The following is a 66,751-nucleotide window of genomic DNA, read 5'->3' on the forward strand; positions in this document are numbered from 1 at the left end:
AAATTTTATATTTCTATATATGTGTGTATATGTGTATATGTATATATGTATATATATATATATATACAGAGAGAGAGAGAGGAGAGAGAGAGAGAGAGAGAGAGAGAGAGAGAGAGAGAGAGAGAGAGAGAGAGAGAGAGAGAGAGAGAGAAGCTATTTTATGCAAAGTGAGGCAGGGGAAATGGAGAAATGATACAAACTAGCTCTCCCACCCTTCCTGATAGTGTTCTGCCCCACAAAATGATAATAGCTAGGCTAACATTTAAGGTTTATGAAGCACTTTGCCAATATTCTCATGACAACCCTCGGAGGCAGGTGCTGTTTTTATACCTGTCTTACAGTTAAAGAAACTGAGTCTCAGAGAGGGTAAGTGACTTGTTCAGGGTCACACAGCTAGGAAGCATCTGAGGTCAGATTTGAACTCAAGAAGATGACTCTTCCTGACTCCAGGCCCAGCATTCTTTCTGCTGCTCTGCCTAGCAATCTCACAATACAAAATTCCATTATATTTACCCTGTGTGTAAAACATTGAATAGAGAACCCCAGCCTGGAGTAAGTATCCCCAGACAGTTACTAGCTGTGTGACCCTGGGCAAGTCACTGCACTCTGTTTGCCTCAGTTTCCTCATTTGTAAAATGAACTGAAGAAGGAAATGGCAAACCACTCCAGTATCTCTGCCCAGAAAATCCCAAATGGGGTCACGAGAGTCAGACACAATTGAACAACAACATCAGATTTTGAGTTTATCCGAGTAACAGAATGTAAACTCTGGCCTATTTTTCTCATCTTATAATGAATCGCTCTCCTTCACACACTCTACCATTCAAGAGAATTGGCCTTCTTACGATTCCTTACACAGTACTTTATCTCCTACCTCTATACCTTTGCATTGGCTGTATCTCATGCCTGGATGCATCTCCTACTTGCCTCCTCTTAGAATTCCTAGCTTCTTCTTAGCTCAGATGTCACCTTCTTCATGAGTCCTTTCTTCTCCCCTCCCCCCACTCCTCAGTCTTTTCCCTGAAATTGTCTTGTACATATCTTGTATATTTATTTATGTGGGTGTTGTCTTCCTGGATAATATGTGAGCTCTTTGAGAGAGAGACTTTTTTTGGTCTTTGTTCCTTGGGCTCAGGACCTAATAAGTATTTAATACATGATTATGGATTGTCTAACTTCCCACAATTAGGGACTCTCAAAGCCAAGACATGAACCTAGATCTGCTGAGAATGATGCACTTGGAGTCAGAGGACCTAGGGCTGAAATTGACCTTGGCTATTAATGACCACTATGAGTCCCAACTCCCCAGAAAGCCATTTGGCATTGTGGTGCCTCAATGCCCTTTTCTGCAGAATAAGGAGTTTAGACTAGTTGGTTCTAAAGTTCTATGACTTCTAGCCTGGGGCTGCGGTGGCTACTCTGCCCTGGCTCCACCCTGCTTTGTCCCATCTCTGGCTCCCCTCGGCCCTTGGCAGACCTGCTGTCTGCTGCCCAGAATGACTAAGGACTGACGTGAGGCCTGATCAGAAGGAGCATTGCTGCACCGCAGATCCAGGGCGGAAGCCAGCTGGCTCCGAGTCCAGTGCACCGCCAGGAACCACCTGCCTGGGCTTTATGGGCACTGCCCAGGGGAGCCAAGTTCTGGAAATGCTATGGCCTGGTGCAGCAGCAGGAGCCCAGAAGGGTCCATGGAAGAATGTGGGAGGGGCAGGAGGAGGAAGGGTCAGGCAGAGCAGCAGAAGGTACAATAAGTCCTATCCTCACCAGGGCTGTATGAGCTCAGCCAGGCACTTGCTCCACTCTCTTGGCTTCCTCATCTATAGATCTCTTTCTATAGAGAGAGAAGTCATCGTCTCAGCCCTGCCCATCCTCCCCCTTACCTCCCAGGACATAGATTGGCTAGGAGGTAGCCCTCTTGGGAAATGTACAGGCTGTGGTTGGTTAAGAATCACCCAGAGCAGGGGGTGGGACTGGATCAACCAGGGGTGAGCCACAGACAGGTGTGTCTGGAAGGGCAAAGGCCAGGAAGTTGTAGAATTAGACCCACCCAGCCATGGGCTCCTGGAGGAGTCCTCACTGCCTGCAAACACATTCACAGTCACGTGGTACCTGGGTAGCTGCAAACACAGACACACATACACACAGATGACCCACGCCCAGTCACATGGCTTTACCTGAGGAGGTCCCTGAAACCACCCTATACGGACACCGTGAGGCACGGAAGCACTAGCGTCCCTCCCAATCTCAGCTGCACTCAGCTCAAGGCCAATCGTTAGATCTTTCTGGACATCCATTTCCTCATTTAAAAACAGAGGAAATGATATTTTTCAGAATGGATTATCACCAGGGACCCCCAACGTGACCTGTATTAACAGAGTTGTTTACCTGGTGTCTCCTCCATTAGACCATAAGCTCCTTGAGAGTAGGGATTGATTTCTGCTTTCCTTTGCATCCTTAGCGTTTAGTCTGGTACCCAGTAGGTACTCCATAAATCCTGAGTCTCAAATGTGGTTCAGTGGTTTGGAGTTAGAGGTCCTGGTTTCAAATCCTATCTCTATCATTTTCTAGCTAGTGACCTTGGGTGAGGAACTTGACCTCTCTGGGATTAAATTTCCTTATTTGTAAAATGAAAGACTGGCACTGAGGTGTAGCACACTGGGGTGGGGGGCAAGGTATTGACTTGAAGAGTCAGAGGTTGTTCACTCATTTCAATCATGTCCAACTCTTTGTGACTGACCCCACTTGGGGTTTTCTTGGCAAAGATACTGGAATGGTTTGCTATTTCCTTCTCCAGCTCATTTTACAGATGAGGAAACTGAGGCAAATAGGGTTAAATGACTCTTCCAGGGTCACCCAGCTAGGAAGTATCTGAGGCCAGATTTCAGCTTAGTTCTTACTAAATGCAGGACTGGCACTCTACCCACTGAGCCTCCTGGATGCTCTGTAAAGCCAGAGGACCTGAGTTCAGATGCTGGCTCTTATATTTAGTACCTGGGTGACCTCAGTCCATTAACTTAAGTTCCCCATGCCTCAGTTTCTTTACCTGTAAAATAAGGGAGTGGTGGTGGAAGATAAGTTAATTGCTCTGACAGTTTCCTTCTAGCTTTCCATGTTAATCTATGATGGGGATTCTTCATCTAGGAGCCACAGACCTTTACAGGGTCTATCTATAGATTTAAGTGGAGATCCATGAATTTTGGAAGGGGGGGAAATGCATCTTTATTTCAATTTAGTTAGTTTCCTTTGTAATACAATGTATTTTGTTTTATGCATGTAAATCATTATTCTAATGTCAGAGGTCCCTGGATTCTCCCAAGTTGCCCAAGATGTCCAGGACCCCTCAAAAAGTTGAGAACCTCTAATTTGGGATAAGAAATGAGACAGCACTTTGAAAGGACTAATGATTACTGTTTGGTCACATGCACATACCCTACCATATATGCACACACCCTAAAATACATGCACACACCCACACATCCTATCACATACCTACATACGCTACCACACAAGCATGCACCCTACCACACACGCACACATCCTATCACATACGTACATACGCTACCACACATGCACACGCACAGGCCTCACCAAGCTGGGCCCTCCCCCATCACCCCCCATCCAGTCATCCACATACACAGAGACAATGTCACAGTCTCACTTTATTTCTTCACTAGACGTTGGTGTTCAGCTTGGTCCTGCACATTTGGATGAAACTGAGTAGAATGAGGAACAGTACAGCCATGGCCATGAGAGCCTCAATCACAGAGTAGATGTGGACAAGCTCGGACCGGGGCTGAGCCCTCGGTGTGTCATGGCTCCAGGCAGGATCAAAGCGCCCCACCAGCTTGCGGTCCACGTAGCACCTGTACGTGCCATAAGCGGACACCTGCAGGCGGCTGCCTCCAGAGGGGAGATCCAGGATTGGGCCTGAGTTGTTAAGGGTTAACTGCTGCAGCCAGGTTAGGGAGATGTCGTCAGACTCCCAGCTGACTGACCTGCAAGGAAAACATGTGGAGCCAGGCTGTCTCCCTTCCCACTCCTGACATCTGAGTGTTCCCACAGTCTGGTAGACCCAAGGTCTAGCCATACTCCCTCCATCTCCTACCTGTGGAATTGATTTTTGAATCTAAGCCTAAGGCTTTGGATATATATCCCAGTCCTTGGACTTCATCATCATATCCAAAAACTTATCTAAAATCACCGCATCTCTGAAACTTACACCTCCTCAGTATGCCTCCCTCCATCCCTGGAGCCCCCTCTGATTGGACAGGTGAAGGAAGAACTGAGAGCTCCTCCCACACATCCCATTTGAGGAAGGGGCAAGGGCCCAGTGAAGTCATTTCAACATTTCGCACAGGCTGTACTTCTCAGGATTTCTTCTATCCCCTTCACTCCCTGCTTCTCACTTCTTTTGATGTGTTGGCTTCTCTCATTAGACTGTAGCTCCTTAAGGGCAGGGCCTGTCTTTGGCCTTTCTCTATAGCCCCGTCACTTAGCAAAGTACCTGTACACGGTAGGTGCTTTAATAAATGCTCATAACCTATCTATCTAGGTCTTTTTTTTTTTTTTTAGATCTGGAGTATTGTTGGTCACCATGCCAGTCACCCTTCACAATTCAATTCGTCTGCAGATGGGGTAACGAGTCATTGAGAAAAAGAAAATTAAATCACAGGGGGCTAAAGACAATCCCCTGAAGGAACGTCGGTGTTCCTCCCTGACACTCTTGGAGTCTCTGGAGGGTCTGAGTGGAAGCAAGGGGATGGAAGGCATTGGTACTTAGAGTATTTAAAAACAAACCAAAAAGTTACTGATACCTTCCCAAATACATTGTGTCTAACCTCTTCTGTTTAGAGAGGAGAAAATGGAAGCCCAGAGCATTGACATGATTTACTTTGCGTCCCACAGCTCCTACTTGTCTAAGGTGACATCTGAACCCATATCTTCTTTGATTCCAGGTCCAATGTCCCAGACACCTCAAAAGCCAAACAACCTCACAACTAATCCAACTTCATTAGCTCAATGGCCCCGTGGAGTATTCAAGTGCTGAGGCAATACAATTTCTAAGAGCCGGGGTGTGTCTGGCAGCTAGACAGGTTTCTGAACTCTGAGGAAAGTTAGTATGTGTTCTCAGAATGTTTGGAAGGAAGGAGTGTGGAGACGGGGAAGCTGAGGAAGGAGCAACCACAAGTCAGTTTAGGGAACCCCGGGGCAGTAAAACAAGATAGAGTTTGGTGAATAAGTCACACCAAGTGGAGGTAATTACTAGCTTAGGAAAACAGGCCCTAACTTCCGAAGGAAGGTGCCTAGAAGTTACCTTCTAAGAGGGAGGATTTACCGAAAGGAGGGGAATGCCAGTATCCGGGGATGGCACAGAGGTGATCTAGGGATTAAAGGACAATCTAGGGGCAAGATGGCTGGACTCTGTTACCTGTAGATGGTGGCAAAGGGACAGCTGAGCCACACGGTGCTATTTTCCTCCAGCTTGTAAGTTCCATAAAGCACCACAGAGGATTCAGGGCTCTTGTGCCCACAGGGGACAAAGCAGCCTTCGATCTGTAGCTCAGGCCCCCTTCGGAGCTCTTTTGGGTTAAGGTTGGCCAGCCCACAAGGCAGCCTCTGATGGTCTGATCTCATGGCATAGCAGAGACCCACACGCTTCCGTTCCCCCTGAATGCCACAGCGGTCACAGGGCTGCCAGGGCCCCCACTGGGTAAAAAGTGTCCATTGGCTGCTGTTTCCCACAGTCTGGTTCCTCAGGGTCTGATGTTCCAGCTCACTGTGGCTGAGATAGAGCTTGGTCCCATCCTGAAAGTCCACATTATACACTGCCCTAGTGTTACCTGCCTCATCTTGGCAGCTGTAGGTTCCTGACTGGTCTGTGGAGGTGTGACGTAGATGGAGGTCCCCACTGACGTCTGGGATGGTTAGCTTCTTCCTGGGGAAGGAATGGGATAGGGGCTGGAAGAACCAGGTGGAATCTTTTACAGGACATGATAGAGTGGTTGGGTTGGGGGTGATGAAGGCCAGGCAGGAGTGACCTCCTGGGGGACACCTAAGGGATTCCAAGGCCCAGAACCCAGGAAGAGAAAGATAGAGAAACAGCAAGATGGAAGGCATGGCAGAGTGGGCTAGCAGAGGAAGCAGGGTGCTCTGGTTATTGTGAAGTCACAGTCATGGAACCTAGAAAGCCTGCCTCCCCTTCCACCTGTGTCTTCCCATGCCCTCCTGGCCTCTAAGATCCGCTCCCCTGGCCCTTTCCGCCCATGCTCTTCAGAGATACCAGTGTCTTATATAACAGCACAGAGGTGTTAAAGAACACACCCAAATAATAATAACATTTCATTTCTGTTTCAAAGTACATTCCTCCCAGTTATGTGCATATAGATGCAGATATAGAAAATTCTTTTTCTTAAATTTATTTAGTATTTTATTTTCCCTCAATTACATGTAAAAACAATTTTTAACATTCATTTTTAAAACTCTGAGTCTAAATTCTCTCCCTTTCTCCCTCCCCAACCCCCAATTAAGATGGCAAGCAATTCAATATAGGTTATACATGTGTAGATTCATGCAAAACATATTTCCATATTAATCCTGTTGTGAAAGAAAACATAGACAAAAAAACCTCAAGAAAAGTAAAGTAAAAAGGCTGCTTCAGTCTGTATTCAGACACCATCAGTTCTTTCTCTGGGGACGGTAGCATTTTTTATCGTAAATCCTTCAGAGGTGTCTCGGATCATTGTATTGTGAGAATAGCTAAGTCATTCACAGCTTGTACACAGTACATTTCACTTTGCATCAGCCCATGCAAGTCTTTCCAGGTCTCCAGTCTTTGCAGTATCCTATTTGTCATTTCTTATAGCATAATAGCATTCCATCACAATCACAAAGCAAAATTTGTTTATTCCTCAATTGACGGGCATTCTCCCAATTTCCAGCTCCTTGTCACCAGAAAAGAGCTGCTAGAAATATTTCTGTACATATAGGTCCTTTTCCCTTTTGTATAATCTCTTTAGGATACAGACCTAGTATCAAAGGGTATACACAGTTTTATAGCCCTTTGGGCATAGTTCCAAATTGCTTTACAGAATGGTTGAATCAGTTCACAACTCCACCAACAGTGCATTAATGTCTCATTTTCCCCATACACCCCTCCAATGTGTCATTCTCCTTTTCTGCCCTATTAGACAATTTAATAGGTACCAGGTAGTACTCCAGAATAGTTTCAGTTTGCATTCCTCCAATCAATAGTGATTTAGAGTACCTTCTCATATGGCTATAGATAGCTTTGATTACTTCATCTGAAAACTGTTTATATCTCTTGGTCTTTTATCAACTGGGGAATGGCTTCTATTTCCATAAATTTGACTCAGCTCTCTATATATTTGAGAAATGAGGCAAATTCTAATCTCAAAGAAGTGCTTTGGGGCTACCACAGGGTTCAGAAAGGGAATCGCACCCACTCTCTATTCAGGACCAAAGCATATAGTTTGACAGGGTTCAGTCAAAGGGAAGCCCAACTCTGAGAGAGGACTCCCTTTTCTCACCCTCACTTTCTCCCTTTTTGCCATGTCATCTCCCATACTGGCAACTCTGGGATGATTTTACTCATAGCTACAGCCTCCCCAAAAAGGAGGAGTCTGAGAAGTACCAAATGTTTTATAAGAATCAGAGATGGGACAGGTAAATTTATTCCTGCATACCAAAGGAATGCTAAACACAGGGCACATACACAGGCAAATTTAAAATAAGATTCAGTAACAATTTATAACTAATATTTTTGTCTGCCAGGAGTCTGATCATCAGATTTCATCAGAATAGCAAGCAGTTAGCAGGACTTCTCATTAGGTGTTTTATACACTTAAAATGCGTACTCTCAGTCCATGTCTGCTGCTAAAATGGCCAGGCTTGGGTCAACTCTCTTGGCTATCCTCTGTCATGCAGATGTATTCCCTGCCATGAGCTACTGATGCCACCCTGATGAATGCCTCTGGCACCTGGGACCACTGCTGCTGCTACAAACCTCTGGACCTCTCAAACTCAAGAAGTCAGCTCCAAGCCTAGACAGGTTCGTGTCCAGTCAAGTCAATAACAATCCTCTATTTAAGCACCTACTGTGTGTTGCCACTTTGCTGGGGATGCAAAGACAAGTAAAAAACCAACAAGCATCTGCTCTCAAGGGGCTCATATTCTAACTGAGACAACATGCAAACAACTACGTACAAATAAAAAATATACAGAATAAATTAGTGATAATCAACAGGCACTATAACTAAGAGGGCTCAGGAAGGACTTCCTGCCGAAGGTGGGGTTTTAGCTAGGACCTAAAGGAATTCAACATAGGTCACAGAGATGAGCAGGAGAGAGAAGTATCTTGCAGGAGGAACAGCTAGGGGGCCAGTATCCCTGAATCACAGCATTTGGTGAGGAAAGGGGTATATAAAGACTGGACAGGAGGATGGCAGATGATGAAGAGCCTGGAATATTAAGCAGAGGATTTCATATTTGATCTTGGTGATAACAAGAAGCCACTGGAATTTACAGAAACACAGAAAAGAAAAAGACAGCCAGGATCCCATGCACAAAACTGAGTGGAAAAATCCCCAAACCAGTGCCTTTGTGGACACGGTCACCTTGACACCAAAGTGAAGAAAAGCCAGAACTTTCTCACCCTCATGGGAGGTCCCAAATTTATATGATGCCACCCAGAGAGTCAAAAGCACTAGCTTTTAAAAAATATTTAAATGACTTGTTGCAATTAAGTTACAACATTTTGATCATCCAGGCTGTATGGAAGGAAGTACACAGATAAAACAATTACTTCATTGGAAATAAAATTTTTGTGTGTGCCCAACTGCTGATTGACGTGATTAAAAAGAACAAATTAAATTTTTCATGGATTCAAGTGTTAAAAGTTATAAGCTTCATTCTAAGCTAATATACATATAATATGCATATTATTTCAGATTGAGACTGGGGGGTGGGGAACCCGGGACCTCAAGGCCATAGATCCCCTGTGAACTTCATAGAAGTTTGGATTTAGTCAAAGGGTCTCACTTGAGGACCTACAGGGCCATATGTGGCCTGGAGGCTACAGGTGTTCCCCATCCCTTATTAACACCATTAAGTAAGGTGTATAATTTGAACCACTCTTCAAAAAGTGAAAATGTTTAGTATTTGTAAGACAGCCAAGAGTTATTTTAGGTACCCTTAGCTATTTCTAAAGAAAAAAAGTCTGGCTAATGAAAAGATACTGTATCTTAGTTTTTCTTAGCAAGACCGTTGGTGATAGATTGTGTCTCAGTGGCTGTATTTGGAAACGCTGACCCTTCAGAAAAAGGTGTAGCATCCCTTCTCCCACTGTAATGCAATGAGGAAACGTTCTCTTTTTTTAACTGACATGGGCCATGAATCCCCTGCTACTATGGGCATTGTGGAGGAAGGGGTCGGAGGACCAGGAGATTCAGGGCTTGCCATTTTGCGCTAATATGTCAAGCCCTGCCGATGCTGGGCCAATACTAAATTCTCATGTGTTTAAACCAAGAAAGTCCATTCTGATTGTGACATCATAGATAAAGATTTACATAAAATGCCATCTGCGTGGGGCAGGCATAGTATTTTCCTCCTTTCAGGCCCTGAGGTTAAGCGATTTTTCCAGTATCACAGTTAAGTGTTAGGAGCAGGATTTCAAGTTTTCAGCTCCGCCAGGATATCCATCTCAGGGGGAAAGTGGTAGGTGTCACAGGAAAGGTCTCAACAAAGGAAAAGTGCTACAGCCCTTCAAAGCAGAGCTCAGAACCGGCTTTCCGGAAGAATTTCACTTGAGTTATGAAAGTGGGGGATGGCAGGAGGCATTCCTGGCACCGAGCACCGGCGTAGGCACAAGTCAGAGGACCTTAGAACGGCCCTTGGAGACCATCGGGTCCAGTGTTTTTAATTTACGGATGAGGAAACTGAGGCCCATGGCAGAAGCAGCTTGGGGACGACGGTCCAGTTTGTCCGGAGGGTCGGTGCCGGAGGTCAGAAGGTCTCTGCTCGGGGGACCTTGGCACCCCTGGCACCCAGCGCCTCCCCGTCCTGTCGCGTTCTCCTTGGGCATATCCGCCTCCCCTGGGCTCTGCCCCTTTGGGCAGGTGAAGCCAGGAAGCTCGGCAGGACAGAGGTACTCATTCTGCGGGCCGGACTTGGCAACCACTCTGGCACCAAAGCTGCCCCTTTAAGAGGCTCAGGTTCCCGGGCAAGGGGCGGAGGAGGGGGGAGGGGTGCTGACCTCAGGGAGGGACTCCTGGGAGCTGTACCATGGAACCAGGAATGGAGGGAGGGTGCCCAGGAGGATGGTGGCCCACTTACCCTCAGCCCGCGAGGGACACGTCCGGATTTTTACTCTGATGAGAATCAGTGAATCCGTTAAATTAATTTAATTAGGCGGAGCCTCGAGAGGGAGAAGCCTCCAAGAAAAGTTGTGCGGAGAAAGTTGAGAGCGTTGAACAACCAGCCGGAGGTTTACCCAATCCCTGCTTACCCCCGTGGGATTCCCGTTTGGAATCTCCCGCCCGATCCCCTTCGCTGCAAAGTACCTGGGTCGGTCCATTGCCGCCAGGGGGGAGGACGCACAGGTGAGCTGCCGAGTCCCGCCCACCCTCCACAGGTGGTTCATTCCTTGTTGTCCCCTTCTCAGAACCTGAGGTCTCTTCTTTCTGACCGAAGGTTGGTGGAAGTAGTAGGTGAGTGCCCCCCCACCTCTTCTCATCCGTCAGTCCGCTGTCGCCCTCCCTGGGCTCGCACCTGGACCGGTCCATTTCCGGGGCTCCGGAGAGGGTAGGAGGGGTCAACCTCTCAAACCCCACCCCTCCCATACTGGGTGTACCTGGGCCATTCCATTTCCAAAGTGGAAAACAAAGATTGTGGAGAGAGGGGGGTTGGGAAATTAGGGGCCCTCCTGGGTCAGCTCAGAGGCGAAAGGTCAGTCAAACGCGGAGACGCTGGATTTACTGCCCCTTCTTTTAGGTTCTCGCAAAGGGCCCCCCAGGAGGCAGGATGGGCAGGTGAGCCGCGGGGCCTCCCCCCTCTCCCGTCTCCACGAATGGTACAGGCCGCCCCCTGCCCCCGCAGCCCCCTCCCACCCCTCCCACCCCTCCCACCCCTCCCTCGCCCGCTGTACCTGGGAGCGGACGGCGCCGGAGGCGCACGCACCTCCCATGGCTCCGGCGGCCCTCGGACCTCCGAGGGGGACCAGCGCGTCCCGGGCTCCCCCGGGGCTGGACCCACGACGGCGGAGTGCGCTGCCCCTGCTCCGGCTGCTGCTCCTGCTGACCCCCTGGTGCTCAGGTACCCGACCGCGGGTCCGGGGACATGGGGGCTGGCTGCCTGGGCCCGGACCCCCTCCCCCTCCGGCTCCCCCCCCACCCCGATGACCGAAACCCGCTGTCCTCCGGGGACTTCCCGGGGGGGCGGGGCGGCGGGAGCCGGGAGCGGCTCGCCCCCACCGCGAGGCAGGAAGCGAAACTTCCCGCAGCTCCTGCCTTTGTGGGACAATGGGCAGGGCAGGGGGAGGGGAGCGGTGCCCGGCGGGGCCTTGGGGTCCGGGGAGGGGGAGGCCGAGCGGGCGGGCCGTCGATCGCTCCCTCGCGATCCCTTCCCGGGGTGGGCGGGTCGAGGGCTCCTGCGGCAACAGGTGCGTGCGGAGCCTAGTGCGACGTGCGGGGCCTCGGCCCAGCCCAGCTGGGTGCGGTTGGTGGAGGAACCCCCGGGGTGGGAAGAGCTTGCCCTTCTTCCGACGCTTTGCCAGCTCTAAGGGAGCGCTTTCCTCCCGACCATGCCGGGAGGTTGGAGGCAATGGGCCAGTGTTCCGAATCCTCGTAGTCCTAGAGAGGCCGTCGGAGCCAGACCTCTCCTGGAAATGAAGGCACGTTTGGCCCGGGAAGGTTAAGTAACTTGCCCGGAGTAGTAAGTGTCAGGGTTGCGGTTGGAGGACCAGATCCTCCGACACCATCTGACACCATCGTTTACCCCCACCACCTCATTATTATCATCCCTGTCTTTCACAGATGAGGAAACTGAGGCAGGAGCTCACAAGATTTTGGAGATAGAAAGGACCATAGAGGTTATCCAGTTGGCACTTAATAAATGCTTGTTGAATGAGAAAACTGAGAGTCAAAGGAGGTCAGTGTGATTGTCCCAAGGCCAAGGAGGTGGCAGGTTGTCTCCAGATAAATTCGATGTGCTTTGCTTTAGTGCAAAGTATTCTCTCTCTCCCCAACAACCTACTGCTTGCTTCTCCTGGAGGTTAAAGTGATTTGCCCAGGGTGACTCCAGTAGAACTGGGATGAGCCTTATCCATGTGCGTATTCTCTCCAACACTGCCGTCCCTAAATAGAATCACAGAATTTTAGCAGGGGAAGAACAGCTGTGGCTATCCTAGTCTGAACAGTCTGAGGACCCCAGCGTCTGTGTGAAGGCCTCCAGTGGGAGGGAAGCTCCCTTCCCCGCCCAGGCAGTCAGTGCCACTTGGGCACAGCTCTCACTCCACTCCCGAGGCCAGGCTCTCATGTGAGGGCCTTTCACACTTGGAAGGCATCTTTTATCTGCTCCCTAAGTGTTTTCTTCATCCCTGGTGCTTTCAACTGCTCTTCCGGTGAGCTGAGTTCAAGGCCATTTTCCCTGTTGTTGCCCTCTCTCCCTCTCCCTCTCCTCCTCCTCCTCCTGGCAGGCTCTGGCTTTCCGGAGTCCTTTAAACTGTTGTACCCAGAATTGAATGACAATGATGATAACAGCATTAATACGTAGCCTAAAGGTTTGCAAAGTGTTTCATTTTTATCTATGAGTTTGTTTGGTTCTGGGAGGGAGGTGCTGTTATTAACCTAATCCCATCCCCATCCATGCCTGGGCATCCTGTGAAGCTTGCCACAGGGGAGCCATCTGACCTTCTCCCGGCTCCTGCTTTGTTTTGGGGGTGGGCACTGGGGCACACATCTGGTAAATGTTAGTGACATCCAGGACCTGGCTCTTTGACTATGCCATAAGTGATTTGCTGATAAACCACTAGGTTCTAATCAATATTTGAAGTTTGTGATCTTAGGCAATTCATTCCTTAGTGCCTCAGTTTCCTCATCTCTAAAAAGCTAAAAATCCCTTGGCTTGCATGTCTGATGAGGGTGGTTTTGAGGATCAAACGAGATAATGAACATGAAAGTATGCTGAATAGATGTGAAGGATGATTATTAGCGCAGCTCGCTGAGCATCCTCTATTCCTTGCTGACCCCTGGCTTCTCTCCTTGACCTTCTAGCTCCTGTTGGCAGCATCCAGGTCACAGTGTCCAAGCCCTTCCAAGTGGTGATCCTCTTCCAGCCCGTGACCCTTCCCTGCTCCTACCAGGTGTCAGCAGTGCCCACCCCACCTATTGTCCTCTGGAAGTATAAGTCCTTCTGCAGGGATCGCATCGCTGATGCCTTCTCCTCAACCAGCTCTGACAGCCAGCTCAATGCCCAGCTTGCTGCTAGCAACCCAGGCTACAACCCCTATGTGGAGTGTCAGGACAGTACCCGAACCGTGAGGGTGGTGGCCACAAAGCAAGGGAATGCTGTGACTCTAGGTGAATTCTACCAAGGACGACGGATCACCATCACTGGGGGTGTGTATGGGAGGAAGAAAGGTAGGGTGAGGGAGAGGTGGGGGCCTTCCATATGCTGAACAGGAAGGGACTTTAGTGTAAACCCCCCACACCCACACTCACACCCACTTTTGTTGAGGAGGAAGGCCTGAGATTTGTTCTGACTCCCAGATAGACTCAGTGACAGAGCCAGATCTGTGGGTCAGGGAGCCTTTACGGCTGAGTTTGCTGCTAGGCCTCAGTCCTGCATTGTCCTCTGAGCTCAGCACTCTGTGCTTCATACAAAGCTGCTCAGTAAACGTTTGTTGAATGAATTAATGAATGAAGGCTTGTCTGTTGGCTCTGCCACCCACTGTTGGGTGGCCTTATTTGACCTTTTTAGATCCATTCAATCCCACAAATCCTTGAGTCCCTAGTGGGTCACCTGCTGCCCCTGCTCCGAATGTGTACTTGCTCAAAGGTGGGCGCATACACACACACACACACACACACACACACACACACACACACACACACACCGCCCCCCCCCTTGAGGCTTCTTGGAGGAGGTGGGATTTGGAAAGATAAAGCTACCTGGGAATGGAGTTTTGGCTACAGAGGGGGTGCTGTGTGAATGCCTTGGATCAGACTGGACAGATGAGGTCAGGGGTCCTGCCACGGCTTGTGTAATGGGCCCCTCAGGCAGGCAGGCTAGTGAGGCTGATGGTCCCCTTCTCATAATAAAATACTGAGGATGGATGAATGAGGAAACCAATTATATTGAAATCCAGTTATCAAAATGTTTGAAAAACCAAGTGTGTGAATCTCAGGTGAGGAGCTCCTGACTTAGGGGGTGGGCAGATATCTTGCTGTGTCTGTGGCCTGGACCCCCTTTACCTGTGGCTACAGCCCTGACCTTCCAGCCCCAGGGGATCCAGCTTTGCCACCTCTGTTGGGTAGCTAAATGGATGTAAGTAATTAGTGCTTGTGAGGCAAGGAGGAAACAGGAAATGCTGAGGGACAGACACATTCCCATTCTTCGGACCAGGGTAAATTGAGGCTTCCCCAAGCCAGGGAGGGAGTGGCAGGATGCCCCAGATGGACAGACAGAGTTGGACAACTGACCTGGCCATGGCTGATAGTGGGCCCTGAGAGGGATGTTATCCGGGCCCCTCTGTCCAGGCCATGCTTACCCCCTCCAGGCGCTCTGGGAGAGATGGGAGAGTGCCAGAGTGTACAAGCTCCTGCCCTCCCCCTCCAGTTATTCCCTCATATCTGTGTCTTCCTGCCACAGACGCTGACCTGACCTTTGATCAGACTGCCTGGGGAGACAGTGGCGTCTACTACTGCTCTGTGGTTTCTGCTCAGGACCTCCAAGGCAACAACGAGGCTTATGCCGAGCTCATCGTCCTTGGTAAGGGGGCAAGGATGGAGGTATTGGGGCCCCCACACCCCCTAGTCACTTTGGGGAGGTGAGGCCATGGATGATGGGAGGGGGGGTTGGGAGCCCCTTCCCTCATCTCCTGTCTGTCTGTCTGTCTGTCTGTCTGCTTCCTGGGTCTGACTCATGCTTGAGCTTCTCCTACCCTTGCCAGCCTAGTCACTCAGATTTGTACACAACTGAGCCCCATTTGCGGCACAGGAGATGACCACCCTCCTCCCTCATGTCACTCAGACTAAATGAGGGAGAAAACTGGGCATCCTTGGCCAGCACAAATGATTCGATTTATATCGCAGCAGCATTCATCCCAAAGCCAGACAGATTTTTTTAAAGGGAGGAGGAGGAGGAATAGGTGTGATTTCCTGATGTTTGTGGATTGCCTGCCTGCCTGCCCTCCATCAGTGTGGATAAACAAGGAGAGCTGGCTGGATCCCCTGGCTGCTCCAGGCCGCTTGATTTCCTTTGTGCCTAGTTCTGCCTTCAGCTGTTCATATTCATGCTGCAAAACTCCCCAACCCAACCCAGCACCAACCAGGCATTGGCTGTCCCAGGGCTGACTCAATCCTGGAGCCTCAGCTTGCCCTTCTGCAGCAATGGGAACAGGCCTTGTGCCCTCTGCAAGGTGGAGAGGGCCACAGAGGGAAAGAGTGAGCTGTCTGATCTTGAACTGCAAAAGCGGAGGCAGTGTCAGGCAGGGACAGCTGGCACAGTCTGGCCACTCAGTGTAGGTCTCTCCCCAGGACACTGGGCGTGGTGCTGTTACTGCATGTTACCCAGCTGCACCCAGCTGCATGCTATGGTGATGCCAAATATATATTGACATACCGGTCCATATATATTGATGGGCTAAAGCACATATTTTACAGTATATGTGAGCGAGAATGTCATAAAACGCCATTTTAGCACAGAAACAATGAGTACATGCAGCGCTTTGTGAGAACTGCAGGCCAAGGGCCAGGCTGCAGCATGCCCCACTCCAGGGCTCACAGGCAGCCTGCAGTCACTTGTCCTGGTGAAATGCTCAGTGTGTGGCGTAGAGGTGGCATGCTTAGGGCACTGTCTGACCAGACAGCCAGGAGCCAGGGCCATGGTGGGCTGGGGGCGGGGAGGAGAAGGGTCTGTCATCTCATCTGCCCAGCCTGGCCAGCTTCCTGCTGGAATAATTATGTCTCTCTTTTGTCCCTCCAGGCAGGACCTCAGGGGTGACTGAACTCTTACCAGACTTTCAGATAGGGTCCATGGAAGGTACGGGGTGGAGGCCAGGGGGTCCTTATTCCTGACTTTTCCTTAGAGTTCCCAGCCTTCAGATCAAACCCCTTCCCCATTGCCTGTCATCTTTTGCCTTATACCTCTGTGCTTCTTCTGTCTTGTCTCCCTACGACCTCAGTAACAAAAACTAACTGATCTCTTGGTCTCCAGGTAGCATATTAACTGATGACTGTCAGGTGGGTTTTGGGCCTCTAGAAGAGTGTGTGTCTCCCTCCCCCTTGGCTGTCTGAGAAGCTAGTCGGGCTCTCCTCCATGGATTGTCCAGAGTTACTGACTGAGTCCTAGACAGCTTTTTCAGCCCTGGTCCCTGAGAGCTCAAGAGGGGTATAGATTTGCTGAAAAGCAGCCTCAGCCTGAGCCATTTAGGATAGCAAAAGCATCCAACAAAGTCCGGAAGAAAGGGGCGGGGTGTGTGTGTGTGTGTGTGTCTGTGTCTGTGTCTGTGTATAACAACAAAGGGCTAGATATGGGGAGGACTACGGTTCTAATTCCACCCAGCTCAACCACTTACCAGCTATGTCTGACCTTGGCCTGTTGTTTCAGAGAGGTACTGTGACCTTGGGCAGTTCACTTCTTCTCTGCTGCCTTACTTACCTCAACTGGAAAGCAGAGACAGTAACAGCAGCTACCTCCCAGGGTTGTTGTGAGGATCAAATGAGATAACATTTATAAAAGGCGCCTCAGACCATTTGTCAGACCATTATCTGGAAAGTCACAGGCTGGTGTTAAGACTTAAGTTCAGTTGAATTCAGCAAACATTGGGCCAAAGACAAAAAACTGGTACTGGTCCTTGTAATTTCTAGTCTACCAGAGGTCTTCAAATGAAAGCTCAGTGAATTCCTTAAAAACATTTTATTAATATACTTTTAAAAAAAATTCAGCACATAATTCTCTCTTCCTAGTGACTCCTACACCTGCCCACCCCTCACCCCCTTGTAACAAGGAAATACATTTAAGGAAAACAAATCAACACAATGGCTGGATCTGACAAAAGCATGCCCCACTCTGCACCCGTGGTCTGCTGCTCTTTGGGAGGCTTGTTGGTTACAGCATTATGATGATGATCATTGTCTAAGTTGTCCTTGGAATTTTCAGTTCCATGATTTGTTAAAAATAAGTTCTTCACTGTGCCTTTGGTTTTTTCCATCGCTGTAGTTTCCCACATAATCTCTTCCTCTCCCCATGACCAGACCTCCCCCCTCACACCCCCCAAACAGCAGCCTAACTGATGAGTGCACTGGAAAGTGCATAACTACATGAGTGACTTGGAAAGCTCGGAGGAGGCTGGAAGGGGATGAGGAAGGCCCCTTGCCCCCAGGACCTCAGCTCTGGGCCCCATCCTCTCCTTCTCGCAGATTGGCTCTTTGTGGTCATGGTTGTCCTGGCTGCCTTCTTGGTTTTCCTCCTTTTGGGCATCTGCTGGTGCCAGTGCTGCCCCCATACGTGCTGCTGCTACGTTCGCTGTCCTTGCTGCCCGGACAAATGCTGTTGTCCAGAGGCCTGTAAGTATAGATTTGAGGGCTGGACAGCAGCAAGGGTGGAAATGATGGCGTATTAGAAACCGTGTGAGGACAGTGTGTGTGACAGATGGGGCTTGTCTGCCTTCTAGAAAGGAGGTGTGGCCTTGGGAGGAGGTAGTTGGTTTTGTGTGTGTGGGGGAGATAATCTGGCTTATTAGATTATAAAGTGGTTGGGGGTTTGGGGGCTCATTTCAAGGATAAACTTTGTTCAGTCATGTCCAACCCCATGACCCCATTTGGGGTTTTCTTGGCAAAGCCGAGTGTCTTTTCCTTCTCCAGCTCATTGTCCAGATGAGAAAGCTGAGGCCAACAGGGTGAAATGATTTGCTCAGGGTTACTTAGCTACTAGGTGTCTGAGGCTGGATTTGAACTCAAGAAGACGAGTCATTTCTGACTCCAGGCTTGGTGCTCTATCCAGTGTAGCTCCTCCTAGCAGCCATTTGTAGGTGTCCAGAAGAGGAATGGGTTTTTCTCAGTAGGTGGTGAGATTTTCCATCGTATCCTGATTAGCCGTGTTGGAGAGAACTGGATTCTTGATTCTGGGATTTTGGTTTTGTTTCCTTTTAAACATCAAGTAATTTTAAATCATTTGAAGAGAGGCTTAGATCATAGGTGTCCAACATGTGGCCCTAACCAGCTTGGTGACTCAGTGTATAGATCACCAGATGGACCTGAGTGCAAATCTGGCCTCAGATACATAACTGTATGACCCTGGGCAAGTCACTTAACCCTGTGTGCCTCAGTTTCCTCATCTGCAAAATGAGCTGGAGAAGGAAATGGCAAACCACTCCAGTATCTCGACCAAGATGCTGTGGTCACGAAGGGTAGGACATGACTGAAACAGCTTAACAACAGACTAGCTTAAAATTTAACGGGAAGTATTTAACAAAATAAGTAAAAATTCAGTAAAATGGAAATGATGTTACTTTTTAAAACAAAGTCAAGTCTGCTCTGTAGGGATCCTTAGGTAAGGGTTAGTGGCCCCATCATCTGCTGGGAGCTGGGGGAATGGATTACCCATTTCTTATTAGATACCAGTCTACCTGTAAGCATTTGGTGAGTGCCTACTGTCTGACCCAGACAGGGAACAGAACAGTCTGTTTCCTCAAGAAGCTTACTTTTTTTCCATCCATGAAAGCAACACATAGACATAATATACATAAAGCATTCACCCATCACCTGATCCAGTGGCCTGTTTCCAGGCTTCATTCAGGGGTCTCTTCTCTCCAGTGGCCAGTGCTTTCCCCTCCAATCGCCTTGTGTCTGTTTGCATTCACATGTGTACCCGTCATCTGCCCCCTATAGTCAGTTTGTCAGTTTGAGGACAGAGACTTTTTTTTCTGTCATATGCTATCTCAGCCCTTTGCACATAGTGGGTTTTCAATGCTCGTTGCTTAATAGGGGAGGGGTTGGACCTCTTAGGTTAGGTGATTGTTAGGTGATGTCTGAGCTCAGCTTTGCAGGAAGCCATAGTCTTCCTTTTATTGGTGCCATTTTTCGTACGTTCCTAGCATGAGTGATGGAAAGCACCTTCCTTTACAGGGCAGGGAAAGTATTTGTCCAGGGCCACCCACCGAATCAAGACCTATTGAGGCTGCTTGTAAAGGCCACCTTGGTTTTCTACCATTCCTACCCATGACATTCTTACAGGGCTTTTGTCAAAAAAGTGACCTTCAGCCAGTGGCATTGAGGAGCCGGGTTGAGGGTGTTAGCCTCATTTCACAGATGGGGAAAACGAAGGCATGGACTCCTGATTCCCAACCCCAACCAAGCCTTCTGAGTCAGTAAGAAGCAGCTGTTCCCACTGCTAATTAGTAAACTGCTAATTGTAGCCTTTCCCCCAACCTCTTGGTAGCATCTTCCTTCCCCCTTACAGATGACTGCCAGCATCCCAGGCCAGGCTTTCCATTTCCAGGGCACACTCTGGATCAGAAAGCATGGGTGGAAATTGATGGGTTTATCATGCATAATTGAGAACCAAATTAAATATGGACCCATCCCCGTGTCCATTTGGCTTGAAGATCTGCTTCCTTCCCAGCCCATGATCAGCCAGCCCTAGGCTCTTTTATTTCATTGCATAGGCTGGGCTGGTCTCCTGCCCCCCAAACATAAAATATTCCTCTCAGAGTTCATTGTGCAGGTGACAGGTAGTCTCTGTGTGAGTTTATCAGGGAATAGGAACATAACAGTATGTACAGCTGCAGGTGAGACTCTACCTGGGGGGTTGTCTGCTAGCCTTAACTTCATCTCCCTTTGGTCCCCCCCTTTCTGGGATACTGCCCTTGATGGTAGTATATTAAAGTATTAGGGTCTGGTGAGGAGTCTTGTTGTGGGGTGGGTTTGGAGGTGAACATGTGACAAGGGTATCGAGGTGTCTCTGTCTTGTTAATTCAACATTTCGTAAGTACTTACCATATTTGAGGTCCTGCACTGTAATACAAAACTGTCCCCTGTGGTCAAGAAGCTTATATTCTACTGTGCATGACTTTTCTCCCAGTGTATGCTGCTGGTAAAGCTGCCACCTCAGGGGTCCCAAGCATTTATGCACCCAGTGTCTACGCACCCAGCACCTATGCCCACCTCTCTTCAGCCAAGGCAACTGCTCCTCCACCTATGATATCAATGGGCCCCATCCACAATGGCTTCACAGGGGATTTTGATCGACAGAGTTCAGGTGAGGACTGGGGAAAGCAGATGCCCTTCATGTGTTAAGATAATGGGTTGGGTTCATGGGGACCAGACTTTGATGAGGGGGACAGAATAAGCTGCAGATCTAGGTCTTTGGGAAGGCTATGGGGATAAAATGCCCCGGTCTCAGGTGAAGGGGAGGAAGAAGGGTAGATAGGATGGTTGGGCATAGGGCAGCAGGATCCTGACCATGTCTCTCCCACAGTTGGTGGCCACAGCTCCCAGGTGCCCCTTCTTCGTGACACAGACAGTAGCAGAAATTCAGGTGAGAGTCAGACCTTGAGATCTGGATGCAAGAAATGACGGGGTGGGGATGACACTGGGTTGTGACATCGGAGGGTTGGTGCCTTGGCTGTCACATCTCCCCCCTTTAGAAGTGCGAAGTGGCTATCGGATCCAGGCCAACCAGCAGGACGACTCCATGAAGGTGCTGTACTACATGGAGAAGGAGCTTGCTAACTTCGACCCTTCCCGGCCCGGCCTGTCCAACGGCCGTGTGGAGAGGGGTGAGTTTGGGAGCGGTGGGGACAGCCCGCTGCTGGTGCCTCCAACCCCACCCCGGTAACACGGCTTTCCCTGCTCTCCCAGCCATGAGTGAAGTGACTTCCCTGCACGAAGATGACTGGCGCTCCCGACCCCAACGAGGCCCTGCGCTCACGCCCATCCAAGACGAAGACCTGGACTATCGCTCCCAAAGAAGCCCTCGAGGATGGGAGCGGGAGCAGCCCCGAGAGCGGGACCGGGAGCGGGACCGAGAGTGGGACCGGGAGCGGGACCGAGAGCGGGACCGGGAGCGGGACCGGGAGCGGGACCGAGAGCGGGACCGGGAGCGGGACCGAGAGCGGGCCCGGGATGGAGGCTGGGCAGCCGGGCGGCCCCGAGCCCACTCCGTGGATGCCCTGGATGACTTGGCCCGGCCCAGCTCGGCGGAATCGGGAAGGACATCCCCTTGGGAGAGGAGCCGGGGCCGGCCTTACGCACCAGCCCGAAGCCGCAGCAGGGATGACCTCTGCTCGCGCTCTGGAGACCCCTACTGTGATGACTTCAGGTCCCGGGGCAGAGATGCGGACCGGCATCGGGACCCCCATGGGAGCCGCTTCAGAGAGCCCGAGTACGATGGGCGGCTCCTGGAAGATGTGCTAAGGAGGAAGGAGGCGGGGGAGAGGAGGAGACCCCCCAGGGAAGAAGAAGAGCCCTATTACCCCCCAGCTCCCCCGCCCTACACTGAGACGGAGTCCCAGTCTTCCCGGGAAAGGAAGCTCAGGAAGGTGAGAGAGCTCCCTGCCCTGGTCTGGGGGCGGGGCTGAGGGGGCGGGGCTGAGGGCGGAGCCAGGGAGGGGGAGGGGCGGTCCCTCAACTGCTCTCCTTGTTTCCCACAGAACCTAGCCCTGAGCCGGGAAAGCCTGGTGGTCTGACCCGCCGCCTCCTCTTCGACTTTTGTAGTGTTTGTGTTTTTTTAACGTGTGTGTCCGGGGGCGGGGGGCGGGGGGCGTCTCTTCTGCTTGTACTCAATAAAGTTTTGAATCACTTGGCTCGGGTCTCGCTGGCTTGTTTTGGGGTTCGGAGGTGCAGGGAGGAGAGGGCGGTGAAGGTCACCAGGGGAATGGACCAGCCGCTTGGGGTGGCAGCTCCCGGCCCCTGGCTGCGATCCCGACCCGCCCCGGCCTCTGGGATCGGCCCGTTCCGGCTTCGCCCCGGCCCCGCCCGCTGCGTGCGCGCCGCGGCCCCGCCCAGACGTGCGCATGCGCCCCATGCCTTCCCCTCACAACGAACGCGCGCGCGTGCCCCCAGGCTCCTCCGACAGACCCCCTCGCAAACCCCCTCCCCTTGATCGCTTCCCCGAGCCCCTCCGTCCCCTCGGCTCCTCCTAGCCGACGGAGGGTGTGCCTCGGACCGCGGCCTCAGACACTTCCCACCGCGGCCCTCCGCAACGTTCTATCCAGGCCCGCGTTCCATCCGTGGAACGCAGTCCACTCTCCTCCCCCCTCGGCCCCCCGCCGCGCCCAGGCCCGGGCCCCCCGCGGCGCGGGAGCGCGCAGCGCCCAGGAGCGGGGCCCTGCGCCCAGGCCCAGGCCGGCGCGCGCCCAGCCCGTCGGAGCTAGGCCGAGCGCGCGCGCGCGCCCCAGGGCGGCCTCCCCCCCTCCAGCCCCCGCCCGCGTCGGCTCCGGGCTCGCGCCGCCGCCGCCGCCGCTGCGCGCGCGCAGCTCTTGCAAAGAAGGGGAAAAAGGGGGAAAAATAGAAAGCGGCGGTAGCAGCGAGCGATCGGCGGCCGTGCGGGGCCCGGGCCGCGGAGCAGCCGCCAGGGAGGAGCGGGCTGTGGAAAGCGAGCCAGGCGGGCGGGCGGGCGGGCGCGGGAGACAGGCCCAGGCCCAGGCCGCCGCCTCCCCGGGCCCGAGCCGGGGCCGGGCCGGGGCAGCCGTCGCCCAGGCCGGGCCGAGGCCGGGCGGGGAGCGGGGCGCCGAGCGCCGAGGGCCCGCAGCCCCGGCAGCCCCCGCAGCCCCCGCAGCCGCAGCGGCAGCGGCAGCCTCGGCGGCGGCGGCGGCGGCGGCATCTCCTCCTCACATGACCCCACTGTTTGTCCCCGTGATCAGCGCGAGCGGCTCCCGTGTCTCCTCCGTCCCCTCCTGCCGCGCGGCGTGAGCTGCGGGCTCGGGCCCCCCCGGCCCCCGCCCCTCCCCCCTCCCCCTCCCCCTCCCCTCCCCTCCCCCGGGCCCCGCGCCCCCCCCGCCCCCACCCCCCCATGGACATGCTGGACCCGGGTCTGGACCCCGCTGCCTCGGCCACCGCTGCTGCCGCCGCCGCCGCCAGGTAAGGGCCCCCGGGCCGGACCCCGGCCGGCCACGCTCCGGGCCGAGCGCACGCCGGGCGGACCGGGCACAAGATGGAGGCCGCAGGCGGGCGGGGAGTGCCGGGGAGACCCCCTCTCCGATGACGGCGGGGATGGGGTGCAGGGGAGGCCCCCCTCGGAGCCCGGCGGGGATGGGGTGCAGGGGAGACCCCTCCGATCCCGCGGGGGGGTGGGGTGCTGGGAGACCCCCCTCGGAGCCCGGAGGGAGTGGGGTGGGGTGCTGGGAGACCCCTCCGATCCCGCGGGGGGTGGGGTGCAGGGGAGACCCCCCTCAGAGCCCGGCGGGAGGGGGGCTGGGGTGCTGGGACACCCCTCCGATCCCGCGGGGGGTGGGGTGCAGGGGAGGCCCCTCAGATCCCTGCGGGCATGGGGTGCAGGGGAGGTCCCCCCATCCCGCCGTGGGGGCGGGGTCCCTGCGGGGCTCCCGGGGCCCCCACCCCGACCGCTGCCTTCGCCCCCGCAGCCACGAGAAGGGACCCGAAGCGGAGGAGGGCGTCGAGCTCCAGGACAGTGAGTGGGGGCTGGCGGGGGGCGCCGGGGGGCGCTGGGCGCAGGGAGGGGGCGCCCGGGGCGCTGAGCCGGCCTGCCTTTGCCCCCAGCCGGGGAAGGGCCCGGGGCCGAGGAGCAGACGGCGGTGGCCATCGCCAGCGTCCAGCAGGCGGCGTTCGGGGAGCACAACATCCAGTACCAGTTCCGTACAGAGAATAATGGAGGACAGGTGAGGGGGGGCGGGCCGCGCCGCGGGGGGCCGGGGGCCTGGCGGGGCGGGGGCCGGGCCTCCCCGACCTCCCCCCTGCTGGGTGCCCTCTGCTGCCCCCTGCAGGTGACATACAGAGTGGTCCAGGTGACGGACGGCCAACTGGATGGCCAGGGAGACACCACGGGCGCGGTCAGCGTGGTGTCCACAGCAGCCTTCACCGGGGGCCAGCAGGCTGTGGCTCAGGTCAGCGGGAGCAGAGGGGCCGGGGGGGGGGGGGGGGGCGGGGAAGGGCCCCCTGACGGGGCTTGTGCCGGCCCCCTCCCTGGGAGCCCCCTGCTGCGCCCTCAGCAGGGGGCTCCCAGGGAGGGGGCGCAGCCTGGCGGGGCCCCCTGCCTCACCCCCTCCCCCCCCACCCGCTCTTCTCTGCCCCCCTAGGCCGTGATCCAGAACCCTTTCAGCAATGGGGGCAGCCCCGCGGCGGAGGCGGTCAGCGGGGAGGCCCGCTTCGCCTACTTCCCAGCATCCAGCGTGGGGGATGCCACGGCTGTGTCCGTGCAGACCACGGACCAGAGCCTTCAGGCAGGAGGTGTGGAGGGCAGGGGATTCCCGGCTTTGGGGGAGCGGTCACGGGTGATGGAAGGAAACGTCTATAAGGACTTCTAGCGGATGGGGGAGAGAGGAGGAAAGGGAGAAAGCATTTGTAGGGAGAGAGGGGCTGTTATTCTTCCCGCTTTACAGTTGGGGAAACTGAGGCAGGCAGTGGCGAAGTGACTTGCCCTGGGTCACATAGCTAGGAAGTGTCAAGCTGGATTTGAACCCAGGACCTCCTGAGCCCAGATTCAGAGCTCTCTCCACTGCACCCCCTAGCTGCCCCAGAACTCTAGGACAAGAAGATACTGTAGTTCACCCTCCTCATGTTCCACATGAGGAACCTGAGACCCAGGCAGGTGTGTCAGCACAGCTGACCCGACCCCAACCCTGCCTCTCCTAGGCCAGTTCTATGTGATGATGACACCCCAGGATGTGCTGCAGACGGGAACGCAGAGGACGATTGCTCCTCGGACCCACCCGTATTCTCCGTAGGTGCACGCTGCTTGGGGGCAGAGGGGAGCCCAGGCTGGCAAGGCCAGATTCCATGAATCCAGGCATGAGGGCGAGAAGATGGGCTGGTACCTGTGTGGGGAGGGACAGGGGTGTATTTCCTCTCTTTTTCCAGGAAAATGGATGGGACAAGAACCCCCCGAGATGAAAGGAGGAGAGCCCAGCACAATGAAGGTGAGGGCAAGGGCCCCTGTGTGTCCATTAGGTTGTGGACTGAGGTCTCCCCTCCTCACTGCCCCTCGGCAGAGACCATCCCAGGTGTGGAGTTAGGGGGAGTAGATATCAGGTCACCTGGCATGGTGGGGGAGGACAAAGCAGGCAGGGGCTGAGGTGGGAAACAAGGAAGTAATAGGGGAGCACCCAGAGAGCCTTGGGGCCAGCATGACCAGGCCTCTGTCCCAGACACAAACCTTTCTGAAGTGTTGCTTCTCCTGTCCCAGCTTAGCAAGTGTCAGTGACTCCCTGTGGGCCCAGCAGCTGGGATCTGCAGAGCTGAGCTGGCAAGCTTTCTCCCCAGGACCCCCATTAGGGGATCAGGCAGGCCTCCCCCAAAGGGAGGGATCTGAGAAATCCTTAGTTCAACTGAGGAGGACCCCGGTGCTGACCTCTGACCCTGAGCCCTCCTCTCCACCCTTCAAGGCCCTCTGAGGGCCCCCCGCATCTTCCTGATGATCTTCTTACCCCACCCTGGCCTTTTCCTTTATGCTTGGAGCCCTGTAGAGGTGTAATCCTCAGCCCTCAGCCTCCTTAGGTGTTCATTGACTGGAGGTCATTGCTGCCTGTGGGGAGGGGGCTGTATCTCACTCCCTTTCCCACCAAATACTCATGGAGCTGTCCCTGGTGGGAATTCCTTCCTCTCTACAGTGGAGAGGAGGAGGAGGGACAAGATTAACAACTGGATTGTTCAGCTCTCCAAAATCATTCCAGACTGTAACACGGACAATAGCAAGACAGGCGCGGTGAGTGCTCCCATCCCTGTCCTCGTACCCCACGCTTCCTCCTGCTCAGCCTCCATTCTCTCAGGCCTTGGTGTGGACTGTTACCTGGATGTGCTCAGCCCCTGCCTCCAGAGGGCAGAATGAGCCCCCCCCCACCTCCGCTCCCCGCCCTAGGGGGTGGCAGCTGGGGGAGCGGAATCTGCCAGGGAAACTGCCAGGCTTGCTTGGTCCTGGGGGCCTCCCAGCTGCTTCTGGTCCCTTTGCCATCTTTCCACCTTACTTGTCAGAGTAAAGGAGGGATCCTGTCCAAAGCCTGTGACTATATCCGGGAGCTCCGCCAGACCAACCAGCGGATGCAGGAGACTTTCAAGGAAGCTGAGAGGTTGCAGATGGACAATGAGCTGCTGAGGCAGCAGGTGAGATGAGGAGGGGCCTGAAGATCTGGACTGGGCAGAAACCTTGGGCAGGATGGCAGAGACACTTCCTTGGGAAGCTGGGGTCTTGGGCGTTGGCAGCTCACTGTCTGCCTCAGCCTCTGCCATGTCTGCCCCTCCCCAGATAGAGGAACTCAAGAATGAGAATGCATTGCTCCGAGCCCAGCTGCAGCAACACGGCCTGGAGATTGTCGGGGAGACTTCCCGGCAGTGATGCCCCTCCCTGCCCCCGGGGGCTGACCCCCAACCCTTAGCACAGAGAGGGAGAGAGTCTGCCCCCTCCCCAGCTGCATTTTTTATAGTAGATTTTTAACAAAAATGGGAAGAAAAAAGCATTTCCATGAATACAGCACCCCCCACCCCCACAACAAAAACAGCCCCCACAGACATTTCCACCTCCCATCTCTGTCTGTTTTCTCCAACTCTCTCCCTTGTCCTCTCCTCGCCCCTGATTCCTCCACTTTGATTCAGTCATGCCACCCAATGGCTCCCTGCTGGGCTTCCCTTTCCTGCCTTTGCCTTGGTGGAAGGGGCAGGACACAGGGGCAGAGATGCCTTGTTTGTCCCCTGGACCCCATTCTGCTCCTCTCTTTCCGTGGAGGTACAGAGACAGAACTGATAAGAAGGGGGGAAGCCTTTGGTGGGGCCACCCCACGGCTGGGGGCTCTTTGGACTCATGCTCCGGCCTCCCCACCTCCCCAGCTCACTTCCTGACACCGTTACCCCTTCTTTGGGTGTGTGTGTGTGTTTTAATTTCTTTATGAAAAAAAAAAAAGACCAAAAAAAAAAGAAGAGAAAGGTATTTAAACTGCAATAAACTGGCCTGTGTGGCCCCCGCCTCAGTTGTTGGTCTCCCTCTCTTGGTCCATCCTTCATGTTGATGGGAAAGGGGGGAACGAGGGCTGGGCTTGGGAGTCGAGGGTACGATAGGGTGAAGGACGGGGCTTAGTGTTAGTAAGAGAAGGGTCAGGCTGATTCCAGGGCTATGGTTTGGCCCCCACTCTCACCCACTGGCAACAACTCTGGCCTTGAGCCCCTTTCTTACGGAAAGGGGAGGGAAGGGATGATTCCCAGCTTGGCCCGTCTTTCTGTCGCCTAGGGCCCCAGCTCTGGCGCCTCCACGGTGACCCCTGCCCTCAGCCCTGCTGATGACGAAATCTGCCCTGAGGTGGTGGGACAGGCCAGAAGGGGAGGGGAAGGGGTGGTCTCTGGTAGCACCCATTACTTGGTGTCCCATTCTCATCCGTGAACCTGCCTCCCATCCTTGTACCCCCAAATCCATTCACTTTATCTCCTATACCATCAGCTGCCCTGGAGAGTCCTGTAACCCCTGGGCTATGTTGTCTCCCTCGCTGACCTGTGTCCTTAGGGTCATTGCCCTGGCCCTGGATGGGTGGGGATGAATCTGGCGCCTTCAGGTCTACCTGGGTGTGTAGGGGATTTAGGGGCAACTTGAGCAAACAGGCTGGGAGGGGGGCCTGGGACTGAACAAAGTGACCTACGTTTTCTTAGTGGGGTGGGGGGGTGTCTGGGCAAAGACTTCTTGCTCTCCACTGATTCCCATATGGGATCCTAGATTTGGGTTTGGGAGAGACCCTACAACTAACTCCATTTGCACTTGAGAAAACCAGCCGGGAAGTGAATTGATCGAGGTTACATGGGAACGAAAGACTGAGGTGGAAAAGAGTGGATTGGGGAGGGATAAGGAGACAGAAAATGTCCTTTACCGACACCTTTCCTCAGTAACACTTCCCATTCTTCCAATAATTTAAGGTTCACAAAAACCTGGGAAATTGGTAATGCAAATCTCCCATTTACAGAAGAGACCAAATGTCTGAGAGGTTTAGTGTATCGTCTCTGAAGTTGAGCTAAGAAGCATTAATTAAACACTTATCATGTGCCTAGAACCTAATTATGTCATGTCCAGCCAGAATTTTTCTTTTGAGCCTCTGCCTGCTAGACTCAGACCCAATACCCAAAAGAACTTGTCATTTCCCCCCAAACCCTCCCTTTTGCTTCCTTATTTGCATTCCACTTTCCCAGTCACTCAAATTAAGACCTTGGAGACCCCCTTGACTCCACACTCCATGCCTCCTAGAGAGAAATCCATTGAGAGTAAGGACTTATCTTCTGCTACTTTTTGTATCCCCAGCACTTAGCCTGATGCTTGGCACATAACAGGAGTTTAATAAATGTTTCTTCACTGCCTGAGCATGATGGATTTGTATTCAGATGCCCAGGGTTTGAATCCCAGCTTTGTCACTCAGCTTTTCTCTCAGTTTCTTTGCCTGGAAGATAAGACGGATGGACCAGTTCTAAATCTATGGTCCTATGGTCTCCATCCACACAGCCACCATTAGCATACAAGACCCTCTTGCCTCGTGCAGGGTCTATGGCAATCACCTCCTACATGTTAGCCTTGCCTCCAGTTTCTCTTCTCTCCAAACTGGCCACCGAAAGGATATTCTTAAATATCTGTCTACATGCTCTACTGTCCTATTTAATTGGACTATTCACTGTTCCCAATACAGACCATTTCCCAAGCAAGGTAGTTTCCAACCTCACTGCCTTTGCACACACTGTCTCCAATGCTTAGCATGGTCTTTTTCTTCACATCTACTTCTCAGACTCCCTGGTTCCCTTCAAGGTCCTCTTTTCTATAGGAGACCTTTCAAATTGTTGGTGCTCCAATCTCCCTGAAATCATTTTGGGTTTCTTTTCAATTTTTTTTGAGTATTTATCTGCAAAACATGTTTTCTCCCAGTAGAATAGAAACTCTTTGAAGGTAGTGCCTGTTTTGTGTTGATTTGTTGTTTTTTGGCCTTTCTAAAAACTAAGTGCTTGACAAATAGTAAATGCTTAATAGAAGTCTGTTTGGGCAGCTAGGTGGTGCAGCGGATAGAGCACCAGTGCAGGAGTCAGGAGGACTTGAATTCAAATCTCACCTCAGACCCTTGACACTCACTAACTGTGTGACCTTGGGCAAGTCACTTAACTCCAATTGCCTCATCCTGGGTCATCTCCAGTCATCCTGATGACTATCTGGTCACTGGATGCTCTGGAGGAGAAGTGAGGCTGGTGACCTGCACAGCCCTCCCTCACTCAAAACAAAGACAAGTGCAAGTCATGTCATTATTTCTCTGATGGCATGGTCTTCTTAGGCAGCAAAGATGAACGCACACACACACCCAAATACACACACACACACACACAATAGAAGTCTGTTGGATTAAGTGATTTATCTAGCTGTTCTATGTCAGAGCCACCAAGATTCAAACCCAGGTCTTTGGAGTCCAAGATCATCAATCTTTCTAGTTACCCTATGCTTTCTCTCATCAGAGAACTAAAACTGAGTCTGGGGAACTCCAGAAGGAGGACTGTTGGAAAGAGGAGGTCACCTTCTTATAAGGAAAAGAATGGAAGGCACCTTGGTACTTAGGAAAGGCTCTGTGGAGGAAAGGGATGAATGGAAGGGAAAGGGATTTCTTTGGCTGTGCTCCTGGGGGTGGCGGGGAAGCAGGTTTCCCAAGAACTAGTCATAAGCTCAGTTAAAGACCCTTAGATTAGTTAGAGGAACTTCCTCTAGTCCAAAGCCCTTTTACAGATGAGAACATGAGGGACTCAGATGGAAAGTAACTTAAGATCACGTAGCATCAGGAGTAGGGTTTGAACCTGGACCTCTGACTCCAAGTATAGAGTGCTTCCCCCGTGTGCCCTGATGAGAGCCCATGAGCCTGTCTTTCTCTGGTTCTTGGGTCATGTGTGTGACCCTGGCTGCCCCACCCCCGATGCACTCTGGGTGACTCAATCATTTGTTCCTGGGTACTGTTTTCCCGCTTATCTCTCCCCCACCCTTTGATGACACCACCTTCTTGGAAAGTAAGTTGGGCCAAAGGGGAGGGGGCTTGGGCCTCCCACCTCATAAAAGTGCCAGGCTCAGGACGTCAGACAGAACCCTGAGCTAAGCAGGCACACGGACAGAAATGGCACTGACCACTCACCTCCAGGCTGCCTGCATCTTCTTTCTTCTCCTCTCTAACTTTGTCTGTCCTTCTGTTCTCCCAAGCAAGGTAAGAGCCCAAGGGTGCCTGGCTCTGGGAGGGGAGTGGGGTCTGCAGGGTCAGATACCTGGGCTGAATGGGTGGCTGGGGGTCTCCCGAGGCTAGATATTTGGGTATTGGGAGGTAAATAGGGGTGTGTTATGCACAGAGGACAGAGAGGAAAGGAGAAGAGAGAGAGAGATTGTGTGTGTGTGTGTGTGTGTGTGTGTGTGTGTGTGTGTGTGTGTGTGTGTGTGTGTGTGTGTGCGTGTGTCTAGGGAAGCATACTTTGATGGGGGATCTGGGCTGGGACCTCTTTCCTCAAGATCTCGGGGTTCTTCACAGACACAGGACCTCATGCAGACCTCACTCCAAGAGGCAGCTCCAGCTCCGGCTAACTTGATGGTGAGAGACTTCCCTGCCAATGCAGCCCATTTTCCCTATGCCAGTCCCACGATTCTGCTCCTCGGCCCCATCAATCCACTGACCTCTGCTTTTCCCCCGGCAGGCCCTGCTTCAGAGGACAAAGAGATTTGACAGTCACTTTCCCGTCTGCTCATACTGCTGTAAATGCTGTCGCAACCAAAAATGTGGCTTTTGTTGCCGCTCATGACCCAGTCGTCGCCTTGTCTCATCTCCCTTTTCCCAAGTTCCCTTTCCCATTCCATTTTCTAATTTATTCCCTCCCCCCTTCCCTTCCTGTTGTGAATGTCTCAAAATAAAATGGCATGTTTTCCCCAAAAAGTTCCAGAATTTTTTCTTTCTCTTGAAAACACCACCTCCTTAATTTTGTCTCCCTCTCCAAGCCCCCAAGGGTTTGGATCTTTCTTCCATGACCATTTGTCATCTTGGTAGCTCTCTGAAGAGAAAATAGTGTGAGGGGTGGGGGCAGACATGGGGGACTTGGGGAGGAGGGTGTACTCCATCTCGGCCTCTCACCCCAGCCCAAATATAGTTTCAATTCTCACAGGAAGGCTGGGGGGTGGGGGGAAATTTTTCCTGGTCATTTTTGGTGATGAGGTCTTCTGTCTCACTTGTGTGTTGGGAAATGGTCTTTAATGGAGATCAGCACATAAAGCAGAGAAATAACTGTCCCATTGGAAAAGGTCCATCTCTGGGCCTTGGATGCTCCCCCCCACCCCATGCTACTGGTTCCTCCTCTGGGCTCTCCCTTCAGCTTCCCAGGCTCTTCTATCTTTCCCTTTCCCCACTCCCTAAACTTTCTGGGTCACTGAACCAGGTCTCTGGTCGCTAAGCCTGCTCAGCATTCTGAGTATGGTGAATTCGTGTTACCTGTGGGCCCATTGCCCATCTCCCCCTCAGTTCCCATCCCCAGATGTCCAACCATTGCAGCCATGACTCCTGCATGCCCTGGTCTTAATACCCACCTCCATTTTTCTCTTCTAACTTCTGTCTCCACAACAACAGATCATAAGGATTAATTGTCTATAATGATAGAGAAAAGGAGCATCTATCTGCCCAGGCCCAAGCTTGGTGGTCCCAAGCTTCTTGAGCTAGCTTTCCCTCCCTGACCCAAGGAAGATAGAGGACAACATCATTTCTTCAAAGCTCTCAGTGGTCACCAGTCCTGAACCTCCTGGATCCAGCTCATGGCTCATTCTTCTCATCCTGGGCTCACTGTCAGACAATCAGGAAGCTCTCCTGCAATTTTCTGATGGAGTGGATGTGACTTTGGCTTCCTAAAGGTCTGACCACGGGCAGTGGACGCTGATTTGACCTCCCAAACTGGAACAGTTCTAGATAATTGGCCTAGGGACAGGGTGTATCTCTATCATCCAAGCTCACAGTAGGCTCATCACTAGAAGGTAAGTGCCCAGATGAAGAAAGTTTCTTGGCTGTGGCAATGCACAAAATACATGGTACACCCCAATTTTCTACAGTTCTCTCTGCTTCTAGAGCAGAAGCAGCAGGAAACATGGCAGATCTTGCTTATAATCACAAGGTTTAATGTCATTTACTAATGAGGTTGTGGAATAGTGAAAAGAACGGGACATCTAGAGTCCAAAGTCTTGGGTTCAAATCCTGACTCTTTGATTTTCTACCTATATGACCCTGGATAAATCAGTTCTTTGGGCCTCAGAATCCTACTATAGAATGATGGATTGGACCAAATGACTCCCAAGGTCCTTTTCAGCTATCAAGTGATGATTCTTTAATCTCATCTTCCTATTTCCTCAATCTGGTCTCAGACACTTACTAGCAGTGTGACCCTGGACAAGTAAGCCACTTAGCCCTCTTTGCCTCAGTTTCCTCATCTGTAAAATGAGCCAGTATCTCTGCCAAGAAAATCTCAAAATGGGGTCATGAAGGGTAGGATATGATTGAAATGACTGAATAACAAAATAGCTTCCCATTCCATCATTCTAATTATATTTATCTGGGCAGGCATCTTATAACCCCTATTGGACTATAAACTCCTTGAGGGGAGAGACCCATTATCTTTGTATTTTATTCCAACCTGGCACCATATATTGACCATACAGTTGACCATACTAGGCACAGACAAAGGTCTTTTGAAATCAAGCCTCCTTTGTGAGCTGAGGCATAGCTAGAGAAACCTGTGCAGGGGAAGGCGGGCCATTTGTATTGTCAATGAAATATCTTGGTCCATAGTCACTACTTTAGAAAGTCTGCCTGATGGGAAATTAGGGTGAAGGCTGCTACCTCTGCCTGAACTGATAAGCCTGGTGGGGACCGGCCCAAGGACTCCTTTCTCCCCCTTCACTCCCTTGGGAAATTTTTCCAAAAGGTCAGCCCATGATGATGTAGGGGATGGCCAAACATCCTAGCCAGAACAATTTTGGTATTAGAACTGGAAGGTTGACTTAATTTACAGATGAGGTCAAAGGAGTAGAAGCTACTTATCAAGATCACACAGGTTGTTATATCCAGGATTCAAACCCTGGTCTTCTGACCCCAAATCCAGCACCCTCCGCTGTCTTAACACTTCTCAAGTGCCTTTTCCTCTGTCTCATCTCCACATTTCCCAGGACCCTGGCATCTAACTCCCCAGCTTCTCTTCTCCTCAGGGATGAAGATGGATGATCCCACCCCCTCTCTCATTCTAGGACCTGGGAGTTCATCCCCACCCCCTCCCCAGTTGCTTCCTCAATGGGTCTTTGTCTCAGTCTCGGGAAAGGCACGGGCAGCGTCTGACATCATGGAGCCGGAGGTGGGGGTGGCAGGACCAGTTCCTCCCCTCAGCCATCTCCTTTACCCCTGGGTATTTCCCCACCCCTCACTCAGGGATTCCCTCTTGGGGAGATAGCACCCCTCCTCCCTCCCTGACTTTGGGGTGGGTGGGCAGGACAGGAAAGCTGTAGTGTTCGTTAGGGTTTATAAATCCAGTGATATATCCATGGAGCCCAAAGAAGTGGATGGCTGGCAGGTTGGTTGGTGTCCTGCTCACTGGGATTGGAATCCCAGAGCCTGACACAGCGATGATTACCTCTACAGTTGCCCCCATTTCAAATACTTGTATTGGAGAGTCAACTTTTTTGGGGGAGCAACATTACCAGTCAACGTTCCCATAAGTGTGTTAAGATTTGCAAAGCACTTCACACACATAATGTCACTTGCTTCTCATAACAACAGCTTTGGGAGGGATCTCCATTTTATAGCTGGAGAAACTGAGGTTCAAGAGCCAGGTCTTACTTGAATCCAGGTACTTTCCCTACTTTCTTTTCTTACTCCGGGTCCTGTGTTCTCTCTACCCCAATACAGCCTCTCACATGAAGGTAGCTATCATGGTAGGTGATGGGTACTCCTTTTCCCCAAGCCCTTGGGAATGTCACTGCTAGGTTCTCACCCATACCTGCTTAGAATGGCTGGGACAGAGGCTTCTGACCACAGTTCCCTTGGCCCTGGGAGCAGCTATGAGGGCTGCAACTTGCTACAGATCTCACTGAGGAATGAGGTTCCAGAGGGGGAGGAAAGAGGGGAGGAGGAGTGAGAAAGAAACAGGAGAAGCCTATAAACCATCCTCTCTTCCACACATCCCTACACTCATGTAGGACCCAGGCATCCGGCAGCCCGGTCTGAGCCCCAGCTGTGACAAGGGCCCTTTTGTGCCCCCCCCCTCCCTGGGCAGGGAGGAGCTGGGTGCTGGAGGCAGGCGGCCCCTGGCACCCTGGGTGTATGTGTGTGTGTGTGTGAGTGTGAGTGTGAGTGTGAATGTGGTGGGGGGGAAGGGAAGGGCTGGTCCTCGAAGGCCTAGACCCTGGGATGGGGGAGGGGGAGCTGGATGGGTGGACAGGCTGAAGCTGAGGGGACAGGAGAGAGGTCAGCGCAGTGAATCCTGAAGGCAAGGGAGCAGGGGCTGGGCTGGGCTGGGCTGGGTCAATTAGGCTGGGAGTGAGGGTGAGGGGTTGGGAGTGGGGAGCTAGTAAATAGCAAGGAAATCCAGTACACTGAGGGGGACCAGGGCTGGGGGCTAGCAAACCAATGGGCCAGGACCTGGTCTGAATCTTGGGGGTTAGGGGATGGAAGCTTAAGGATGCCTGGGCTGGGATGTGTCTACCTGCACTGGTGACTATGGCCGAGTGACTCTGCCTCCGATTATCTGTGTCTGTGAGTGGGTCTGTGACTCTGTCTCTGTCCTGTGTCTCCAGAGGGGTGAGTATTTCCTCTGTTCCAGGCACGGGCTAAGGGCTGGAGCGTGGACATTTCATGTGTCTCTGTATAGCCTTCTGTGCATGCCTGAGCTCTGCACGTGTCTGTCTCTTGTCTGTGTGTGTGGGTACACAGAAAGGGTGAGAAGAGAGGGGGCAGCTATAATGGGAAGACCATGGCATCTGGGTCTGAATCTTGGCTTCTTTACTTACTAGCCCTGGGCCTCAGTTTCATCTTCGGCAAAAGGAGGAGGCCCCTTCCAGCTCCAAATACTGTAGCTGTAGGACATGACAGAGTCTAGAAAAGGGGACTTTAGAACTTCCAGCCCCCCAAGGGAGACAGCCATGTCTCCCATTCATCAGTGCTGGGTGCGGGCAAGAAGGGCTTTCTTTCTCACACACCTCCTATCCCAGAAGCCCCCAGGGGGAGAGGGGGTAGCTGAGCCCCCAGATGGAACAGCACTCCTTTGTGCTGGGGCCAGGGGCCAGGCCTTCACTGGGGGGTGGGGACACCGGGGTCCGTGGGGGGGCAGAAGGCGGCAGGAATGCTCCTGGCATTTGGGGAATGTCAAGTTAGTGAAATGGAGTCATTGACGGGATGGTCTCCATGGACCCAGGCCCCCACTCCCTCCCATCTCTCAGGAGGGCCCCCACCTCACCTCCTACCATGTAGTTGTAGGGTTTCTCCCCCGGTGCTCCCACACTTACCAGTCAGAACTGTGGCAGCTCCCCTTCCTTCTCGCCTCCTCTATGCCCCCTCTCCGATCCAATCAGAGCTGCAGGGTCTCCTCTGCTCTGGCTTCCTCAGGCTCCCTCCCACCTGGGGGCCCCCTCAGGACTCTCCTTGGTGTTTGGGTGGGGGGAGAGAAGCAAGCGCTGTCATGATGCAGGAAACTCTTTCCACCCCCTCACCACAGTCCCAGCTGCTGCCAACACCGAAGAGGGAATGTGTGTGGGGGCCCCAGGCGTCCAGGCACATGGGGCAGCCAGATACTATGGGCCAGGGGAGAGGTAACTGACTACCAGGTCCCATCCCTGGGGGTGGGAGAGGGGGTGGGGAGCGCCGATGGTAGGAAAGTTGGACTGGCTGGTGTTTGGCGACAGAGGATGGGGAGCAGATGGCTTTGGGCCGCTCTTCTCCATTTTCTCAACTTTCATTCCAGGTTGGCTGGCTCTCAGCTTCAGGTTGGAATAAAGGATCTTCTCAATTCAAAGGACCCAGCGAAGATCTGATCTCTAAGGCAAGGTGTGTGTCTTCTCTTCCCCTCTCCCCGGGCTCCACGCCCCATGAATCCTCCACTCCTTTCTGTTTCTGTATCTGCAGCACTGAGCCCAGTGCCTCACTTATACAGTAGGTGCTTAATCAATGCTTGGGGGATGGGGTGGGTGGAATGGTGCTCCTTTTCAAGGATCCCTTTTGAGAGTCCTGGCATAGCTGCCTTTAACCCTTTCGTCTCCAATCCCTAGCTGCTACCCTCCCAGCACTTCCTGGGGAGCATCATGAGGTATCTCACCGCTCTGCCTCTGTTTTGGATTATGATAGCAGGTAAATGCATGGAAAGGGGAATGTGGACCACTAGATGCCTTAAGACCTTGAACCCTGGGGTTGGGGGTAAGGATGGAGGGGGTGGGGCAGAAACTAGGTCCTTGAAGAAGAGTAGTGCTGGGATGTGTGTGTGTGTGTGTGTGTTTGAGTCTGAGAGTGGGTGTGTGTGAATGTGTGTGTTCATGCACAGGCACACACACACAACCCCAGAATAAGACTGGAGAAGGGAGGATTTGGGACTAGATCTGTCTCCAGCTTGGGTCTCCTTCTTCCCCAAAGCCTCAAGGGGTGGTCAGTGGGGGGCCTGGATGCCCTCATCCATCTCAGCCTTTGAGAGGACTTGTGTCTCCATCCCCTGTCGATTTGATTTTCCGGATGAGCTGCGGCCTGCTGTGGTCCATGGCGTCTGGTACTTCAACAGCCCCTACCCCAAGAACTACCCTCCAGTAGTCTTCAAATCCCGGACCCACGTTGTCCACGAGAGCTTCCAGGGTCGAAGCCGGCTCCTTGGGGACCTGGGTCTCCGAAACTGCACCCTGCAGCTCACAAACCTCAGTCCGGAGCTCGGGGGCAAGTATTACTTCCGAGCAGACCTGGGAGGTTACAATCAGTACACCTTCTCTGAGCACAGCACACTGGACATCATCAGTGAGTAACTCACGTGGGCTCATGGTCAGCTGAGTCTTGGGGGCTTGGTGGATAGAGGAAATTCTTCGTGTTTGTAGAAACACACAAGGGATCTGTTTGGATCAGTTGAGGCCCAAGAGAAGAGATGTGATGATCCCATTCCCATGATTCTCAAGCTTCCTCTCAGTTCCAAAATCCTCTCCATTATGTCTTTCTGTCACTCCTAACCACAAAAGGCTTGGCCAGACCAAGAAACTAATAGTAATAGTTTCTATAGCAAATTATGGTTGCCCAAACCCTCACCACAAGCTTTGGAGAGACGGTATTCTTATCCTTCACTTTATAGAGGAGGAAACAGATGGAATGGATTTGCTCCTTATGTGCCTGTGTCAAGGTGTCTGTCTTAGATTGTGGGCTGATGTCCCCCCTCACCCTGCCTCAAGAGAAGGACCAGCCCTGTGGAATTTCCTCTACCCTGGGCTGGGATCATGGGTTATTAGACCCAAAGAAAGATCCAGCGACAGAAGGGATTGTGTTGGTGAAGAGAAAGGGTCAGTCAGTCAATGAGTATCAATTAAGTGCTTACTGTGTGCCAAGCATAGTGTTAAGTGCTGAGGATACAAAGAAAGGCCAGGACCAGTCCCTTTCCTGAAGGATCTCCCTTCTAAAGGGATTCAGGAATAATGAAAACCAGATTGGGGGTCTCAGCTGGTCCTCAGCTAGAAAGAATGAAGATGGGATTCAAAGGTAGGACTTGCTGCCTCCAGGTGCAGGGCTCTATTCATGCTCCTTCTCTGTTCCCACCTAGAGGAATCCATTCCCACTCCCCACCAAATCCCCAGCCTCAGACCACTTACTTGCCTCAAACCCAGAATCTCAAAAAGAGTAGGGGGTGGTCAAGGGGAAGAGACATTGACCAAGCTAAGACTTTCCCTTAGACCCACAGCCTGGTTTCCATTGTTCTGATTTGTTGCTTTCCTAGAGGTCCTATAAGATTCTTTTAAGACCTATGTTCTTCATTAGATATCCAGGTCTCTAGATTAATTACACAAGAGAGGGAATTATACAGATACATGACTGCTCTGGGGGTGGTGTGAAGGGGGTCATTAGCTTATAGTCTGAGACAATCCAAATGTAGATCCCCATCCAGGACAAAGTGGTGAAGGCACAGAACCAAGAAACAGATGGACAGCAAATGGGAATGTTATGTTATTTAAGTCAAGGGTCAGTGCAGAAAGAGGTGGTGGTTCCTAGGGGGAGCTAGGTATATGAATGAGGAAAGAAAAGGAAGAAGATTATCTTGGGACACTTTCGAGGACAGTGGGAGAAAAGTGATGGGTGCCTCCATTACTTGACAGATTCTCCTAGTATTGTGGTGCCCCCTGAAGTTGTGGCAGGCACAGAAGTGGAGATCAGCTGTATGGTGCCCGACAACTGCCCTGAGCTGCACCCGACACTAAGCTGGCTGGGCCATGATGGCCTGGGGGCTCCAGCTGTGCTGGGCAGAATGAGGGAGGATGGGGGGACTTGGGTACAGGCATCCCTGCTGCACTTTGTGCCCACTCGAGAGGCCAACGGGCACCGGCTTGGCTGCCAGGTCACCTTCCCCAACACTACCTTCCAATTTGAGGGCTACGCCAGCCTGGACATCAAATGTGAGCTTGGGAACAGACCCTGGAGGTGGGGAGGGCAGATCCCTGAGCCTTGAGGCTCCTGAGGTATCAGAGTCTGATGGGGGAGGTGGAAACTTTTCCATGAATTCTTAGGCCCTGTAGGAGAGGTGTGAAGATGCCTGAGGTCTGGGAGAATAATTGTGGGATTTGCAGATTGGATGTGTGGGTCCAGGGAGACACGTGAGGCCTTTGGCAAAAGTTGGGTCTTCAGGTTTAGAAACAAAATGCTTGAGTCTCCTGAAACTTCTTGATATCTGTCCCTGCTCTCAGACCCCCCTTTAATCGTGGAGATGAATACTTCTGTGGAGGCCATTGAGGGCTCACAGGTGAGCTTGCTCTGTGGGGCAGACAGTAACCCCATGTCTCTGCTGACCTGGATGAGGAACGGGGCTGTGCTCAGAGAGGCAGTGGCCAGGAGCCTGGCCTTGGAGCTGGAGGACCTGACCCCTGAAGAAGATGGCCTCTATGCCTGCTTGGCAGAGAATGCCTATGGGCAGGACAACCACACCGTGGGACTCAGCGTCATGTGTGAGCCCCCTTCCCTGGGGATGGGGGTCTGGGAGATAAGGGGAGAAGAGAGCTGTGCAAACTGACTACTTCAGATCTGGAGGAGAGCTAGGGACCAACTCATCCCTTAGCTCAGAGGTTTTCTAAGGAATTAAAGGATGAGGCTAGGGTTAAATTGAGCTAAGTGACAATAGTCAGAAATATCAGGGACCAGGGACAGAACTGGCATTATAGTTTAGGGACAGACATTTAGACATCAGATTAGGTTTGTGGTTATCCTAAAATTAAGGATCTGGACACTAGTAGGGCTGGGCTTCTGATTCCCAGGAGAGGGTGGCAGTGTGTGCATGCGTGTGTGTATGTGTGTGTGTGTGTGTGTATGTATAGAGAATGGGGTTGAGGGAGAATCCCAGCTCTTGGACTCTCCCCTGGCTCCCAAGTACCACGCTCCTTCTCCACCTTTCTCAGATGCTCCGTGGAAACCTTCAGTGAATGGGACTGTAGTGGCTGTGGAGGGTGAAGCTGTGTCCATCCTGTGTTCCACGCAGAGCAACCCAGACCCCATCCTCACCATCTTCAAGGAGAAGCAGATTCTGGCCACCGTCATTTATGAGAGCCAGCTGCTGCTGGAGCTGCCAGCTGTCACTCCTGAGGATGATGGCGAATACTGGTGTGTGGCTGAGAACCAATATGGCCAGAGGGCTAGTGCCTTCAACATCTCTGTGGAGTGTGAGTCATCTCTCCCATTCAGCTTTCCCTGGCACTGTCCTCTCCCCATCACTTGGGGATGTGGGGATGGTCCCTGGTTAGCGTTTGATCCTGTAATCCAGGGCTTCTAAAATCTCATTGGTCTCTCATGGTGTCTTATCTGAATTTGATTCCCTCCAGACAGCATTTATTAAGCACCATTGTAGAGATGCAAAACCAAAATTAAAAACAGTCCCTGTCTTGGAGCACCTTACTTTCTACTGTAGTGGGGGTGGGGATGGGAGTGGTATCATACAGTGTTTGTACTGAAAAGTAAATATCATTTGAAGGGAGAGAGTGCTAACACCTAGAGGAAGGCTTCCTGTAAGAAGTGGCACCTGTTATGGGTCTTGAATGATTCTAAGGCATGGCGTTTAGGAGTGAGGGCAGCATTCCAAGCATGAAGTAAGGCCTGTATAAGGTATAGATGTGGGATTTGTGGAATAAGTCTCAAAAGACAACCTGGAGTCAAACTGGACTTTAGATGCTGAGGGTTGGGCATTTTTACCCTGGAGGCAAGGAAGAACCATGGAAGCTTCTAGAGTAGGAAGGTGACTACATGCCAAAGATAAAACAAGGTAATTGTGTCCGTCACTGTTTCCTTGCAAATCAGCAGAGAGCTAACATTTGTCTTGACCTTCAATCAGTCCATTCAGATTAAGGCTGTATCAGAGACTGTAAGCACAGTTTGGACTTCTCAGAGCCCCAGTTTTTTCATATGTAAAATGAAGGGATTGGGTCTGATGAGATCTAAGCTCCAGGACTTTCTAGCTCTAAGATTCTGTGACTTTTTCCTATAGACAATGGAGGCTCTTTAGCAGGAGAGGAAATCGAGTCAGAGTCATGTGTTAGGAAGGTGAATCTTCTTGGTGGCCCGGACAGGCGAGGCTGGGGTGGGGAGAGTGGAGAGGAGGAGACCACCCAGGAAGTTAGGTCCTCCAGAGGGCTCAGGAACACTTTTTGGAAGAGGCAGGAGTTTAGGATCCAGTGGAATGAGGGATGGTTTAGTGAGCTGGTGTTACGGGTCTGGCTTGTCAGAGAAGGAGGAACAGGTTAAGCATTGCTACCATACCCACTTTTGCAGTTGCCCCTGTGATCCTCCTGGAGTCCCACTGTGCAGCAGTGAGGGACATGGTACAGTGCGTCTGTGCAGTCAAGTCTAACCCAGAGCCTGCCGTGGCCTTCGAACTACCCTCTCGAAATGTGACTGTAAATGAGACAGAACGGGAATTTGTGTACTCTGAGCGGACAGGGCTGGTGCTCACCAGCATCCTCACCCTTCGGGGGCAGGTGCAATCCCCACCCAGAGTCGTTTGCTCAGTTCGGAATCTGTATGGCACCAAGACCCTTGAGCTGCCCTTTCAGGGAGCCAGTGAGTAAGCCAGATTGGACGGCAGTGGGAGGCAGAGGGAGGTTTCCCTAGCTGATCCCTTATCTAAGAGGGGATACACACCTCATCCAGGACCTCCGCCTCCTCCCCTTTCACTTTGTCCCGCTCATTGGAGGTACCTGTGGCCCTTCCTACCTCCACCTTCCCTGAGACATTCCTTCCCCCTTTACTCCCTGATGGGCCTTGTGGCTGTTTGCTTCTCTCCTGGCTACAGACCGACTGATGTGGGCAAAAATTGGGCCGGTGGGAGCAGTGGTCGCCTTTGCCATCCTCATTGCCATTGTCTGCTACATCACCCAGACTCGCAGGAAGTGAGAGTGCTGGGGCCAAGGGGCTCCTGTTCTGGGAGGGGTGGTAGTGACTTTGGGGGCTTGGGAACATGGGGGACATGGAAAGCATTTGGCCTTAATGTGATGATGGTGACGTTCTTACTAAGGCTCTATATGGACAATCCTATGCTGTTCATTGTTGGGAGGGATGTAGAGGAAAGAGGAATATAGTCATTGCCCTTAGGAATCCCCCATGGAAAAGTCAGGACACGAACAAATAGGGTCCACAAAAATAAATCTAGTCAACTCTCAATTGTTTGTAACACAGAGGAAAGATTCACACAATTAATCCTGAAATCCCAAACTGTCTTGAATGCATTCATTCAACAGTGTGTGAATTGCTTTTGTCATGATAAAAGTAGGTGTTGGACAATAGGGACCCAAAGACAAAATGAAAACCTGTTCTCAGGGGCAGTTAGATGGCTTAGTGGATAGAGCACAGGATCTGAGTTCCAATTCAACTTCAGATATTTATCAGCCATGGGATACGGGGCAAATCATTTAACCTCGTTGACTAAAACAAAAGAAACATCAAAAAAACCCCAAAACTGTTTCTACATTTGCCATTGACTCTGATAAGGAAGTTAGGGAAAGAGGCCAAGAAAAAGCTCCCTAGTTTCCCATTAGAGCCTTTACATCGGCAATCCTTACCCTGAAAACCTGTCTTAGCAAAGTGATTGTCCAAGCTCAAACCCTGTCTATTTCCTCAGGGCTTTTTATTGGATTCTCAGTTCCAGATCACTGTGGCTTGTGAATCAGGCCAGGCCTGGAAAATGGGTTGGGAAGGAGCTCGTTGGGAGGAGTGTTTTGTAGCCACCCTCATGACGTCTGGAGCTCGGGGGATGGAGCGATTTGTTTCCTGTCACCACTTACCACCAGGGGGAGAGGGAGGATGGCCTAAGGCAGCCAGGCAGCCCGGGGTCCTAGGAAATGACCAGAGGGAATCCTCATGGATACTCCCACTCTAAGCAGAGAACCGAGAGTTGGCTGTGTCCCCAAATCCTCCAAGTGTCCTGATCGAGGAGAGGGGAGAAATGCAGGCTAGGAGGGGGTACAGAAGTACCGGGGGACAGAGAAGTCCTTGGGGATGGGGGGTGGCTATTTCCTGCAAATTCAGAAGCCTCATTTCAGGAGGGGTCAATTGAGCTGGCAGGACCGTTATTGGAAGGAGATTTTTGTCCCAGGACACTGCCAGGACAGGGAGGAGGGGGTGTGCTTCCTCCCCAGATGACCCGGACACAATGGTCCCCCCACTTCGGCTGAATTGCTACAGAGCACCTCAACACCCCACAGCCTCACCAAGGGTGCTACTGCTGTAAGGCCCTTTCTCACAGGGCCCATCTCACCCTACCCCAACCCTCGATCCTTAGTGACTACAGCCATGCACCTCCACCAACTGCTTTTGCCTCCGATAAAAATCTTCCTAGTTATAGCTCTGGGAACAGGCATGGGGACTAGAATGTGGCCAGAGGGGTAGGGTCTGGAGGTCTGATGGGTGCTGCCCTCCTAGGAAGAATACGACTTCGAGCCCCAGCTTTGCAAGTGGGGAGAATCCCCCTGTTCTGTTCAGCAGCGACTTCCGCATTCCTGGGGTGCCTGAGAAATCTGAGGTGAGCACCAGGGAATGAGAGGCATGGGGGAGGGGCGCAGGGGTGACAGGGAAAGTCAGGGACCAACCTGTGTAGGGCTGAGGTCAAGGGGGCGTGGGCTGCTGCTGGGGGAGGAGGGGGTGCTTGTTAGTGTCTGATGGACCAAACCACTGCATGTCAAGGGAATTGGGGGATGGAGCCTGGGTGATTCTCATGGGGCAGGGGGAGGGGGATGTCTGTTGTCCCCTAGTCTCCCTGGACTGTGACTCCATTTCCTTCTCTAATAGTCCAAAGCGGTCTCTACCCTGGAAAGTCACTGAGCGCCCCAGGTAGGTTGCCTGCCGCGGCCTCAGTGTCTCCGTTTCTGGGACCCTTTGTGGGTCTCAGGGCCTATGTGTGTGCGTGGGTGCATGTATTTGTGGATCCCTAATGAGGATTTGTAGGGAAGAGGAGGGAGGGAGGGAGGGAGCTGGACACAAGCCGCCCTGTTCTCCTCTGTCTAGCTGCTGCTTCTCACTACTGTCTTTGTCTCTGAGCTCTCAGTCCTGATTGTCAGGCATCACAATGTCCTAAGCCTTCCCTTATGTATAAGGCCGTGAAAGGATGGAGGGGGGCTGTGAAGGAAGGGGGGAGTCATTGTCCCCACATAAGGGAGTCACCCCCGTCCCCTCCCAGGCAGGACTCGGGTAGGGAAGGGCCAGGAATATATACAAAAGGAAAAGCTGCCCAGCATAATTGAAGACAATGCAGCTGTTGAAGGCAGATCCAGAGGCAGTGGGTTTAATCAGGGAGCACTTGCTGGAAGAGGAGTGGGGAAGCGTTGTGGGCTAGCAGAGAGGTGAGGGAGTTGAGGGGCGACCAGAAATGGAGACAGGAGGCTAGGGGCTGGGCCCTGAACCAGCCCAACCCAGGTGACACTTTGAGGAGTAAGAGGAACTGAGGCTTAGGGGACAGTGGATGGGGGTGTGTGTGGTGGAGAGTCTGGCTTTGACTCTGAGCAACAGGAAATGGTTGAGATGAGAAGAAATACCGCAAACTCTTGGTAACCTGGGTGAAAGCCCTGAGCTGGAGGTGAATGGAAGAAACTCCCCCTGTAACTGATGGTTGCCCCATCCTAGAGCGAGAGGCGCCTGGGCGCAGAGAGGAGGCTGTTGGGCCTTCGAGCGGAGCCCCCTGAGCTGGACCTGAGCTACTCCCATGTGGACCTGGGAAAACGCCCTACCAAGGACAGCTACACCCTAACGGAGGAGCTGGCTGAGTATGCAGAGATCAGGGTCAAGTGAGGGCCGTAGGGGCTGCCTGCCTCTTACCCTGTCCCCAGGACTCCCTCCCCCAGAATCTCCCCCACCACAGCCACTGGTGGTTTCTAGGGCTGGCTTCTAGTTTCCCTTCCTCCTAGGGCAAAGGGAGGGGAGCAGAGGAAGAAAGGGCATCCAGTGGTCTCAGCCTCCCCCTCCCCCTCCCCCCTTCTAGTGCCTGGTTCTACCCGATCCCTCCCCACATCATGACTCCCCTCTAACCTCCATCTACCTTGTTCATCAGTCCAGAGGGGAGTTTCTGTCTCTTGTTATTTATTGCAATCCCTCCCCCCTTCTTCCTTTTTCCTATGTGGCCCCAGGGTCTGTACAGATGGAATACTTAATAAATGTCCTTGAGGCTACCTTCTTGCTCTGGTTTCCATGATATTCACCCTTTCCTTAGGGGTTTGGGGAAAGGGATAAGGCCAGTGGGTGCCATCAGCACTGATCACGGCAGAATCTGGTACCAGGGGGAGGGGGAAAATCCAAATAAAGAAGAGATTAGTGGTACCCACAATCTGGAGGCTTCTTGACCCTGACCTTAAAGAGTTCCTGGGCTTGAGGAGGCAGAGGTGGGGGGAGATAATATAGGACATCCAGTCCTGGGCTGGGCATAGAATTAGCATCTCCTAAACACATTGGACCTGGCCCAATCAATCAACAAATACTGATCAAGAACCCACCATGTGCCAAGCACAGGAGCACCACAAAATCCACTGATAAACACTTAGGAAGCCATGTTCTCAAGGAGTGGGGATGAAGTTATGGAGAAAGACTTGCCAAGATCTGAGAAGATCCAGAAGATCCTTTCCCTGGTCACTCTCCTTTTCCTCTTCCACTCTGTTTCCCTTCACAACTGGAAGAGACTTTAGGAACAAGCTAGTCCAACACCCTCCTTTTAGAGAGAGAGACTGGGCTCTGGCCCAGAGAAGGGAAAGACTTGTCTAAAGTTGCCCAGGATGAACTGCTTGGCTTCATGTAGATGGTGTTGCTTGAGTAGCGAGCATCTCAGAAGAGACTGTATGGAAGTAGAGGTGAGGAGGAAGGACATTCCAGGCAGGTGGTATGACCAGAGCAAAAGGCATAGTAACAGGAAATGGAGAGGAAAGGCCAATTGGATTGGGCTCCCAGAGTTGGAGAACGGGAGTGATGTCCAACGAGGCTAGCAAGGTAGGTCAGGGCTATGTAGTATAAGGCTTTACATTTTATTTTAGAGGCAACAGGAAGCTGTTGGAGTTGATGGAGGAGGGGAGTCAGATGGCCAGATCTTCATTTTTAGGAAAATTACTTGGGTGGCCATGCAGAGGAGAGGATGGCCTGGGGAAGGAGCTGGATGCTGGGAGACCAGTGAGGAAGCTGTTGTAATAATCTAGGCCAGACCTGATGACAGCCTGAACTAACATGGCAGCCATGTGAAGCAAGGTGTGGGGAAGATAGAAACAGTATGATTTAGGCAGTGATTGCAAACGTAGAGGTGAGGGATGGTATGAAGCTAAGAATGCCTTGGTTGCAAGCCTGGGAAACTGGAAGAATGTTAACAACTTCCACAAAAATAGGGGAGCTTGTAAAAGGAGGGAGTTTGAGTGGTCACCTTGGTGACTGTTCCCTGCCTCACCTGGACCAGTGAGGTTTCCCATCTTCTCTACCTGCTTAAATAAATGAACTCACAAAACCTGCCCTTTCTGGCCTTAGGTTCTTCATAGGATCACAGATTTAGAGAGGAAAGGGATCTCAGAGGTGCCCTAACCTAACCCTTCACTTTACATGACAAAACTGAGGCACAGGAAGGTGAAGCGATTTGCCATTTGTCCATTATTTGAATGTCAGATGAGTAATAACTGGAAAAACTGACATTCAAACCCAGAGCCTTTGCCTCCTTATCTCTGCTGTCTCCCACTGTTCTTGCACATGGAAAAGTGAGGCTTGATTAGGTAAATCAGTCAAGTGCTCCCCACCCCATGTAAAGTAAGTGATAAGATGCTAAGCTTCCCCACTTGCACCCCTTCCCAGGGTACAAATATGTCTCAAGCAATTTATCAAAGACTTTGCACGTTAAGTCTACACTACAGCCTTGATTGATTGACACTGTGCTCTTCCCTCTTTAAGATATGAAGTAGAGAGGTGATGGTTTAAGCTAGCAACATTTCAAAACACACTGCAGAGTGAAAGCACACTGCTTTCCCAGCCTGTATCTCCATCCTCTGCCCACTGTCCTGGAGAAACTCCAGCTGGAGATACACCAGCATGTCCTCTCTCCTAGCAAGGTATCTTCTCATCTCTCTGCTGTTCTTTGGGGAAAGGCATGGAATTAAGCATTTTGGTCTTAAAAAGTCTTCACTCCTAGGCTGCAGTAACCAGAGACAGTATTAGGAGAACTGCCCTAAGCAAACTATGTGAGGTAACCATGTCTGGCAAAATTTGATACTAGGGGAATGAGGAAAGGAATGACTGGATCCAGGCACCCTCCTTCCTGAAATTCCTTTGTGTCCACAGTCCCTTGTCCTGGTCAGGGACCTGGGTATTCCAACTCATTTATTCATTCATTCAACAAGAATTCATCAAGTCAGAAATGGAGCTGGGCATTGAGAATATAAAGACAAAAACCAAGGGATCCAGATCTCAAAAGCTTGAATTGTTTTGGGGTTGGTACACAGACTATGATATTGGTCCTTGAAAGCCCAGGACTGCATCACAGAAAAGGAGTTGATAAGTCAATGTTAACTAAATGCCAAGGTATGGGAAAATGGGCAACCATTGTTCATCCAGTGGCATCCTACCTTCCAACTCAGAGAGAATGGGGTGGTGGTGGTGTTTATACTTGAAAAAGGGATAAAAGAGGGTTAGGGCTTGACCCTCTTGACCAGCTGCTGGAAGGCTTCTGCGTGGCCCTTCTTAGGAAGGGTAGCTGATAGGACTGGCTAAGGGTCAGGAAGATAGACTCTTGCTGCTGCTCTGCCCACCCAAATGGACCACCAAGTTGGAGACCAAGTCCCGTAAGAGCTAAGCCACTCCACTTCAGAGCTCCCAATCAGTGGGTATGTGAAAGTAACCCCACATAGCCCACTGTATCTAGCTGACCGAACACTCCAACCATCTTTCCACCATGTTCCTCATCACTTCTGGTCTATGCTATTGCAGTAGTCTTCTCATTGGGCTCCTTGCTTCAAATCTCCCTGTATTCTGATCCAGAGGCAGCTGGTAGTACAGAAGATGGAGTGATGGACTTGGAGTAAGGAAGATGTGAGTTCAGATCTGACCCCAGACTACTTTGTGATCCTGTGTGATCATTTAACCTCTTTCTGCTTCAATTTCTTCAACTCTAAAATGGGAAAAACAGCACTTAACTCATGGGCTTGTTGAGAAGATAAAATTAGATGACATTTGTAAAAGTGCTTAGCTCAGTACCTGGAACATAATAGTCTCTTTATAAATACTGGTTCCCTTCTTTCCCCTTCCATCCTTCACATACCTGCTCAGGTGATTTGCCATCCTGATGCTCAAAAAGTCCAATGTTTCTTTCTATTATCTCTAAGATCAAACATAAAATCCTTTGTTTAGTAGTTTTTTTCACAGTTTGTGAGTTTTTACTGACATTTTGTTTCCCACATCACCATAGTAACCCAAGCCCTTCTTCTTTCCCCTCTCTGAAGGCCATCCCATATGGCAGAGTGCACGTTCATCGAAGGGCACGCTGGGCATATCTTCTCATCTCTCTTCATGTGAAGTCCCATTTGATCTTTAAAATCTTATATTGATATTTTGGTGTGTTGGTCTTTTCACTTGCATCGTTGGGGTTACTGGGCATGTTGTCTTCCTGGTTTGGTTTTTTTCACTCTGCATCAGTTCAAGATTTTTTCATGCTTCTCTGGACTCATCCCACAAATCATTTCTTACAGTACAGTCATATTCTATTACATTGATATTTCACAATTTGTTTAGTCATTCCCCAAATGATGGACATCTACTTTGTTTCCAATTCTTAGCTAATCACAAAAAGTGCTGCTATAAATATTTTGGAATCTATGGGAACTTTTCCCCCCCCTTATCAATGGCTTCCTTGGGGTAAATGTTCAGTAATGCAATCTCTGGTTCAAAGAGTATGGACATTTTAGTCATGGGGAATGGTTATTAGTTTTATACCTATTTATTAATTGTTTATATATATGGGATACTTACCAGAGAAATTTGATACAAAGATTTTTTCCCCTCATTTGATCACTTCCCTTCTTGTCCTACATGCAATAATGTGCTCTCTTACGGAAGCTTTTCAGTTCCAAGTTCCCTCTTCTGCTGTAGACATAGTATTAGGTTTCTTCAGTCGATTTAATCCTTTTTTTAAGGTGATCCTGATCCTCCTGGCTCTCTTCTCCTCACTCCTAATCCCTTCCTCTCATTTGATATTCCCCCTTCCTCTCCTTTCTTTCAGCTAGTCCTGTTCCTTAGGTTTTTTTAAAAAAAAATTTCACTTTTTTTGCTCGCCTTTCCAAAAATGATTTCTCTCACTCTATTCATTATCCATCTTCTCTTTCTGTCTACTGTAGACCCTCATTCTCTGATTCATGACTCTTATAATTATCTGATCTCTCTCTTCTCTGTATTCTTCATGCAACCAAAGCTTCCAAGGGATCCATTCTAGGTTCTGTCCTCCAGTCCCTTTCTGTCACTGCTTTATAGGACTTGACCTCCAAAGATTGTCTTTTCCCATTGTACTTCACTTCCAGAATGATGCTAGCAATTACAGGTGTCAGGGAGAGCACTGGCCCATGGTAGGACCCCTCCTCCACCGTATCCCTAGTTATGCAGCCCTCCCACTAATCTAAAGCCTCTTGTTGACCTTTTTCCTACATTTGCTCTGAAATTTCCTTCCTGTGTCCATGCTCTTTCCACTCTTCTAGATGCCAGCTGCCCCCAGGGGTTCCAAACTCTCTCCCTCCCAAGAAAAGTAGATTTCTCAAGTACCAAATCTCCCAGGTCTCATCTCTTTCACTGATCATCTCTCTTTACCCATAGGGGTATTCATCAGTGGGACTCCTCTCATCTCCAAAGTAAGGCCTCCTCTTCCATCCCCCTTTCAATCTTTCCCTTCTCCTTACCCATTCCCTTCTAGGCTCTTCTCTTTCTGGGACCATAGAAGTCACCTTCCACTCACTTCTAGCTCTGCATTTGATCCCAGTCATTTTTTTCTATCTCCCTGCTCTTCTCCTTCTGTTTTGTATCTTCTCATGTTGTAAGGTAGTCCCAAAGAGAAACATTCACCTGTAGGCAGGGTGACTCCAGGTTCTGTTCAAAATGCTCCCCTGTAGTCTTCTTCACTGTTATCTCTACCAGATTTCCATCTTCATCCCTGGCTCCTTGTATACATTTAGAAAGAAGTCTCTGTTGTCATTCATTGCAGTTGCTATCTGCATTTATTCACCCCTCCTGTATTTATGTTGTTTGAGGTGTCCAAGAGACAAATAATCTCTTTGGTTCTAGTTTTTTCTAAAAACATTTCCAACTTTTCTTATTATTGAGCATCCATCTTTTGTTTTGTGTTGTTAGGCTCAGATTTACAGGACAGAATACATTATTTCCTCCTTTTTCTAGTGGCTGAGAAATAGTCTTGCATTATTCAAATGTCCTTTCCTTTATATTTGAAGGTCTTTCTCCTGATGACTTGAAGAACTTGTTTCAGAATTGAATGGCTAAATTTAATCACTACATGTGATGTGCAGCCTTGAGTTCGGTGGCTTGTTTTTCTCTCCTGGAAGTAATCTGTGAATTCTTTCAATTGGAATTTCACTTTCTGTGTTTAGAAGTTCTGGGCAGTTTTCTTCTATTATTTCCTTCATGAGGGTGTTAAGGTTTTGTCTCCTGTTGTTTTTCTGGCTTGTGTCTTTGCCTCCTGTCTTTGGGTTTAATATATTTTACTTGCATTGTGAGCATATTTTCTCTTAACACTCTTGTTTTTTGTTTCTCTTTTTCTAGACTGTCTTTCACATCTGTATATTTGCATTCCCAATCTCTTGTTCTCTCTTTTGTTTCTTTTATGAGGCTTTCCACTGTAGATTTAAGTCTGTTCGTTATTTTTGCTGTGCAGGACACAAATTCTGCTCTCATAATTGTCACTTCTCTTTTAAACCATTCAGGAACAGTGAGTTGTGATTCCATGTTCTTCTCAACTTTCATGGGCTCTTCTGTCTCATCAAGTATTGGATCATCTTCCTTTATTTTGCAGAATTTATTCATACATACTTGAACTCATTTACTAGCTTTGGAGGCCATATTTCCTTCTGTTGTTAATGTTTGTCCCATTGATTTATCTGTTTATGTTCAAGGTCTTTAAGTTTTCTTCTTACTGAAATCTGTAGTACTTTCAGTCTTTTTTCCCCTTTATTTTCCTTATCATTCACTTCTTGGCTCTCTCCCCTCTGACCATAGGCCAGATGTCAAAGTGTCTTAACTTCTACCTATAATGGGCAATTCACATTTCAACAACATAAGCCCCTGGCCTAAATGACTTTTGAGTGGTCAGAACTAACCCTAGTTGGATGCTGTGCTCTCTCCTCAAGCTTGGTGGAGCACTGCACAGCTCCCCACATGCAAGGTGTCCTGTCCTGGTGACCTTTCTGCTCTCTCCATACCTCAGGTCTCTGGTCTGGAACTAGCAATTTAGAGTTTGTTTTCCCTGGCATTGTAAATTCAGAGTTTTGTAGCACCGGTACTCCAAGTTTGTAGACCCTAGTAGGCTTTTGCTCCTGAATGGGTGTGGCCAAGCTAACTGTTGAGGACAGAGCAAACTTCTGCAGCCAGAACCTGGGGTCTCCATAGTTCAGGAAAGAGGAAGGCGGGACCAGGGTGCGACAGTGGGTTTCGATGTAAGCCTGTACAGTGTCCTTGAGTCTGCTAGTGAAGTCTCATGACTAGTAGTGTGGGAGGCAAGGGTGGAGTACTACTGAGTGAATTCAGGGTCAGTGAGTCATCAGTTCCTCTCTCTCTCTCTCCCTCCCTCTGTCTCTCTCTCTGTATTCAACTTTCTTTTGAATTCTGTGTCTTAGAGATAGCTGAAGTTGCTTTATATTTGGCACATAATTTCTGTTTTGGAGAGGTCTGAGAAGGTATGTGGATCAGAGATAACGTCTTGTGTGCCATCTTGTTGCTTATGTGACCCCTGTTTAGTACTTAAAGTTCTTCATAACCTGGTCCCTTCCTCCCTTCACAGTTTTCTTACACCTTACTCTCCTCCACACAGTCTACATTCCAGCAACACTGGGCTACAGGTGAATCCCCAGTTCCTTGAATATAACACTCCATTGGGCTCTCTCTGCTTTTCCGATAGCTCCCACTCCTTGAATGGCATTCTCACCCTAGGCTTCTTAGGTGCCCTGATTTCCTTCAAAACTTAGTTCAAATCCCACTTGCTCTAGGAGACACTTCCCCGTTCCTCCTGCTACTGTTTTTCTGTTTCAGATGTCTTCCAGTACTCTGCATAAATCTTTTATGTGTTTTATAACTTCTGTCATTTGTAATATAGTTTATAATATATACATATTTATAATTATATAATTCATGTACTTGTTTACTTGTTGCTGTTCCCAGTAGAACGTAAGCTCTTTGTAGACAGGGGTTGTCTTTTTGCCTTTTTTGTATCCCCAAGGTTTAGCAAATCAAGTCATGATCTTAAATTCTCTCCACTTGATTTGTTTTTCAGGTCAGTTGTTTTTGATAGGAGATATCTTATACTTTCTAGTACTTTTTCAATCTCTTGACTTTGTTGCAATGTTTTTTGTCTCATGGAATCATTAACTACTTTTTGGCTCATTTCAATTTTCAGAGTCTGTTGTGTAGTTCAGGTTGTGTACCTCTTGTGCCAAGATGTTAATTCTCTTTCCAATTCTCATTTCTTTCCCAATCATTTCCCCTAGCACTCTCATTTCATTTAAAATCATGTTTAGCTTAAAAAAAAAACCCCCAAATCTCTTACTTCTCTTCTAGGAATTCTAGTTAAACTTTTGCTCTGCTCCTCCCATCAGAGTTCTAGGGATAACCCTAAGGGGCTGAGTTTTCTAGTACTGTTGCATAGAAGCCTCCAACAATGTGCTTCCCATTGATTGCTGATCAGAGCTAATTATCTTTTATAAAGGGTATTTACTAAACAGGTATAGCAAGCATAGTTGTCATAGAAACATCCTCCTTCCCTAACTGGGGCAAGCTCTGTCCATGCATTGCATACACAAGGTCGTTGGAAAGAGTGGATTCACACTTAAGAGCTCACTTGTAGTCAAAGGGAAAACTCCCAGCTCCAGGTTCCTGTCACTGTAGAGTTCTTATGAAGTTTTCCTTCTCTCTACTTGGCTCTGAGGGTCCTGGGACTGCCTTTCCTTAGTGCTTTGAGTTTGCCCTTGTCCAACGAAGGTTCTGCCTTCAGATTTTACTGCTGCCTGATGCCAGTGGGAATTCTTCTGACCTTTTGAGGTTCCCAAGGTCACTACCAGGCGGTCAGTGGTGTTGGGAAGGAGAAAACTCCCTCTTCCCTATTGCAAAGGGCAGTTCCCTCTCAAGTGTCCTTCATTTCTGGAATTGACCACCATCCAACTCCCTGCTTCTGGAATGCACAGTTCTGAACCAAACAGGGATATGTCTGATTCTTTCAGCCAATCACAAGATAATTTTTAAAAAATGTAGTATCATCTATCATCTTTATCCAATGATTAAAGCACTTCCCTCCTCCCAAATCAATTAAGGCTTTATTCACACCTAGTTACACTTTAAATAGATTCATTCAATCTATCTGTCTAGGATTTCCTGATTGACAGGGGTGGGAAAAAACATCTTACCTTACACTATGGTGATGCCCCAGGTGTCTGTAAAGTTTGAAGCTAGAAAAGTGAGAGAATCAAGCAAAAAGAGAGTCATGAAAATTCAAGAAGAAGATGGTGTCCAGGAAGAGGGAGAAGGATGGTCAGCAGTGGTCAAGGAGGATGAAACCAATCTCCCCAACCACTGGCTTCCCACTGCTTATCCCATCACAATTCCCATTCTCTTTCATTATTTCTTGGTAGCATTTGTGGGGAGGGGAAAATGAAAAGGAGCAGAAAAAAAGTAGGATCTGCATAACTTGACCTTAATTTGTCTCCACTTAGAAACACTGATCTGGGTGTTGATGAATGATGGGGTTTCTATTGTAAAAACTTTTTCTTCAAATTGCCCTCAGTACAAGATGTCCTCTCCATTTAGAAACTTTTGTTTCATGGTCAATGTGAAAATGAAAACCACCAACCACCAACCTCTCAGTTATCTTTTCAAATGGAGGAGACTGTCAGCATCTCAAAGCTAGGAGGGACACAAAGGCCATCCCATCCCTGACTGAGAATCCCTTCCATGTTCCCTCTGAAAAATGGCCATCCAGCCTTGGCTTGAAGGCCCAGAAGCCACTGCCAGCTGAAACAGTTCATTCTACTTCATTCTTTTTCTTTTTCTACTTTTTTTTTTTCTTTGTTCTGGGGATAATGGATACTTTTTAAATGGCAGATAATTAACAGTGGGGCCGCGAGGTGGCGCCATAGTGCATGAAGCCCTGGGCCTGGGGTCAGGAAGACTCACCTTCCAGAGTTCAAATCTGACACCCAACACTTACTAGCTATGTGATGATGAGCAAGTCACTTCATCCTGTTTGCTGCAGCTTCCTCATCTGTAAAATGAGCTGGAGAAGGAAATGGCAGACCACTCCAGTGTCTCTGCCAAGAAAACTCCAAACACAAAGAGTCGGACATGACCGAAATGGCTGAAGAACAACAAATCCACAATGTAATTTCTATTTGACTTCAGGGTTTTTAAAAACCACATTGGCCTTTGAAATTTGCTTGGTTTATAGATTGTATTGAAATGGATTTTAATTTCCTGAGTTGCACTGGTAGAGAGGGGAAGGCAGTGGCCAGAGGTAACTGAGCTGACATTAAACACATTTTGTCCTGTACAATCCATCAGCTGAATAACCAAGACCTGTATCTCAGTAAATTAGCTGTTCCTCTTCACCCCCACTTTCTTCTCTTCTCATTCCATTAAAACTTTCAGATTGGTTCTCAATTACCCCTAGCCCCTCAAGACAAGGGAGGAGACTGACTGAGTCACAGGTCAGGGCTAGATGTAAAAAGCAAAGAACTTCCTCTTTCTCACTGAGGCTGTTCTCACCCCCAAGGAGGGAGAAACGGAGGATGTACAAGAAGCAGGTAAAAAGGCACCCTATTCTTTCCTTATCTTACACCTTCCCTTCCTCTCTGGCCTCCTCCCAGACTTCCTCGTAGTCCTGTTCAAGTGCCAAGTGCCATTTTTGGTCAGCACTCACTCCCCTCTCCCTGATGCTACCCTGAAACTTTAACATGGACTACAACAAACCTTCCATGTGTGGGCTCTGATTTATCCCCAACTTCTGTCTCTTCTCCCCTGATCACTGTACTAAGGTGGGAGCACCCCTTAATGGTAGTTAGCCTGAGACTTTCTGGTCACCTCAAGCAAGGATACGTAGTCCACTGTCCTTCCTTCTCACCCTGGTGTCCTGAGCCAGGTTCCTGACCAGGGTAAGGCAGGGATCGACCTGACCCGGGGCTGAGGACTTTGGGGAGCTGGATGGCATTTGCTGGTTGAGGTTGGGTCTAATGATGGAGAACTATACTCATTACTGTGGTTCCGTGGTATGAACCACAGTAATGGCTTCTCAGCTTCAATCCACTGTGGGAGCCCTGGAGGCGGGAAGATTTGGTCACATCTAGCTTCTCTAGCCAATCTCCACTTCTAACTTTTTGAGTTCTGTTTATTCCAAAGCATAGCCTTGGCCCCCACAGCCTACTGGCCAGCTTTTAGCTTCTTATTTGTACCCATGCCGGCCTACTTTGCCTCAGTACCAGTCCCATACCAGCTCCTTTTTTTTTTTTTACAAGGTTTAGAAGGGGAACCACAGGGGGAAGGCAAAAAGGGTGGAGATGAGAGTGAATCTGATGTGACAGGAGACACACTCTATCAGCACATCCTGGTCATTCCCCAAGGGACCATGCTAAAGGCACCTGCCATGTAAATAGAGACAAATTTAACTTTATGCAAATGTTAATCATAATCAGGGACAAGAAAAGCAGTATGTGTGCATTCAGAAAGTGAAATAGATATTGGGGTGGGCCCTCCTCATCATGCTTTTACTCTCTCATCTCTTGAACTTTGTGAGTCAACACCTTAGAATGAGTGTTCCCTGTGCAGAATTCTAGACCGAAGGTCATGGGGGAGAGAGAAAACAAGAGAAGGAGTCTTCTCCCTGACTTCCAATCTCAAAGGAGAGACAAGATCTACAAACACAGCTATAAACAGGAATGCCCCCTCAAACATACCAAAGAGTGATGAACCCAGAGAGCCCCACAACCACAAATGAAAACAGTGGAGGAAAACGATGATCAGGAATGGATGGGAGTGACCAAGGAATGCATCCTGAACAAAATAAGTGACTTTCTTGACTGACCTGAGAACTGATTTTCCTTTTTCAGGAATTCTGACCAGGCCCGAGGTGGCATCATGAGCCTCCTTCACCTTTCTATTCTGGCTCTTGGTAAGGACTGTTGCCAGTACCTAGGGGTGGGAGTTGAGGAGGGAGGGAGGTTTTAGGTAAGAGGATGATGTGGAAATGGGGGTGGAAGAAGCTACCTTCATAGGAGAGTCCACAGGGAAACTGCTCTTAACTGTGTCTCTTGTGCTCTTCCTCTTTCTCCACGGGCTCTGCTTGGTTGTGCGTGTGTGTGTGTGCATGTGCATGTGTGTGTATGTGTGTGCGCACGGGTATGTGTTTTTCCCTCTTGGCCTAGTCTTTGTGTATACTATCTGTTTCATGGGTTTTCTGTCTCATTATCCCCCAAACAGAATCTGTTTTCTCTCTTGACCCCACTCCCTCCCTCTCTCTTCTGCCTGCCTTTTGGGGCCCCAGGATTCCTGGTTCTGGGTCTCTGTCATTGGGACGTCAAGCTACCAAAGGTCCTCCATGCTTGGGAAGGCACCTGTGTCCAGATCCCCTGCAGCTACAAGACCTCTAAGGGCACGGAAACACTAAAACAATATATCTTGTACCTCAATCCGGAGTATGTTGAGAAGAACAAGACGTTCCATGGGACCATCCTCTTTGACATGCTTGATTCTAATAAGAACAACAGGACACGGTTTCTGGGATACGATAGAAGACAGGACTGTAGCATGCTCATCCGTCCAGTGCAGGTCAACGACAGTGGGAAGCTGGGGCTGAGGATGACGACCCAGGATGACAAATGGATGGAAGAAACACAACTCAACATCACTGGTGAGGGGCCATGGGAAGGGGAAGAAGGGCATTCTCAGCAAGCCCAGGTACACTGCTCATGGCTCCTACTCTCTAAGCAAAGCATGCCAATATTTGCACAAAGCTGACTGGGCAAGCACGAGCTGTTTTGTGCTGGGCTCTGGCAAGGCGGCACAAAAGGAGATGACCTAGTTCCTGGTCTCAAGCAGCTGTGAGCCTGACAGGAGAGGAAGGTCCTCAGGCCTAGGGCAGTCCATGGTCTGATAGAGAACAGAGTCTTTGCCGTTGGAGAATTCTCATTTGGACAGATAAGTAAGGGTAGATAGAACATCCCACTCTAGAAAATGGGCATACTACTCATTCCAATTCAACAATCCTTTATTAAGCACTACTGTATGCCAGGCATTGTGCAAGAGGGACACAAAGAAAAAGTGAACATTCCCTGTCCTCAAGGATCTTCCATTCTGGAGTGATGGAAGGGCAGGAAGTAGAACATGGACAAAGATAAAAAAGCATTTCAAGAAGGGCCAAGGGAACCCCAACAGTTTGGGTTGGGGGAGTTCCTTGCACTACTACCCTGCCTCCTGGGGCTCTTGTGACCAAAGCGTCTTGTCAACTTTAATGGCATGATAGAAATGGGAAGTTTCTTTTCTTACTGTTACCCCACTTTATTACCACAGTTACAATGATTATTAGCACTACCTTTATTACTGACACTACTACCATTACTATGAATACTTACAAAGCAGCCTCTAAGAAGTGACTGCTTGTATGATGCAGAGGGGTGACTGGAGTCAGGTGGGAGTAATTGGGAAGCTGTCCAGAAGGAGATTCTGAGAGAAGCCCCAGGATGAAGGTCCCTTCTTCAAACCTCTCAGATTAGAGCTAAGAAACCTTCCTCCTCCCTTTCTAGACCCTCCTTCCTTTTCTCCCTCAGAGTCTGCACCTCAACCACACATTCAGCTCCCACAGCGGCTCCAAGAGTTCCAAAAAGTAACTGTGACCTGCTTCCTCAATTACTCCTGTTCTGAGTACCCTGTGAGCTTGCACTGGTTCCTGGAGGGGCAGCAGGTTCTACCGGGCCAGGTCGAGAACTCACAGTCCATGGAAATCCAAAGGGTTGTGACGGAGAGCAAATTCACATTTACTCCCAACTGGACTCATCATGGCAAGAGGCTGACTTGCCAGCTCTGGCACACTGATGTTCAGCATCTCTCTGAGAAGACTGTCTTGCTGGATGTGAAGCGTGAGTCTCCTCAAGTGGGTCCCCTGTTCCTTAACTGTGAAAGAGCTTTGCTATCACTTTCATCTCCATAATCCTAAATATCTTCATGCATGGCCTGCCCAGAGAGAAGGGTAAGAAAAGTGTCTATCACCTACCTCTAAGGATGAGCTACAGGCAATGGTGTATCTCGCCAGGGCTTCCTTCTGTCTTCCCCCTACCTCCTCCCCCTTCCCCATCACACAGTGGTGTCTAGGATGCTAGTCTATCTCTGTGGCTGAACTCAGAGATCAGAGCCTCATTTTAATATCAGCCCAAGGCTGATAGGCAAATAGACAATAGAGTACAATTCAGTTTAGGTCAGTCAGTATCTAAGCAGGTAAAGTTCCTCACCCTGGCCCTCCATCTCTCCTCCATCTGCATTTGCACCGACTGTCTCCTGGCTCCCTTCAAGTCTCTGCTAAAATCCTACCTCCAGTAACAGACCTTGTCTAGGCCAACCCAAATCTAGTGGGTTCCTGCTGAGATCATCTTCCATTCACCCCTTATATATTTATATGTGCACAATTGTTTGCCTGTGGTCTCCTCTGTTAGAACGTGATCAGCCTGAGGGTAGGGACTGTGGTTTTCCCTTTCTTTGTGCCCCTGGCACCCAGTACAGAGCCCAGCACATAGTAAGTGCTTGATAAATTGCATGTTAACATGCTTGAATCAACTGTCTGAGGAACGGAAATACAGATAAAGATAGGACAGAGTTCTTGCCCTCAAGATGCTTCCATTCTACTTGCATGATACAACATGTATACAAGGAAAAGTAAATCCAGGAGCAGGTGAGAGAACAGAGAATTGGCAACTGGGAGCCCCCAAGAAAGGCTTCCTCAAGGGGCTAATGCTTAAGCTGAGCCTTCCTTCCTGGAAGCTACAGGTTCTGAGGAGCAGCTTGGTCCAGGGAATCATGGCAGACTTGGAGGCAGTCAAGATCAGGGTTCAGTTCTTGATGCTGCTGCTGAATACCTGGGCTACTTCGGGCAAGCAGTTTCCTCTCTCTTAGCGTCAGTCTTCTTATCTGAAAAGTGAACTTAGATTTATAAACACACTTGAGAATCCTTTCAGGTGCCATACCCTCTCCATCCCTAAGTGACAAGTAACCATGTAGACTGGGTGGATCTCTCCTGTAGGGTTCTCAAATTGCAGACCTTTGAATCTTCCCCATAAATTCCTTCCCTCAATCTTTCTGATATTCTCTTTTCATTTGATTTACTTGCTGTCCTTCTAGATACCCCAAAGATAACCATTGAGGCAAGTCCCCACCTAGAAGTGAAGGAGGGAGAATCAGTGACTCTGAGGTGTTTGCTCCAAAGCAGTAACCCCACATTCCAAGGCAGCTTCTTCTGGTTCAAGGATGGAGAGGAAGTGCAGAATTGGAATGACATTCTGACTCTGTCCAACGTGAACTGGCAGCAGACTGGAAATTACTGTTGTGAGGCAAAGAATGAAATGGGCCGGGGGAGATCAGAACCCGTGCACCTGCAAGTCCTATGTGAGCTGATCATGGGGTTGGGGACTTAGCGAGGGATCAGAGAGTCTTTGGAGTAAGTTTGCAGAATGGAGGAGGGTCAGGAGCTTATTCATGATGGTTTATTGTTTTTTGTTTGCTTTTTTGGCTATGTGTGGGGGTGCTTGAGGGGGAGAGATGAAAAAATGGACCAGGACTAGAGCAAAAATGGGGGATTCTCAGGATTATTTGCTGGTCAGTGTGATCACCCTATCAACTTAATGCCAGCTTCTATCCTTTCCTTGCAGATTCTCCCAAGCTTTCCAAGGTTCTCCCTGCTGAATTCAGTATAATGGAGAATAAGACTGTGGAACTGACTTGTATGACTGTTGCCTACCCTCCTCCAACCAATTATACCTGGTATCAAGATGAGAAGCAGATGCTGGGAGAGACAAAACAGAAGCTCAGGTTCCAAGAGGTCAACCGGCAGCAAACTGGCCAGTACACCTGCCTGGCTGAGAACAGTGAGGGCTGGGGTGAAGTCAGTGAGAGAGCCAGGCTGGATGTGCTGTGTAAGCTGGTCATACCTACAGTGCCTGGGCTGGGGCAAAGATAGGAAGAGGAGGCTTAGAGATGAACAGTTATGTGCAGAACTGGTCCTGGACAGGGAAGTGAGTGAAGGACACCTCATTGCCATGATCATTAAGCCTTCCTTAAAACACAAATTCATACTAATAACAATATAAGAATTGGCATTTATATAGCATTTCATGGTTTACAAACACCTTAGATACATTATCTCATTTGAACTCTCAAGAGTGAGGAAAGTATGAGGAAATACACACTCATTTTATAGATGAAGCTCGTAGGGCTTATGTGGTTTACCCACATTCCCGTTGCTAGAAAGTGTTATACCTTGCATTCGGCTAGAATAAATTCCAGAGGCACAGTTCATACTCTCAGGAAGCTCACAGCTGGGGACATCCTAATGTGATAGGCAGGACAAAAGCATTAGATGAAAATGTAGCAAGAGAGAGATTTCTGCCTTTCTTCTGCTGAATACCTCAGCGAGGCCATCAGTTCTCTTTGGTAAGTTTGGCCTCTTTAAGTGATAGGGGGAGAGAATAAAGAGCAGGAGAGGTAGAGTGGAAAGGAAGGGTTTGAGTGGACAGGTTGGATGACTAGGCCCTCCCTGCTAAATTCTGTTTCTCTCCCAGATCCCCCCACTGGGGTCACTGTGACTATTACTAGCCAGACACCAATCCAAGAAGGTGACTCTGTGAAACTCTTCTGTTCCTACGAACAAAGTAACCCCCCGGTCAACAGATATTTATGGAAGACACAATTCTCTCAAAAAGACATATCCACTTCCAATGTTTTTACCATCCAGAGCATCCCCTGGAACGCTGAGCCAGTCATCTGCCTGGTCTGCAACATTAAATGTTCCCAAGCAACCCCTGTCAACCTGGATGTACAATGTAAGAGGACAGGGGAGTGAGAGAAGAAGAGGGCTGGGAACTGCACGGGACAGCTGCTCAAGGGGAACTGAGGGGTGGGACCAAGATAACTAGGGGCTTGAAAGGAGAGCTGGGCATCAGGATGGTGTGTGAGGGCGAGAGGAATGGAAGCGTAGGTTCTTGGAGAGTAGAGCCTGGAAGGGAAGTGTGAGAGAAGATGGTCAGGAAGCCTGGGTCCTGGGAGGGCTAAGACAAGCCACCTGGGACCTAGGTTAACTCAGCAGTGAGTTCTCTCTCTAGATGCCCCAAGAGATGTTAAAATCACTCTGGTAACTCCCAAATCTGATATCCAGTCTGGAGACCAAGTCCAACTTCAATGTGACTTCAGCTCCAGTCACCCCAAAAATGTCCATTATTCCTGGACTCAAAATGGAAAGCACTTTCAAGATGGCAAGTACCTGAATTGGAGCTCCATCTCCCCAGAAGACTCTGCACTATACAGCTGCTCTGTCACCAACTCTATCGGACAAACCCATTCTCAGGGATGGGACCTGAGAGTCCAGTGTGAGTGGCAGGGCTTGGGAGACAGGGTGAAGAGATCTTAAAGAGGCAAGGAGAGTGACTGAGTACAATGCTTTGGGCCTGGGAGGGAGAGTAGGGATTGGGTAGCTGGCTTCCTGACTCTCCTGCTCCCTGCAGATGCACCCAGACACCTGCAAGTGTCCTTTGTCCCAGGTGACGCGGTGATGGAGAAGACAAGTGTGGTACTGATCTGTGAGGTTGATGCCAATCCAGCCATTGAACTCTACACCTGGTTTGACTGGAAAGGGCAAAAGATTGATAACTATGGTCAGAAGTTGACCTTGTGGCCTGTGATGACCCACCAATCTGGGGCCTACTGGTGCCAAGGAACCAACAAGCTGGGCACAGGGCAGTCGGGTCCTGCCATTCTCACCGTCTATTGTAAGGCCTTCCCCACCCTCGTGTTCCCATCCCAACTCTCACCCTGCTCCTCATCCCAGTTTTCTAGGTCCCCCTCCCCCACATGCTACATCCCCCTGCTTCCCTTCTCTTTTTTCATTATTGACCACCAAGCTCCTGGCTCTAGCCAATTCCTGCTTCTTCCTCCCGATAAACTTTTTAAGAGTCCATTTGCCTACCCCAGGGTAGTATACCCCATTTAGTCCACCAAGCCATGGCTTTCCCTTCCTTTTGAAGCCTGGCTCAGAGCTCACCTACTCGTCCAGGAGAATTCGTCTAGATGAATCCTACATACTACCAGCCTTCCTTCTTGGCCTCAAGAGTTCAGTTTGTACTTGTCACTTTGCCACATTGGCAAACTGTCCCCTGTGGATGTCCTGCTGCCTCCATTCTCACATACCGTAGCTCCCCAAAGAGAAGGACTCTGTCTCCCCAACAGGCCAGGGGCTCTACATAGGCTCTGTCCATCTGAAGATGGCCCCACCAGCTCCCCTCCTCAAGTCTAGGGTGCTGCAGTTTGAGAACAAGGATGGCTGACTGATGGAGCCAGCCAGAGACAGGACAAATAAAAGAAGAGGCCTATAGCTGTACCAAAAGACAGTCCCATGATGAACTAGCTACACCCACAAAAGGAGTCTTTCCTTCCTTCTCCAGACAGCCCAGAGACCATTGGCAAGCGAACTGCCTTGGGACTTGGGGTATGCCTAGTTCTTCTCGTCCTAGCCCTGCTGGGGTTCCGGTCTGTCCGATGGTGAGCTCTCCCTTTGGGGTCTCTTTTCTCTTTACCCAATCCTAGCCTTTGGCTCTGATTCCAGGCCCTAGGCATTCTGCTATCATCTCTCCATTCTCTTTTGCCCTACAGTTGGCAGAAGATCAGAGGACAGCAGGATTTTCAGGAGAGACCCAGCAGACAGGGCTCTTTCTTTATCAGGAATAAGAAGGTAAGGGGCAGGGACAAGGGGATCAAGGACACCCCGTCCTGGGAGCTAGCACGAGAACAGGAGGCATGATGGGGCAGTACCAGAGACAGCCTCATATGAGGGAAAGGGGACAGGACTGGGGTCCGAAGACCTGACTGTGTGACTGAGCAAATGACTAAGCCCTTAGCTTCTGAATCTGCCAAATGTGGATAAGAGTACTTGTATTACTAATCTCACCAAGTTGATGTGAGGATCAGATTTTAAGAGGACATTCAAAGTGCTTTGTAGCCATACAGTGTGGAACCAAAGTGAGTGGAGATTTATGATGCTGCTGTGGGGAGATTTTGGCTACAGAGGAGGGCAGATACTGGGGAGTCAAGGGTGGGGGGAGGGATAGGAGAAGGGTTGGGGTTGAAATCTCATTTCTTTCTCAGATAAGGAGGCCCCACTCCGCAGCAGCTCCTCAGTCCCTGGGTTATTACAATCCTGCATTGGAAGGGAGGATCGATTATGCTACCTTACAGTTTCCTAACAGGGCTCTGTGAGTGCCAGGAGCTGGGTACTGAGGAGGGAGAGGAAGAAGAAGAATATTTGGGTGGGGCTGGAAAAGGCAGATCTAGAAGCTTGGGGAACTGGAGGCCTAACTTGAAATAGAAATGAGGATGTGCTGGGGAAGGAGGAAGAAAGGCCCACAGAGAGAAGATAATTAGAGACCATCAGGGAGAGGTAGATGAACTGTGGGAACTCTGGGTCCTGGACAAGGCTGGGCACAGGGCTGTTTAGGTGAGTGAGGCCACAGGCACCAAAGGAGTAGGAAGTGGCTGGAGGCAAAGCAGGGATCTCCTTACGCTTGTGCTTTCATTTGTTGGAATTCCTAGGTATCTGGAGACCTCGCCAGTCAGTCTTCAAACTGAGGATCAAAGTGTTACCTATTCTGTGGTGCAGAAACCCCATGTGGTAAGGAGGGAGGGATGCTGTGGAGAAAGTGTGAAGTTGGCTTAAATTGAGTGAGGGTTGCTGGGCAGAGGCTGATTCAAAGCCTGGGCCACACGTCCCAGAATCCCTTGGTTCCTGAGGTAGTTATCCAGGGAACCCATCCCTAGCTCCTCTCACAAGACAAGCCCGTCTCAGATTCTCTGGTCAAAAAGCAGGAAGCTGAATTAAGGACAGAGGAAAGGTAGAGAGTGAATCCCGAGGAAGGAGAGAAAAGGGGGCTGAGAAGATGACTGCCAACTCTTACTGTCCTCTCTTTTCTCTCCAGGGAGATTATGAGAATGTGATGCCCCAGTCTCTTCCTGAAGAAGAAGGATTACATTACTCTGAACTGATCCATTTTGGGGAGGGTGGGAGGCCCCCTGTGCAGGAAGGGGTGGAGTATGTGACTCTGAAACACTGACTGAAACCTCATGCTTGGATAGCCTTTCATGGGAGCAACCAGAAGGAATCAGTGACTGTCACTGTCTCTGATTAGCTGCTCAGTGGTCCATCATGCCCTACCCTGCAATGAATGCTGTGAAGTTTCTACCCAGGACTTAGGAGAAGGTTCCTTCTTTCCATGCTCTGACAAGCCTGCGTCTGGTCCCTGTCCTTCCTACCTGTTTACATGTGGGTGTGCGCACATGGATCCCATGCTCCAACTACCCCCTTTCTCTCCAGTCACTTCCTTTCACATATGTAGACTCAAGCCCTTCCCTCCCCATTCTCATCTGTCTTTTCTTCCTCTCCTAGTTGAACCCCAAACCCCACTCTAGCTTCCATGTCCCATGAAGGCCCCATGTCAAAGAGTGAAGCTGGACTGTGCTCAGAATGGAGGTGGGCAGGGAACGGTAAGGGAGTTGAATTCTTCCCATCAGGAAAGCCTTCATTCAGTTTCTATAACCCTCCTCTGACCCTGCTAATGGGATAAGTTAGGGGAATGTTACTTCTGAGACAGAGAAAGAAATAAAAACTCGGATGACCAGTGAGCTATTTCCATTCTATATAGGTCAATGCATTTGGGGACGGACGGGAAAGGGAACAAAGAAGATGAGGGTGGGGAGCCGAGAGAAGAACCCTGACATTTCATGGCCAGGCTGTCAAAGATGGGAGAAGCCATCATAGTGATTCTGGAGAAATTCATTCAGTGTGTGCCTGTGGTGTGTAGGGGAAGGAGAACCAGTCCATCACTGTTGGGTGAAAACTGAGCTGGGAGAGGAGGTGACCTATCGTACACATAGTGATAATGGCTCACATTTATATACCTCTTACAGTGTGATTATTTCAAATGATATCTCACTTGCTCCTCACAACTCTGTGAGGCAAATGCTATTATTATCCCCTTTACAGATGAGAGAACTGAGGCAAACAAGGTTAAGTGACTTGTTGCACAGTTCATAAGTGTCTGAGGTCAAATTTGAACTCAGGTCTCCTTGACTCCAGGCCTGATGCTGGCCCCTAGTGGCCCCACCTAGTGACCCCAGGCCAGCATGGGGCCTGACCTCTTACTTATTGAAAAGAGCAGATGGGAGAAAAAGGGCAGGAGAAAGAGCCACAGCGGTGGGCTAAGGCAAGCCCGAGGAGAGGGAGACATTTGTTGGAGGGCCCTCAGGAGTGACAGCCTGGGCCTGGAGAGGAGAGATGGGGGCCATTGTCTCTTTTAGTCCAGGGCTGGGGGAGGTTAGAGAAGGTGGGCCAAAACGTCCCATGGGGAGGACATGCAGCCACAGAGCTGAGCTGCCCTCAGTCCTCTAGGACTTCTAGGTCTGGAAGCATCAGCTCTTCTCTGATCACTCTAGAACTGTTTTATACTGAAGGAGAGGGACAGTGGGGGAGAAAGCAAAGGTCTGTCAGGTTGACTCCTGCTTCAGAGGTACCATCAGTGACTTCTTCATCTCATTTCTTTCTCTTCCTCTTTCAAATTTATTTATTTATTTTTAGTTTTCAACATTCACTTTGATAAAATTTTGAGTTTTAAATTTTCTCCCCCTCCTTCCCCTACCTCTTCCCAAGATGGCACGCAATCTGATAAAAGCCATACATGCACAATCACATGAAACATATTTCCATATAAGTGAACTTGTAAACAAGAATTAGAAAGGGAAAAATCACAAGAAAAAAACCAAAACATAAAAAGGAAAAATAGTATGCTTTGATTTGTATTCAGACTCCACAGTTCTTTTTCTGGATGTGGACAGCATTTTCCACCATGATTCTTTGGGAGTTTTTTAGATCCTTGCATTGCTGAGAAGAGTTAAGTCCATCCAAGATGGTCATCGATGTTGCTGCTACTGTGTACAAGGTGCCCCTGGTTCTGCTCAGCTCACTCAGCATCAGTTCATGTCAGTCTTTCCAGGCTTTTCTGAAGTCTGCCTGCTCATTACTTCTTGTAGAACAATAGTGCCCATTACATTCATGTGCCACAACTTGTTCAGCCATTCCCCAATGGATTAGCATCCCTTCAATTTCCAATTCTTGGCCACCACAAACAGATTTGTTATACATATTTT

General features: G+C 50.3%; 6 protein-coding genes across 16 annotated transcripts; 5 read left to right on the forward strand and 1 right to left on the reverse strand.

Moving 5' to 3' along the window:
* Nucleotides 1-3,641: 3,641 nt before the first annotated feature.
* On the reverse strand, nucleotides 3,642-6,156 carry FAM187B (family with sequence similarity 187 member B). The gene is made up of 2 exons (XM_072616325.1): nucleotides 5,429-6,156; nucleotides 3,642-3,995 (listed from the first exon to the last, which is right to left on the reverse strand). The coding sequence occupies exons 1-2, from the start codon at nucleotides 6,115-6,117 to the stop codon at nucleotides 3,671-3,673; spliced, it is 1,014 nt and encodes a 337-aa protein (XP_072472426.1). The 5' UTR covers nucleotides 6,118-6,156; the 3' UTR covers nucleotides 3,642-3,670.
* A 3,457-nt stretch (nucleotides 6,157-9,613) lies between these two features.
* Nucleotides 9,614-22,039, forward strand: LSR (lipolysis stimulated lipoprotein receptor). 8 transcript variants are annotated; one of them, XM_072616266.1, is made up of 11 exons: nucleotides 9,614-10,162; nucleotides 10,426-10,616; nucleotides 13,287-13,631; nucleotides 14,884-15,003; nucleotides 16,219-16,275; nucleotides 17,655-17,801; nucleotides 20,317-20,493; nucleotides 20,713-20,772; nucleotides 20,882-21,013; nucleotides 21,096-21,775; nucleotides 21,887-22,039. In XM_072616266.1, the coding sequence occupies exons 1-11, from the start codon at nucleotides 9,945-9,947 to the stop codon at nucleotides 21,920-21,922; spliced, it is 2,163 nt and encodes a 720-aa protein (XP_072472367.1). In that variant the 5' UTR covers nucleotides 9,614-9,944; the 3' UTR covers nucleotides 21,923-22,039. The 8 variants fall into 8 exon arrangements, with proteins under 8 accessions (XP_072472367.1, XP_072472369.1, XP_072472368.1 ...); XM_072616268.1 differs by lacking the exon at nucleotides 17,655-17,801; XM_072616267.1 differs by lacking the exon at nucleotides 16,219-16,275.
* A 371-nt stretch (nucleotides 22,040-22,410) lies between these two features.
* Nucleotides 22,411-27,370, forward strand: USF2 (upstream transcription factor 2, c-fos interacting). Of its 2 annotated transcripts, none has more exons than XM_072616332.1 (10): nucleotides 22,411-23,315; nucleotides 23,819-23,865; nucleotides 23,955-24,073; nucleotides 24,179-24,298; nucleotides 24,491-24,641; nucleotides 25,047-25,134; nucleotides 25,272-25,330; nucleotides 26,021-26,115; nucleotides 26,382-26,510; nucleotides 26,653-27,370. In XM_072616332.1, exons 1-10 carry the CDS (start codon nucleotides 23,248-23,250, stop codon nucleotides 26,740-26,742), a joined length of 966 nt encoding a protein of 321 aa, XP_072472433.1. In that variant the 5' UTR covers nucleotides 22,411-23,247; the 3' UTR covers nucleotides 26,743-27,370. The 2 variants fall into 2 exon arrangements, with proteins under 2 accessions (XP_072472433.1, XP_072472434.1); XM_072616333.1 differs by having other exon boundaries at nucleotides 23,132-23,315; nucleotides 26,627-27,370.
* A 3,090-nt stretch (nucleotides 27,371-30,460) lies between these two features.
* HAMP (hepcidin antimicrobial peptide) lies at nucleotides 30,461-31,312 on the forward strand. The gene is made up of 3 exons (XM_072616386.1): nucleotides 30,461-30,598; nucleotides 30,914-30,973; nucleotides 31,077-31,312. Exons 1-3 carry the CDS (start codon nucleotides 30,512-30,514, stop codon nucleotides 31,179-31,181), a joined length of 252 nt encoding a protein of 83 aa, XP_072472487.1. The 5' UTR covers nucleotides 30,461-30,511; the 3' UTR covers nucleotides 31,182-31,312.
* A 3,718-nt stretch (nucleotides 31,313-35,030) lies between these two features.
* Nucleotides 35,031-45,315, forward strand: MAG (myelin associated glycoprotein). 3 transcript variants are annotated; one of them, XM_072616294.1, is made up of 12 exons: nucleotides 35,031-35,203; nucleotides 36,117-36,210; nucleotides 36,363-36,445; nucleotides 36,667-36,745; nucleotides 37,025-37,393; nucleotides 38,731-39,027; nucleotides 39,316-39,573; nucleotides 40,021-40,281; nucleotides 41,384-41,671; nucleotides 41,904-42,000; nucleotides 43,529-43,628; nucleotides 44,726-45,315. In XM_072616294.1, exons 4-12 carry the CDS (start codon nucleotides 36,700-36,702, stop codon nucleotides 44,888-44,890), a joined length of 1,881 nt encoding a protein of 626 aa, XP_072472395.1. In that variant the 5' UTR covers nucleotides 35,031-35,203; nucleotides 36,117-36,210; nucleotides 36,363-36,445; nucleotides 36,667-36,699; the 3' UTR covers nucleotides 44,891-45,315. The 3 variants fall into 3 exon arrangements, with proteins under 3 accessions (XP_072472395.1, XP_072472396.1, XP_072472394.1); XM_072616295.1 differs by lacking the exon at nucleotides 35,031-35,203 and adding an exon at nucleotides 43,895-43,936 and having other exon boundaries at nucleotides 35,751-36,210; nucleotides 44,726-44,815; XM_072616293.1 differs by lacking the exon at nucleotides 35,031-35,203 and having other exon boundaries at nucleotides 35,752-36,210.
* Nucleotides 45,316-55,063: 9,748 nt separating this feature from the next.
* On the forward strand, nucleotides 55,064-65,230 carry CD22 (CD22 molecule). Its single transcript, XM_072616251.1, has 14 exons — nucleotides 55,064-55,113; nucleotides 56,413-56,474; nucleotides 56,847-57,212; nucleotides 58,129-58,437; nucleotides 59,690-59,953; nucleotides 60,217-60,480; nucleotides 61,126-61,386; nucleotides 61,666-61,929; nucleotides 62,065-62,328; nucleotides 63,001-63,097; nucleotides 63,209-63,287; nucleotides 63,701-63,807; nucleotides 64,145-64,223; nucleotides 64,528-65,230. Exons 2-14 carry the CDS (start codon nucleotides 56,441-56,443, stop codon nucleotides 64,660-64,662), a joined length of 2,523 nt encoding a protein of 840 aa, XP_072472352.1. The 5' UTR covers nucleotides 55,064-55,113; nucleotides 56,413-56,440; the 3' UTR covers nucleotides 64,663-65,230.
* The last annotated feature ends 1,521 nt before the right edge of the window (nucleotides 65,231-66,751 follow it).

This window comes from Notamacropus eugenii, chromosome 5 (genome assembly GCF_028372415.1).
Source record: "Notamacropus eugenii isolate mMacEug1 chromosome 5, mMacEug1.pri_v2, whole genome shotgun sequence".
In the NCBI taxonomy this organism is placed as follows: Eukaryota; Metazoa; Chordata; class Mammalia; order Diprotodontia; family Macropodidae; genus Notamacropus; species Notamacropus eugenii.

What these genes read in the sequence shown, in the direction of transcription:
- FAM187B (XM_072616325.1), bottom strand. Translation starts at nt 6,117, where the DNA reads ATGCCTTCCATCTTGCTGTTTCTCTATCTTTCTCTTCCTGGGTTCTGG. An exon ending in CCCTTTGCCACCATCTACAG is followed by an intron (nt 3,996 to 5,428) that starts GTAACAGAGTCC and finishes TTTTCCTTGCAG; the next exon opens with GTCAGTCAGCTGGGAGTCTG.
- LSR (XM_072616266.1), top strand. Translation starts at nt 9,945, where the DNA reads ATGAGGAAACTGAGGCCCATGGCAGAAGCAGCTTGGGGACGACGGTCC. An exon ending in ATGCTGTTGTCCAGAGGCCT is followed by an intron (nt 17,802 to 20,316) that starts GTAAGTATAGAT and finishes CTTTTCTCCCAG; the next exon opens with TGTATGCTGCTGGTAAAGCT. An exon ending in AGACAGTAGCAGAAATTCAG is followed by an intron (nt 20,773 to 20,881) that starts GTGAGAGTCAGA and finishes TCCCCCCTTTAG; the next exon opens with AAGTGCGAAGTGGCTATCGG.
- USF2 (XM_072616332.1), top strand. Translation starts at nt 23,248, where the DNA reads ATGGACATGCTGGACCCGGGTCTGGACCCCGCTGCCTCGGCCACCGCT. An exon ending in GCCAGCAGGCTGTGGCTCAG is followed by an intron (nt 24,299 to 24,490) that starts GTCAGCGGGAGC and finishes CTGCCCCCCTAG; the next exon opens with GCCGTGATCCAGAACCCTTT. An exon ending in GAGAGCCCAGCACAATGAAG is followed by an intron (nt 25,331 to 26,020) that starts GTGAGGGCAAGG and finishes TCCTCTCTACAG; the next exon opens with TGGAGAGGAGGAGGAGGGAC.
- HAMP (XM_072616386.1), top strand. Translation starts at nt 30,512, where the DNA reads ATGGCACTGACCACTCACCTCCAGGCTGCCTGCATCTTCTTTCTTCTC. An exon ending in CTTCTGTTCTCCCAAGCAAG is followed by an intron (nt 30,599 to 30,913) that starts GTAAGAGCCCAA and finishes GGTTCTTCACAG; the next exon opens with ACACAGGACCTCATGCAGAC. An exon ending in CAGCTCCGGCTAACTTGATG is followed by an intron (nt 30,974 to 31,076) that starts GTGAGAGACTTC and finishes TTCCCCCGGCAG; the next exon opens with GCCCTGCTTCAGAGGACAAA.
- MAG (XM_072616294.1), top strand. Translation starts at nt 36,700, where the DNA reads ATGAGGTATCTCACCGCTCTGCCTCTGTTTTGGATTATGATAGCAG. An exon ending in CGTGGGACTCAGCGTCATGT is followed by an intron (nt 39,574 to 40,020) that starts GTGAGCCCCCTT and finishes CACCTTTCTCAG; the next exon opens with ATGCTCCGTGGAAACCTTCA. An exon ending in GGGTGCCTGAGAAATCTGAG is followed by an intron (nt 43,629 to 44,725) that starts GTGAGCACCAGG and finishes GCCCCATCCTAG; the next exon opens with AGCGAGAGGCGCCTGGGCGC.
- CD22 (XM_072616251.1), top strand. Translation starts at nt 56,441, where the DNA reads ATGAGCCTCCTTCACCTTTCTATTCTGGCTCTTG. An exon ending in CCTTTCTATTCTGGCTCTTG is followed by an intron (nt 56,475 to 56,846) that starts GTAAGGACTGTT and finishes TTGGGGCCCCAG; the next exon opens with GATTCCTGGTTCTGGGTCTC. An exon ending in ATGGGACCTGAGAGTCCAGT is followed by an intron (nt 61,930 to 62,064) that starts GTGAGTGGCAGG and finishes TGCTCCCTGCAG; the next exon opens with ATGCACCCAGACACCTGCAA.